Genomic DNA, 72,089 nt, shown 5'->3' with positions numbered 1-72,089 from the left:
TGCTTCGGTGATGTAATTGCGTTCGACACAACGTACAAAGATAATTTGTATGGTCGACCAATTATGCCTATTGTTGGTGTCAATCATCACCATAACACAATTGTGTTTGCCACTGCCATAATCGCTGACTAGACGTCTCAATCTTTCGAGTAGGTGCTACAGAATTTTTAGAAGCCATGATGAATAAATCACCTATTTCAGTTGTCACCGATGGGGATAGGGCAATACAGAGGGCTATCAAATCTGTTATCCCTTATGCTAAGCACAGATTATGTTCTTGGCATCTTTCTCGCAATGCACAAGCTAACATTGGTGACCCAAAGTTTACAGCAGCATTCTCAAAATGCATGGCTTCCTGGTGGACAACCAAGGAATTTGATATTCAATGGCGTTCGGTTGTTTCAGAATTCAACGTCCAAAAGCATCCATGGGTGATTGAGAAGGGAAATACACGACACTTATGGGCACAAGCATATCTAACCGATCATTTCTTTTCCAATATTAGCTCAACACAAAGGTGCGAGTCTATGAATGCTTCACTAGCTATTGCACTGAAACACAAGAAGACATATTTAGATGTTGTTCGTGCAATTGAAGATCTAATTAGTAGAATGCGTATGAACGAGTTGAAAGCGGATTACTTAAGTTCCCATACGAAGCCCTTCCAGATCACAAAACTGGTCGACCTTGAAAGCCATGCCGCTGCGATTTTTACCCGCGAATCTTTTCGTGTGTTCCAAGATGAACTTATACGGGAGACATTGTACCAGATTGAGGCAGAGATTAAGTCCTTATCAGATGAATGTCAACATTATATTTTGTCAAAGTACGCAGAAAAAATAGGAAATTTGAAATTAGTTTTGATTCTTGTACGAAAACTCTAATTTACTCCTGCAAAAAATTCGAGACCGTTGGACTTCCGTGTCGCCATCAACTTCACATTTTGAAGCACTTGGACTACACATATTTGCCCGGGACTTTGATTCAAAGTAGGTGGACTAATGATACGAAGGCTTCTGCACCCAGTTATGTTGATTTGAATGTGTCTCCAGAAGTGATGCAAATGGCAAGGTTCGCTGCTCTACGTTCCACGTCAAGTAGGTTATACTACATTGCATCAAAGACAGACGAGTCTTTTAAAACCGCAAGAGATGAGATGAAAAAACTAATAGAAGAATTAGAAAACTCGTTTGGTTTGAATGATTCAGTCAACCAGAGCATTGTAGTAAACAACGTTCGTGACCCTCAACGAAAACAACGCAAGCGAAAAGAAGTGCCGAAGAACAAGGTCAAGAAGAAAATTAGGCAATGTGGGTACTGCAACGGTGAGGGACATAACAAACTAACATGTCCTCAAGTCAAGCTCAGTTTGAGTACAAGCACACAACCTACATCAACTGATTTTTTCGAAAACGGAATGGAATGACAACGATCTCCATATATCGTAAGTATCAACATGACTCCTATTGTGTATAAGAAACATGTACATATAAATATTTTGAATGAAGGAAGAAAAACCGCGTTACTTAAAATTAGCGACACAATATTAAAAAGTGTCGATATAGGTTGTAGACCTATTCGCTCATAAAACCGGTATATTTATACCGGATATATTACAAAATTATCTATTACAGTATAATTATGGGTTCCGATGTGTAAATGTAGACACTTTTTGACAAGGTATCGACACATTTTTCTTCCATTCTGGACATAAAGTACCGACACAATATTAAAAAGTGTCGACATAGGTTGTATACCTATTCGCTAATAAAATCGGTATACTTATATCGGTTATATTACAAAATTATCTAGTACATTATAATTCTGGACATAAAGTACCGACACAAAATTAAAAAGTGTCGATATAGGTTGTAGACCTATTCGCTCATAAAACCGGTATATTTATACCTGTTATATTACAAAATTATCTATTACATTATAATTATGGGTTCCGATGTATAAATGTCGACACTTTTTGACAAGGTATCGACACATTTTTCTTCCATTCTGGACAAAAAGTACCGACACAATATTAAAAAGTGTCGACATAGGTTGTAGACCTATTCGTTAATAAAACCGGTATACTTATATCGGTTATATTACAAAATTATCTAGTACATTATAATTCTGGACATAAAGTACCGACACAAAATTAAAAAGTGTCGATATAGGTTGTAGACCTATTCGCTCATAAAACCGGTATATTTATACCGGTTATATTACAAAATTATCTATTACATTATAATTCTGGGTTCCGATGTGTAAATGTCGACACTTTTTGACAATGTATCGACACATTTTTCTTCCATTCTGGACATAAAGTACCGACACAATATTAAAAAGTGTCGACATAGGTTGTAGACCTATTCGCTAATAAAACCGGTATACTTATACCTGTTATATTACAAAATTATCTAGTACATTATAATTCTGGACATAAAGTACCGACACAAAATTAAAAAGTGTCGATTTAGGTTGTAGACCTATTCGCTCATAAAACAGGTATATTTATACCGATTATATTACAAAATTATCTATTATATTATAATTCTGGGTTCCGATGTGTAAATGTCGACACTTTTTGATAAGGTATCGACACATTTTTCTTCCATTCTGGACATAAAGTACCGACACAATATTAAAAAGTGTCGACATAGGTTGTAGACCTATTCGCTAATAAAACCGGTATACTTATACCGGTTATATTACAAAATTATCTAGTACATTATAATTTTGGACATAAAGTACCGACACAAAATTAAAAAGTGTCGATATAGGTTGTAGACCTATTCGCTCATAAAACTGGTATATTTATACCGGTTATATTACAAAATTATCTATTACATTATAATTCTGGGTTCCGATGTGTAAATGTCGACACTTGTTGACAAGGTATCGACACATTTTTCTTCCATTATGGACATAAAGTACCGACACAATATTAAAAAGTGTCAATATAGGTTGTAGACCTATTCGCTCATAAAACCGGTATATTTATACCGGTTATATTACAAAATTATCTATTACATTATAATTCTGGGTTCCGATGTGTAAATGTCGACACTTTTTTACAAGGTATCGACATATTTTTCTTCCATTCTGGACATAAAGTACCGACACAATATACAAAAGTGTCGATATAGGTTGTAGACCTATTCGCTCATAAAACCGGTATATTTATACCGATTATATTACAAAATTATCTATTACATTATAATTATGGGTTCCGATGTTTTTTCAATCGACACTTTTTGAAAAGGTATCGACACATTTTTCTTCCATTCTGGACATAAAGTACCGACACAATATTAAAAAGTGTGAAAACTTTGTTGTGGATATCATGGAAAACAATGATATAGTAATGTGTTTCGATACATTTTACATACCGAACCGCTCTGTGTGCCATCTTCCTTCATCCTTTTGCATTCGGCCATACTGTCAACATTTAAAATTTGTAATCAATTTAAAGTTTATCGATACTTTAATCCAATTACCATTTCAACAATAATAACAAAAAGACATTGATACTTACTAGAAGTACATATATCCACCCTTTGGTTGCTTTCGAGTCTCGGCCTCAATTTCAAAGTCATCTGCGCCACCAACAATTTTTCAACCCATTGACTCCATTTTTCCTTCATATATCAGTTTACGCAAATCAAATTATTTTGTTACATACACTTTATTCAATATACAAATATAGATAACTACTCTTGTGGTAAAACGGTTTTCTTCAAAAGAATTTGAATGGCCACTACAAAATGTGTCGGCACATTTATATAACCTATAATATCATTTTCTACCTATAATATTTAATAAAAGTATCGACATTTATATTTTACCTTCAATATCACTTTCTACCTGCAACCGGTCTCAAATGCTTCTTTACTCCAAAACCCCAAACAACACATAAAAACCCTATTCACGATTACTGTAATAATAAAAAACTAGGGTTTCGACAACATACTTTTCGATTCGACTGCATCAACAAACAAACAAACATCGCTTTAGAAACGCCTTCTGAAATGCAGCAACAATTACGCTTCGATTTCAAAAACTCGTCCGTTCTATCGATTTTCAGAGGATATTTAGATATGGCCTTTATATTTTCATCGGATATGTTATTTATATTTAATCGATACAAATACAACAGTGTCGATACTTTTATGTCAGGTGTCGATACTTTCGAAAGGATAATTACCTATTTCTTTGAAAGTGTCGATAATTTATTACACGTACTTACGAAAATATCGACACTTTCAATATATCCGGTATCGTTTTACCGGTTTTATCATTTTGATACCGGTTTTATCATATTTTTACCTGTTATATCGTTGTGGATCGATATATATTTTTAAAGTATCGACACATTATAGGCGCTAAAATTGCTTCTCTTTTAAATTCACAAAGTGTCGATCCTTATATAAAGTATCGACACTTTCAATATATCCGGTAACGTTTTACCGGTTTTATCATTTTGATACCGGTTTTATCATATTTTTACCTGGTATATCGTTTTGGATCGATACATTTTTTAAAAGTATCGACACTTTATAGGATTTAAAACTGCTTCCCTTTTAAATTCATGAAGTGTCGATCCTTATATTAAAGTACCGACACTTTAAATGTATCCGGTAGCGCTTTACCAGTTTTATCATTTCAATATCAGTTTTGTCATAGTTTTACCTGTTATATCGTTTTGGATCGACACATTTTTAATTTGGATCGACACGAACCGACAAGTTAAGTTTGCCGGTTGTACAATTATTTAGAATTTAAATTCAACAATATTAACCAAAGATAATAATAAATATGTAATATATATGTTTATTGTTTTTAATTTAATAATAATATATATCGTAACATAAAAAATAAATCATTAGACGCCTATAATTACTAAATTAATATCTTAAAACTCACTCAAAAGATAACCTTAAATTAATGTTTTCCACAGTGAAAAAAGTATGGACACTTTTATTAAAAGGATAGATACTTTACACTATAAGCACTACCTGTTACATTATATAAACGCTACCTATTACATTATATAAACGCTACCTATTACATTATATAAGCGCTACCTATTACATCATATTTTTATCTATTATATTGAAAGTGTCTATACTTTTTATAAAAATGATCGATACTTTTTTTAAAGTTATGTAATTTATGTTTCAATTTTTTTTAATAGTGTTTCATGTTTTCCACCTACAATATTAATTTAATAATTTCATTTACACAAAAAAATATTTAATTGTTTTGATATTTTATAAAATATTATTTAGAATTTAAATTTAACAATATTAACCAAAGATAATAATAAATATGTAATATATATGTTTATTATTTTTAATTTAATAATAATATATACCGTAACATAAAAAATAAATCATTAGACGCCTATATTTACTAAATTAATATCTTAAAACTCACTCAAAAGATAACCTTAAATTAATGTTTTCCACAGTGAAAAAAGTATGGACACTTTTATTAAAAGGATAGATACTTTACAATATAAGCACTACCTATTACATTATATAAACGCTACCTATTACATTATATAAGCGCTACCTATTACATCATATTTTTACCTATTATATTGAAAGTGTCCATACTTTTTATAGAAAGGATCGATATTTTTTTAAAGTTATGTATTTTATGTTTCAATTTTTTTAATAGTGTTTCATGTTTTCCACCTACAATATTAATTTAATAATTTTATTTACACAAAAAATTATTTGATTGTTTTGATATTTTATAAAATATTATTTAGAATTTAAATTTAACAATATTAACCAAAGATAATAATAAATATGTAATATATATTTTTATTGTTTTTAATTTAATAATAATATATACCGTAATGTAAAAAATAAATCATTATACGCCTATAATTACTAAATTAATATCTTAAAATTAACCTTAAATTAATGTTTTATACAGTGAAAAAAGTATGGACACTTTTATTAAAAGGATAGATACTTTACAATATAAGCACTACCTATTACATTATATAAACGCTGCCTATTACATTATATAAGCGCTACCTATTACATCATATTTTTACCTATTATATTGAAAGTGTCCATACTTTTTATAAAAAGGATCGATACTTTTTTAAAGTTATGTAATTTATGTTTCAATTTTTTTAATAGTGTTTCATGTTTTCCACCTACAATATTAATTTAATAATTTCATTTACACAAAAAAATATTTGATTATTTTGATATTTTATAAAATATTATTTAGAATTTAAATGTAACAATATTAACCAAATATAATAATAAATATGTAATATATATGTTTATTGTTTTTAATTTAATAATAATATATACCGTAACGTAAAAAATAAATCATTAGACGCATATAATTACTAAATTAATATCTTAAAACTAACCTTAAATTAATGTTTTCCACAGTGAAAAAAGTATGGACACTTTTATAAAAAAGATAGATACTTTACAATATAAGCACTACTTATTACATTATATAAATGCTACCTATTACATTATATAAGCCCTACCTATTACATCATATTTTTACCTATTATATTGAAAGTGTTTATACTTTTTATAAAAAGGATCGATACTTTTTTTAAAGTTATGTAATTTATGTTTCAATTTTTTTAATAGTGTTTCATATTTTTCTCCTACAATATTAATTTAATAATTTCATTTACACAAAAAATTATTTGATTGTTTTGATATTTTATAAAATATTATTTAGAATTTAAATTTAACAATATTAACCAAAGATAATAATAAATATGTAATATATATGTTTATTGTTTTTAATTTAATAATAATATATACCGTAACGTAAAAAGTAAATCATTAGACGCCTATAATTACTAAATTAATATCTTAAAACTAATCTTAAATTAATGTTTTCCACAGTGAAAAAAGTATGGACACTTTTATAAAAAGGATAAATACTTTACAATATAAGCACTACCTATTACATTATATAAACGCTACCTATTACATTATATAAGCGCTACCTATTACATCATATTTTTACCTATTATATTGAAAGTGTCCATACTTTTTATAAAATGGATCGATACTTTTTTTAAAGTTATGTAATTTATGTTTCAATTTTTTTAATAGTGTTTCATATTTTCTACCTACAATATTAATTTAATAATTTCATTTACACAAAAAATTATTTGATTGTTTTAATATTTTAAAAATATTATTTAGAATTTAAATTTAACAATATTAACCAAATATAATAATAAATATTTAATATATATGTTTATTGTTTTTAATTTAATAATAATATATATCGTAACGTAAAAAATAAATCATTAGACGCCTATAATTACTAAATTAATATCTTAAAACTAACCTTAAATTAATGTTTTCTACAGTGAAAAAAGTATGGACACTTTTATAAAAAGGATAGATACTTTACAATATAAGCACTACCTATTACATTATATAAACACTACCTATTACATTATATAAGCGCTATCTATTACATCATATTTTTACCTATTATATTGAAAGTGTCCATACTTTTTTATAAAAAGGATCGATACTTTTTTTTAAGTTATGTAATTTATGTTTCAATTTTTTTTAATAGTGTTTCATGTTTTCCACCTACAATATTAATTTAATAATTTTATTTACACAAAAAAGTATTTGATTGTTTTGATATTTTATAAAATATTATTTAGAATTTAAATTTAACAATATTAACCAAAGATAATAATAAATATGTAATATATATGTTTATTGTTTTTAATTTAATAATAATATATACCGTAACGTAAAAAATAAATCATTAGACGCCTATAATTACTAAATTAATATCTTAAAACTCACTCAAAAGATAACCTTAAATTAATGTTTTCCACAGTGAAAAATGTATGGACACTTTTATAAAAATGATAGATACCTTACAATATAGCAGGTAAAAATATGATAAAACTAGTTTCATTATGACAAAACCGATAAAATTTACCTAATATGTTGAAAGTATGGACACTTTTATAAAAATGATAGATACTTACCGATAAACAAAGTTTACCGGTTACCAATTTTTTTAATAGTTTTTCATGTTTTCTACCTAAAACATTATTAGTCTGTCAACATAATAGGTAGCGCTAAACCGAATTTATTAAATATCTTTTAATGTATCCGATAATGCCGTATATTAACCCGCATTTCCTGAGACAATCCCAACGTTCGGATACCTTTTTATATATGGTATTTTGAAATTAAGACATAAAAGGATAATAAAAATTATTTAACCTCTGATATAGTTTAATTTGAGTTGGTTACGGTTCTTTTTAGAAAAATATAGGCTGGTGAAAAATTATTCAAAAATTTATTATAATAGTGTTGAAGCGAGCCTAGATTAATTTGGGTTTTTTTTAAAAAAAATAAAAAATAGTTTAAAGAGTCGTCATTAATTTTTGATTAGAATATGATTTAAAATCCAAAAAGGTTATCATTTTATTAAAAATTAATTTTAATGTTATTAAAACAACATTTTTTTGGTCCGTGCTCCAAAAAAATTAAGTTTGGGAGTTAGTTACACACGAGAAGTGTTAGCACCGGTACAACACCCTAAATCAGTACATAGTCGAATAATTAGTTGTCTTTGCAATGAAACTTACAAATTTAAATTTAATTTAATTTAAGACCCCTTTTTTAAACCTCATAAAATATTAGTCTTTGAATCCCAGAACGGAAAATAATGATATTTAATTATTTCCTATCGAAAAGAAAATGTCTCTCATGCCTTAAAGCAACCAATTCATTTTCCAATTGAAACGAAGAATTATCACCATTTCATTCGAAAATTCTATATTAATCCATATTTCAAATGCATGAACGAAGATAAAAAACAAATTTAAAATAAATTAAATACAAATTACCAATCATTTTAGAAAGAAGAAGGATGTTCGATTATTTAAAGACATCGAGATCAGACCTTTTATAAGTTGAACGATGTTTCCTCGACAAATTTAAATGGACGAACATTTTTTTTCTCTCATTCCCAAATTTTAGATGAAATCATTTTTAGGGTTACACTGAGTAGGATACCTCTTCATTTTAAAATTATTGAAACTGACTTTTTATGCCTTAAGACAGTCACTTCACAACTATCGTAAAATGATAGAGTATTACCCTTAAATGAATATGAGGGGAACAAAAAGAAACAATTTAACCATCCAACCAATTGTACTTACTTGACTTATATATATTAACGTTCTTTTAAGAAGAATCATAATTTGTAATATTATAATTTGAACTCGAAATTGAATATAAATTAATAATTATATAAATTCTTTCTTATTATTAATTGTTAGTTGGACAATTTGTAATTACAACTATACAAATTTTGTGTTAAAATCATTTTTCAGTTAGTGACAGACTCAAAAAAAAAAAAAAAAAGTAAACACTCACACACACACACACACACACATATATATATATATATATATATTTTAAGGTGAGTTAAATCAATAAAATAAATAATTAATAAAAAATTTAAATTTTAAAAAATTATATAAATTTAAGATAAACATTTGTCCATCCTAAACATCATATCAATCTGCCTTAACTTCCAATTCCTCCTCTTGCACCGTCAACTCCAAATTCTACACTCAAGGACAGAGTTAAAATCTAGACTTAATGTAAAAATAAGTGTCTAAACTATACTTAAAGTTAACTTAAGGTGTCTAAAGAATTTTTCTTTAAAAATAGATACCTAATGTTTCCAATTTACACTTTTAATAATTTGGACTATTAACACCGTTAAACAACACGTATCCATGGCTACACCAGATTGCCACCTAAAGCCACACCCCAACTCCACCACCGAATCAAATAATGCATCTTATTTCATTATAGTAATTAAATGACATTCATTATTCCTTCAATGATGCTGATTTTGTCAGCTGTTTCAAATAGACTCACTTATATGACCTTTGAATCATGTTTAAAGCTGCTATTATCAGCTCATGCTGCTATAAGCAAACATTATTTTAATACCTTTACAATCATTGATGCACTTATATTTTATTTTCTTCTGAATTTCTTCCCCCCAAATTTTAAAATAATAACTACAAAATCCTTATCCCGTCCATGAACAAGGGTTTTTCTTTAATTAGGCTATATTCACATTTCCTTCTCATGCTTACTCATTAACAACTTAATTGTATTTTAGTATGTTATTCAATGATTAGTGTTGATAGAAAAAAAATGAAATTTTGACTGTTAATCCCTATTAATTTGGACATAGAATTGTATATGTTAGTTTAGTAGACGGAAGGAAGTAGTGAATAGTAGAGAGGTCCAGCCAGAGAGAGTTCTAATCTTTTTCTTCTAACCTTACATAATGATTTATATACATACCTTGAGTGTTGGTGCCATACCTAGGGTGATATTATTATTTGTAGGTTGGTAGGCTAAATAGATTTAACTGTCAGATAATAAATATTGCCGATCACATGAGCTTGATGATAGTTATGTCAAGGATCTATAGTTCTTCGAAGGATATGGGTCTTGAGAAACTTCAAAAAACTCCAAAAATTTTAATAGGTGAAAGAATGACAGAAAGTAGACTTAGCAAGAAAATATGTGTCCAAACGGTCCCCATCGAGCTTTTAGGGCTTTACCTGGAATTGGTCCGACTTAAATATTGGGAACATGTCGGATTTTAAATACAAACTTGTAGTCATCAATCGACCTTTGGGTTGGTAAGTCAAATACCTAAAAATATATTTTAAAATAATTTTAAGAAAAATAATTTTAAAAGATAAAAAATTGATCTGCGATAAACCAGAGATTCATTTTGAAAAGGGTTCGGGAGTCGGTTTCGTGTGGGGAATGATTATCACCCCGACAAAGCCCAAAAGTACTTATAATTATACGTCATCTAATTATTAAAATTGGAAAATTCGAATAATATTTAAATTATGATAAAAATGAAAATAGGCATATTATTTTATACGAATAATTCTCTAAAATACCTTGCTAGCAAATTAAGGATATATTTTTATAAATTACTCGAATAAAATAACATTTAAAAAACCATTATAATTATAAAAATGGATAAACATGTTAATAAAGAATTAAAAAAACAAATGTAGTAAATTTAATGATTAAATTATAACATTAATAAAAGATCAAGGCAATAATAGTAAATAATTAATATATTAGGCACTATAATTGTAAATAAACCTATAATAGTATTTAAAAATAAAAAATATTAAAGTTCAGGGATTAAATTGCTAAACATCAAAATTAATGGCCATAATTCGAAACATCACAAAAGCTAGGTACTAGCAGTGTAAATTAACCTTAATTATTTATTCGGGATTAAAATAAAAATTACTTAAATCATAGGGATTAAATTTGATATTTTACCTAAAACATGTATACATACTAGTTAGCGACTAAAAAGAAATAAAATAAAATTTGAAGACCAAATTGAAATGCACAAAAACATGATTTTAATGACTAAAATGTAAAGGTTACAAAGTACAGGGACCACAAACATGCTTTTCCCATACACAAAATCATGCAAACAACGTATTTTCGAGTTGGGTATAAATACCCATTAAACCAGCTTAAAAGGCCATTCTTCTTCATTTTCCTTTTTTCCTCTCTCTCTCTAAGGGAGATAAATAAAATTATCTCTCGCTTCTCTCTAGATTTCCCTCACCGGAGGGAAATCGACCACCTGTCGACCACTGTATGTCGGTGCCGACAACCACCGTTCACAGTGGTCAGAATTAGGAAATTTACACCAAATCGAAGCCTTATTTCCCCTAAAGCCGAATTCGGTGTCCTTTCCTTCTAAAACCTCCTAGGTTGATGTAGATCTGAGTTCTTTACCTTGGATTTTTCGGTCCCCCAGCGACGTTTAAAGACCTCCGAGACGGTAAGATTCTCTTAGTCTCTTCTCTCAATTTTTTTAGATTTTGTTGGTTGGTTGCTGTGTTTCTTCGTTCCTTGCTTGCTCCAACTCTTTTCTTACATGTTTAATCGAGTCTTCTTTTTTCTTCTTCTCGTTGTCCCCTTTTTTCTTCTTGTAGGACCGGTCTTTTTATAGGCCCCAGACACCATTCATAATGACGAAGCTTCGGTGAGTCATCGGAGCTATGGTGGTGACTCACCATAGGGGCGATGATGTGTGCGGTTATCTTGCTGGGTGCATTAAATGCACCCAGATCTTCTGGATTCTTTGGTGAGCTGGTGATAGCGTGGAAACGACTGATTGGAGCTCCTGGTGGCGGTAACCGAAATAGCCCTAGGGTTGTAATGAAACCCTAGGGTTTCTGCTGGATGAATTTGGGCCGTTGGATCTCTCCAAATCTAACAATTGAAATCTCTGGCGGCTGGAGAAGATGAGGAAAACCCTAGACAGGTTCTTGGGTCTAAATTTGGGCCTAGACCGATTCTAGGTCTGGACCGGGTTCTGGATCTGCTGGGCTTCTCGGTTTATTATATTATTTGTAATAATAATAATAATAGTAATAATAATAATAATAATAATATATTATAAACACATAAACTCGAACGAAAATGACTGTCGACAGCTGCCACTCTTTGCTAATTTTTTGTGTTAACAAGAATAGACCAAAGATGAAAAGACAATGAATTTTCGTCTATTTAACTTTATGCTTTGATGGGAAATCCGTTCCACTACTCTTCCGTGGAGATCGGACTCGAGATTGATTTTCTTCCACTACTCTTCCATGGAGACTAAATCTGAAATAAGAAGAATCTGTTCCACTACTCTTCCGTGAAAATCAGACTCAAGATTGATTTGCTTCCACTACTCTTTCGTGGAGACCAAATCTTGAAATAAGAAGAATATGTTCCACTACTTTTCCGTGAAGATCAGACTCAAGATTGATTTGCTTCCACTACTCTTCCGTGGAGACCAAATCTAAAATAAGAAGAATCTGTTCCACTACTCTTCTGTGAAGATCAGACTCGAGATTGATTTGATTCCACTACTCTTCCGTGGAGACCAAATCTGAAATAAGAAGAATCTGTTCCACTACTCTTCCGTAAAGATTAGACTCGAGATTGATTTGCTTCCACTACTCTTCTGTGAAGATCAAACTCGAGATTGATTTGCTTCGATGCTTTCCCAGGAAGACCAAATCTGACCTAATTTGCTTCATTGCTATTCATGAATATCAAATTAAAAAGATTGACTTCTCTTTACGAGAAAATCAAGAATTAGCTCCTCTGGGGAGTCAGAAATAATATATGTTGACTTCTCTTCACGAGGAAGTCAAATATTAACTCTACTAGGGAGTCAGAAATAACAAATGTTGAATTCTCTTCACGAAGAAGTCAAAGATTGACTCTACTAGGGAGTCAGAAATAATACAGGTTGACTTCTCTTCATGAGAAAGTCAAAGATTGACTCTACTGAGGAGTCAGGGAATAACAAAGGTTGACTTCTCTTCACGATGAAGTTAAGGATTGACTCTACTGAGGAGTCGGGAAATAATAAAAGTTGACTTCTCTTTACGAAGAAGTCAATAATTGACTCTACTGAGGAGTCATAAATAACAAATGTTGACTTCTCTTCATGAGGAAGTCAAAGGTTGACTCTAGGAAACAAGATTAAGTTTCCAAAAAAACATGTTCCCATAAAGCCACAATTAGAATTCTAGGGAAACTATCTTAAGAGATAAAAAGTTCTCAAAATAAACATTCTCATGAGGTAAATCAAAATGTATCATGTATATATGAAATGATGTATGATGCAATGACATGTATTATGTATAAATGCATGTTTCCTTGATCTGTGAAGGGATAGCTTCAAAAGCGATCTTCATTCTTTTCCTTGTTGGAATTAATGTGCATTCTTTCCAATATTGAGATGTATCAATTCCTTCTTACCCCAACAAATTCTTGTCCCTGATAAGATTTGCTTTCTTTACCAGAACTTGTGTAGAAATCCAATAAAGTTCTTATCTTCGAAAGGAGAATCTACCATCTTGGGAGAGCATCGTCTGTTCTGATTTGAATCTTGAAACATATCAAAAGGAAGATTTATCCTAATTCCTTTAATGTCTCCACATCTAATTGGATATCAAAAAAAAGGCTATTTGTACTATATCATGCCAAAACATTTAAGCAACAACTCATCGTTCAATCTTAGTTGGCTCCACTAGTTTCTTGCTGCAAAAATCTCAACTCCCTTTTCGTGGAAAGAAATCTTCATAATATATCACTTCTCACCTTGGGGGTTTTTTAATACAACCTTCATCTTGGGTCATGGAAACAACACCATGATCAAAACATTGGTTAAGCACCATAATCACTGGTTCATAGAACATTTGACAACACATTCATCCTTTCATGTGGCTTAAGCCTAGATTTTTCAATCAGGGAAGTTCTTTGTATGGTGTTCAGAGCTTTTGTATCATATTACAAGGTCACCGAAGAAAAAAGCTCATTGGGAATACAAGTTGAATGCTTTGGCTTTATCAACATCAATGTAGGTGAAATCACCTGGATAATGCAACTGTATGATGGACAAAATGATCGTATATGGTAAACTCCACTGTCACGGTTTCACCATTTTCATTCTTTATACCTTTCTGTCTCATTGGAAATGTTTTCTCAAATCAATGATCTTATATTTCTGGATAATATGGGCCTCCCAAAATGCCTCAACATTTGCTGATACGAACGTTCAAAATGTGTTCAAAATTATTTCTTGCTGTTATGAGCCTTTAAAATGCCCCAACATTTTTCATGGTGATGTGAGCCTTCAAAATGCCCCAGCATTTTTCATGATGATGTGAGCCTTCAAAATATCCCAACATTTTTCATGTTGATATGAGCCTTCAAAATGTCTCAACATTTTTCATGCTGATGTGAGCCTTTAAAATGTCCCACATGGATAATATGGGCCTTCAAAAATACCCCCAACATTCCATGCTCATATGAGCCTTCAAAATGTCCCAACATTCCAAGTTGTAAGGTTCACTCTCAATGTCTGTTTGATTTGAATCTTATGATCTCCACAAGGTCTGACTTTGGTAATTCCCCATTATGGATACTCGTGGCTCTCTTTGTGCCCAATATCGTAATCTTGAATATTCTCATTCTGGTGTCATGAGTATTGTCAAACATCTTGAGGACTTCTCTTCATGTTGCCATAAACACTTAAAAAAGTGATCAATTCTTCTAACATTCATGCCTTGCATTTTTTATATGATCTGAGATATGTTCCTCTTCCGAATGAGGCTATTATCTTCTTCTTGACTGGTCGTCCTCTTGCATTTTTTATGCACTGGGATATGTGCCTCTTTTGAACATGGTGATTATCTTTTTCTTGACAGGTTGCTGATAACATCACAAGGGAATGTTACAAGTTCTATCCTCCAGCCCTCTTGATTTATTGGACTACTTACTTTCAAGAATGTGAGGTGCTTCATCATTCTAGCAACGCTTATTCTTTTTCTCCAATCGAGGCAGAATAGGCATCACATGCTTCAAGGACCTTTCTCATTTGAGATTGTCCTGTTTGAAAATGTTTTCCCCTTTCTTTTATTTAAAAATCAAAAAAATAAAAGAATTTTGTAAAGCATTGCCCCTTAATTCAGGCTTACAAATGAATCAAATCATAAGCATTCAAAGAATATCAAAAGAATCAATAACTCTTTAATTCAGAGTTATAGCTCTTTGACAAGTATGAAAATTGATGGGTTGGTTTCAGGCTGGCTTTCCTATTTTCTACTGTTTTGGTCATCAAAGATATCATTTCTCTCTCGCTCTTTGTGAGTATTGCCACATGCCTCACTTTCTTGGCTTGGTATTTTAACCGGATGCGGACAAAATTACGCAACTAGCATTATACTTTCTAGAACACTTCTATTTCGGTTCTTTGAAATATTCTATTTGTGCAAGCTTTGTAAACTCTAGCAAAGACAGTGCAAAAATATCGGTCTAAAAATGAAATTTCTGAGTTCTCGTGTAAGGTTGACTATAACAGGTGTTCCTTAACTCCCTTAGTCCATCCTTATAGCAACTTCTTAATAAATTTGCCATTTTGGCTAGCTGAATTCAGCTTTATTGTAAATTGCCTCTATTGGGCTAGCTGACTCTTATCCATGAAGCAGGAGTGATTAACCAATTGCTCTAGAGGGACAGCTCAAGCTTTATTGTATATATATAATAATATAATATGGGTATACGGATTCAACTTCTTAAGATTGTTAAGAAGAACCTGTTATAGTCTAGGTGTTTTGTTGGAAGTCAAAATCTCATCGTTTGAGTTCAATTTCCAAGCAACTGACTTAAAATAGATTTATTTATTTATGAAGATTACTTTCATCTTTGAAAGTCATCACTAGAAGAGTAGTCTAGTCAGTTTTGCAATGTCATAGACATACGATGCCCCATGTTGTACGCTCTTATGTATATCCTAATACCAAGCCTTTTGTTCAATTACTTGCAATAGGAGAAGACTATATTTGTAAGAGAAGGGTATGTTGCTTGAGTGTATTTCTTCTGAGGTAAGGTCAAGAGTCCTTGTTTTACCAGTTTTCAACCATCATACATTGTCAAAGATTTATAACTCTAATCATAAAGAGTTTTTAATTCAGTTGATATTCAAAGAACTGCAAGATTGAAAATTTGATTCAATGCTTACCTTTCATAAAGTAGCACAAATTTATTTATATTACAAAAAGGCTGAGAAAGGAAAAAAAACATATTCAAACAATATGCTGAAAATGAAAGGTACAACTGTAGTATATAACGACCTCCACTTGTTTATCTAGCATGCCCCATTACTACTAGAATGTTGGGTGTGTAATCGGACCAGGGTCTTTGTCCTTATTTCTCCCCATCTATTGATCACTTCTTGTGTCAAGACTCCCTTGTCAATGAGCATCTCTATTTCTTTTAATAGCGACCAACAATTCCTCATTGAATGCCCAGATGCCCCCAAGTGGAAATTACAAAAGCTATTTTGATCATAACAATGTGCATAAGGATTTGGTGATACTTTCACTGGCCTTGGTGTAATGTATTAACCTTTAATCAAATAAGGGTACAAATATGAGATAGAAGTTTGGAACACCTCTAAATATTTTCTCGATCAAGAGATTTTCATTTTCTTTGATCGGTCTGAACTATTAATGGCACCTTTGCGATTGCGAGGACTCTGGATGTGACATTCATTCACATCATCAGCTTTCACTTCTTGACTGGTTGGTCTTTTTGAAATGACTTTTAAGTTTTCTTCGCTGATTGCATTCTCAATTAATTCTCCACTTGTCCTCAGAAAATCTGATATAGGTGTTTGAGGTGTCTTCAGGGTTGTATCTGCCCAATTCGTTCTTAAACCTATGGGCCAGTCTCCGATTACCTCTTATTTCATTTCTTTTTCATCATTCATAATCAGAGAAGTATTGAGAGTTGAATCTTTTATATTTGGCTCACATACCTCGCTTTCCTTGATTTTGCCATTTTTCTTTTTAACATCCTATGTTGTATAAACTTCACTTGCTTTGACCCTATCAACTCTATTTTGGGGGTTGACTCCTAATTGTCTGACCAAAACTAACTGCTTGTTATCATCCACCTCTATAAATCCATGAGCCAAAAGATTTTGGACTTATCGTTTGAAGTTACCACAATTTTCAATGGAGTGTCCTCGGCCTCCGACATGATATTAACAAGTAACTGTCTCATTATACCAACTCGGATAAGGGGGTAGCAGAGGCTTAGCCAGACGTGGAGCAATTAGCTGGGCTTGGAGCAACTTGTAATATATCTTGATGTAAGAAAATGAAAGAAAATTTTGTAAAAGCTCTTTTAACCTTATTGTCTCCTTACAATTGTTATCTTGAAGACCTTGTGACTGATTACCGAGATCTTTGTTTTGAATGTTTAACTTTTGACCAACATTATGAGAGAGACATTGATTTGAAGATCTCCAATCCTTGACAAGTTTTGAGCTTCTGGGAGTTTAGGTTTTCCATTTTCAAAGCATATCAACCCTTCTGTGATGAGGTTTTGAACCTTTAATCTCATAATCGTACAATTTTCCATAGAGTGGTTAAAATCTCCAGAATGACAGCTGTATGAGTTTTTGATACCTTGCCAATCTGGACGCAAATAAATATTTGTCCTTGGAGGAATGAACGTTATGAGGTCATTTTCAAAGAGAAAGGTTAACAAGTCAAAATATGAGATTGGATTTGGGATGAAAGGTGTCCTCTTCTTTTTCTTTCTGCTCTTTTTAACTTTTTTCAATGGCACTTGAACCTCTTCCATGCTTCTCTTCTTTGATTCAAGCTTAACTTTCGTGTTAGAGGTTTCATCCTTAATGATCTCTATCACATTCTCTAGAAGCATACCTGATTTTTGGAGTTGAATTGAATTTCCACATTCCCCAACAAGTTCTTGGTTATTTGTTATCATGGAATTAGTTGTACCACTAACATTCAGATTCTTACCCAAGGTTTTCATATTTTCTTGCTCAATAGGGTCTTTTAATGTTTTCTCCCCATATATTACAGTAACCATCATACTCATCATCTTGGTTATATGTTCCTTAGACTCAACTTGGAACTTTCTTGTTTCATCATACATTTCTTGTTGAGTCTCTACAAGTTGCTCCTGGATTCTTTCAATCCTTCCAACATGGGCTAATATCTCATTCATTACTTTCAATCTTTTCTAGAGACCTACCCCGAATGACTTGAATTTACCTTTAGAACTTCAGTCATAAAATCCTTCACAGATTACTCCCATGTTTTCATGATTGATGCATGTTAAAATGCATGATATGCAATGTATGACATATAAATACGAATGTAAAGATGAAAAATATGTAAATGCAAAAATGCATAAATGTAAATGCAAACTGTGCAATGCAAATGCATGTATGCATAAAACACAAGTTAGTACATAATACATTAATATGAAAATGCAACACAAAATGTAATATAATACATACAAAAATAAGATAAGAAGAATGGTTAATACCAATTAATTGAAAGGAAAGAAAAAGGTCGTATACAACATAGTATTTAGTTCTCATGAAAAATGAATCTAACCGCATGATATCTAGTTCTTATGCTTCTTGCAAAACAAATAAGTAAATTTGAAGAAAAAAATTAGAATGAATTTCCCCCTAAAGACAAAAATTCAGTATAAAACGGACAAAAATTCAGTACTACTAATAGGGTACTCGAATTGCCCTTTACTGGTGCCCCCTTAAGCTTGTCAGACCCTCGATCCTCACCTATTACAGGTTTAATTGGATTGAGTTCAATTCGAGAGGATTTATTTCCCCATGTCCATGTGAGGAAACTCGATGTTTACTCGTAAACATGAGGCATATGTATCCTAGAGGTTACTTGCTAAAGCGCATGCGGAGAAGAATAATTTTTCTCAAGCGTAGAGTTCACCCCCACCTAACGGGACAAAGCACAATTAGAAGGCTCTCAATACCAAACAACTGTAGTATGTGAGTGGAAACAATCATTTACCACGATCGTAGAACAATCAACCTAAAAGAGGTTAGAAATATGAAACACAAAACTAATCAAATTAATATAACTAAACAAGAATCAATTATCGAAATTTAAATGTCATTCATATTTTCCATTTTTAATTAAAAAGATGAGGCATAATCAATTATAGCTTGACTCTCTAAAAAAATGTCCCCAGTGGAGTCGCCAAGTTGTCAAAACGGTCCCCACTAGCTTTTTAGGGCTTTATCGGGAATCAGTCTGACTTAAATATTGGGAACATGTCGGATTTTAACTACAAACTTGGAGTCGCCAATCGACCTTTGGGTTAGGTAAGTCGAATACCTAAAACTATCTTTTAAAATAATTTTAAGAAAAATAATTTTAAAAGATAAAAAATTGATCTGCGATAAACCAGAGATTCATTTTGAAAAGGGTTCGAGAGTCGGTTATGTGTGGGGAAGGATTATCACCCCCACAACGCCCAAAATTGGTACTTATGATTGTACGTCATCTAATTATTAAAATTGGAAAATTCGAATAATATTTAAATTATGATAAAAATGAAAATATACATTATTTTATACGAATAATTCTCTAAAATACATTCCTAGCAAGTTAAGGAGATATTTTTATAAATTACTCGAATAAAATAAAATTTAAAAGAACATTATAATTATAAAAATGGATAAACATGTTAATAAAGAATTAAAGAAACAAATGTAGTAAATTTAATGATTAAATTATAACACTAATAAAAGATCAAGGCAATAATAGTAAATAGTTAATATATTAGGTACTATAATTGTAAATAAACCTATAATCTTATTTAAAAATAAAAAATATTAAAGTTTGGTGATTAAGTTGCTAAACATCAAAATTAATGGCCATAATTCAAAACATCACAAAAGCTAGGTACTAGTAGTGTAAATTAACCTTAATTATTTATTCGGAATTAAAATAAAAATTACTTAAATCATAGGGATTAAATATGATATTTTACCTAAAACATGTATACATACTAGTTAGTGACTAAAAATAAATAAAATAAAATTTGAAGACCAAATTGAAATACACAAAAACATGATTTCAGTGACTAAAATGTAAAGGTTACAAAGTATAGGGACCACATACATGATTTTACTATGCAAAAAATCATGCAAACACCCCCTCTGAAACGACGTAGTTTCGAGTTAGGTATAAATACCCATTAAACCGGCCTAAAAGGCCATTCTTCTTCATTTTCCTTTTTTCCTCTCTCTCTCTAAAGGAGAGAAATAAAATTCTCTCTCGCTTCTCTCTAGACTTCCCTCACCAGAGGGAAATCGACCACATGTCAGTCACCAAATGTCAGCGCTGACAGTCTCCATCGACTACCGTATGTCGACGAACAGCCACCATCAGCCACCATTCACGGTGGCCAGAATTAGGAAATTTACACCAAATAAAAGCCCTATTTCCCCAAAAGCCAAATCCGACGTTATTTCCTTCTAAAACCCCCTAGAACGACGTAAATCTAAGTTCTTTACCTTCAATTTTTCGCTCCTCCGGCGACGTTTGAAGACCTCCAATGACGGTAAGATTATCTCAATATCTTTTCTCAATTTTTCTAGATTTTGTTGGTTGGTTGTTGTGTTTCTTCGTTCCTTGCTTGTTCTAACTCTTTTTTTACAGGTTCAGTCGAGTCCTCTTTTTTTCTTCTTCTCATTGTCCCCCCTTTTTCTTCGTGCAGGATCGATCTTTCATGGGCTCCGGACGCCGTTCGTAATGATGAAGCTTTGGTGAGTCACTGGAGCTATGGTGGTGACTCAACATAGGGGCGATAATGTTTCCGGTTATTTAATACACCCAGATCTTTTGGATTCTTCTGGTGAGGTGGTGATGGCGTGGCAACGGCTGACTGGAGCACCTGGTGGCGACAGCCGGAATAGCTCTAGGGTTGTAATGAAATCCTAGGGTTTCTACTCGATGAATTTGGGCCTTTGGATCTCTCCAAATCCAACTGTTGAAATCTGTGGCGACTGGAGAAGATGAGGAAAACCTTAGACAGGTTCTTGGGTCTGAAATGGGCCTAGACCGATTATGGGTCTTGACCGGGTTCTCGATCTGCTGGACTTCTCGGTTTATTCTATTATTTGTAATAATAATAATAATAATAATAATAATAATAATAATAATATAATATTATTATAAACACATAATCTCGGACGAAAATGACTGTCGAAAATATGAATGATGCACAACAATTAACATGTAAACATGAAAGTGTTGGATATAATATGTGCATGCAAATTTGTTCATTTCAATTTTATTTAAACGTATCATGTTGTGATCATTCTATGGTGTTTTGAGACAGATGATTTTCTTACCATGACTAGTTCTTTTCAAGATAGTTTGGCAATCCGACAGTCCAAATAGCATTGCTTAGTAGTTATTGATAAAAGAGTGTGTAACCCCCTCAGACTGATGCGGGTAACCCGATCCGATATGGAGTGTCACAATAGGGCCACCGGAGCGACCCACTGTAAAAATAGCAGAAAATTTAAATTTTTTATTAAAACATGTAACTTATAAAATGATTTATTAGTATACAGAAATAAAACATATTTTCAGAATCGTATATAAAACAAAATACAATTACATGCCCCCTAATCACATGTACCATACTCTGCAACAACACCGAAAGAACTTCCTTTTTGATGTCATTAGCTGCACTGATACAATTATTTTAACCAACAATTTTGTGTAATAGAGTAAGCTTCGGAAAGCTCAGTAATACAGAACTACCAGATGATGCTGAAGAACGTGCAGATACAGATAAACATATATTTCCTTATCAGTTCAAACATCTACATATCTTTATGCTGAGCGGATATCCTACTGATATTTCAGGGGTAACGGACAATGAGCTTTCAGTTCAGATAAGTATTTTGAATGACTAAGTTCAGAAGATCAGAATAGGTTATCTAGTGTGTTCCAGTAAAACTAGTCAAAAGATACATATCTTTTAAAACAGTAGCAGTTTGAAACATATTTACCCTGTGCACAAAGTAGAGGAGCATGCAAAAATGATAAGGTATTATCCTTGCACATAACAAAAGAGCCTAGGGAAACTGTAAGGCTTACCCTTGCACACAACAAAGGAACCTGGAGAAACTGTATGGCTTACCCTTGCACACAACAAAGGAACATGGGGAAACTGTAAGGCTTTCCCTTGCACACAGCAAAGGGACTTGGGGAAACTGTAAGGCTTACCCTTGCACACAGCAAAGGAACCTAGGGAAACTGTAAGGCTTTCCCTTTCACACAACAAAGGGACCTGGGGAAACAGTAAGGCTTACCCTTGCACACAACAAAGGGACCTGGGGGAAACTGTAAGGCTTACCCTTGCACACAACAAAGGGACCTTGGGGAAACGGTAAGGCTTACCCTTGCACACAACAAAGGAACCTGGGGGAACTGTAAGGCTTGCCCTTGCACACAGCAAAGGGACCTGGGGAAACTATAAAACAATCTGGAAATTGCGCACGGGGAAGGGGGTTTATATTTTCTCCTAAAGAAAAATGGTTAAACTATGAGTTTAGTCACTGAATTTCCTGCACTTTATAAAACGGTCTGCCAACTGTGAAATTTTCAATTTAATCCTCATTTTTCTTCCAAAATACCAAATTAAATCCAATACTCTATAATTCTAAAATTTAGCCCCTAAATTGGGGTGTTACAATTTTCCCCTCCTTAAAAGAATTTCGTCCTCGAAATTCATTCATGTCACATAATTGCATAAATGATAAATTCTATAAATTCTTTCATATGTTCAAGTAGTTTTTATATAAATACTGATCCTCCACTAATCCTTAATCAGTTGAGTATACATTTTTATAAGAACTCTCCCTCATTTCAATAAAAGAATCCGAACGAAAATTTCCTTGAGTAATCAATTCAGTCTTGGTTATGAGAATAGGCTCATAGAGTAGTAGCATAGCCCAATTTCATTTCAAGAGTCTAGTCAGAATTTCTTAGATGAATAAATCTTACATTGCTCGTGAGGTACATTTAGCGCTTAGACAGATGTTACTGGTATTCCTTTTTGTACAAGTATAACATTAATGGATAGAAACTTCGGTTTACTCGTTACAGTTAGGGACTCAGCCCTGGAGTTTCGGCTCAGAGAGGTACGATTTTAGTTTAGGGGCATGTACTGATCAGACATCTTTTGACATTCGACCGGCCGGTCTATCTTGAAAACTTTGACTCAACTATAGCTCTGATACCACTAAATATAACCCCCTCGGACCGATGCGGGTAACCCGATCCGATCTGGAGTGTCATATTAGGGCCACCGGAGCGACCAACTATAAAAATAGCAAAAAATTTAAAACTTTTATTAAAACATATAACTTATAAAATGATTTATCAGTATATAGAAATAAAACAGATTTTCAGGCTCATATATAAAACAAAATACAATTACATTCCCCTAATCACATGTACCAACAATGCCAAAAGAACTTCTTTTTTGATGTCATTAGCTGCACTGATACAATTCTTTTAACCTGCAATAGTGAGTAATAGAGCGAGCTTCAGAAAGCTCAGTAATATAGAACTACCAGATGATACTGAAGAACGTGTAGATACAAATAAACATATATTTCCTTATCGGTTCAAACATCTACATATCTTTATACTGAGCGGAGATCCTACTGATATTTCAAGGGTAACAGACAATGAGCTTTCAGTTCAGATAAGCATTTCGAATGACTAAGTTCAGGAGATCAGAATAGGTTATCTAGTGTGTTCCTGTAAAATCAGTGAAAAGATACATATCTTTTAAAACAGTAGCAGTTTAAAACATATTTACCCTGTGCACAAAGTAGAGGAGCATGCAAAAATGATAAGTTTTTATCCTTGCATATAGAAAAAGAGCCTGGGGAAACTGTAAGGCTTACCCTTGAACACAACAAAGGAACCTGGGGAAACTGTAAGGCTTTCCCTTGCACACAGCAAAGGGACCTGGGGAAACTTTAAGGCTTACCCTTGCACACAGGAAAGGGACCTGGGGGAAACTGTAAGGCTTACCCTTGCACACAACAAAGGGTCCTGGGGGAAACTGTAAGGCTTACCCTTACTCACAACAAAGGAACCTGTAAAGCTTACCCTTGCACACAGCAAAGGGACCTGGGGGAAACTGTAAAATAATATGGAAACTACGCACGGGGAAGAGGGTTTATATTTTCTCCTAAAGAAAAATGGTTAAACTATGAGTTTAGCCACTGAATTTCCTGTACTTTATAAAACGGTCTGCCAACTATGAAATTTTTCAATTTAATCCTCAATTTTCTTCCAAAATACCAAATTAAATCCAATACTTTATAATTCTAAAATTTAGCCCATAAATTGGGGTGTTATAGAGTGGGCCATAACGCCAATGGCCCAAACCAGGGGGCCAATATTTGTTACCCACCACATGTTTGCTTCACTCATATCTTCAACAACTCTTGTTCTTCCTATAAAATAACTTCAAAATCTCCCACAACTTTTCAAGCTCAACAAAAACTTTGGTTTCAGGTTCTTCTTCCGCTCTTATTAATCCGATTTCTGAGTTCACCGCGAAGGCGTTAATGGGAGAAAGCTCGTTCTCAATGAGGAGCAAGAAGGGTCATTCCCGTCAAAGGTGCTTGAAGCACATTAGAGTGCAAAGGGCAAGGCTCTAAATAATATGGAGATATACTGTGTTTCTCCTGTGTTGGAATGATTAACTCCGGGGTCTTAGATCTTCTCGTGTTCGATCTGTAATCTAATTTGAATAGGTTGAGTAATGTATATAGTTGAAGTGTGCACTTTTTTTCTTTCTTTCTTTTTTCTTGGGTATTATAGGAGGATGATAATGAGAAATCTAATGAAAGATGAGATTTTGTTTGATTGAAGACTGATTCTTGTATTTTACATTATTTATAGAAGAAAAAGATGATAACATGTTTCTAACATTCGTTCATTGAAAGTAGGATGTAAAATCAGGTAATCGTTTAGGTTTCGATCGGATCTTGTCAGGTCAGGTCAAATTGGATACAAGTCATGTCAGGTTAATTTTATGGTTCGACTCGGATCAGGTTGGGTCCGAGTCAAATCAGTTTAGGTCATATTCAGGTTGACTTGACATCAGATTTAGTTCGAGTTTGGATAAGGTTAATTTCAATTCGGATTGACGTCAGTTCAGGTCAAAATGATTAATGTCCAAAGCAGTTAATTCAGGTTTGGATGAACTTCAGGCGGATCTCGTTCAAATCGGGTCAAATCATTGACAGACAAAATTCAGATCGTATCTTACCGGGTATGGATTGAGTTCAAGTCGGGTTATTTTTGGGTTAATTATTTTTCTTCTTTCATAAACGACGAATTATAATTTGTAATTGTATATGATTTGGAGTAAATAACAAAAAAAAAATAATTATATGTCAATTTTAATAAAAATATAATTTTAAGAGCTAAATTGAACAAACATGAAATTACAAACTATAATTTAAATGAATTAAACAGCACGCATGGATGAGGGATCAAATCGAAATAACTATAAAATGTTAAGTTGAAATTAATATAAAAATGGACAAAACTAAATCCATTTAAAAAGTTGGTGAAAAAAGTTTAAGGGTTTGGAGATTATGATATAATTTATAGACTTTGAAATGAAGTTTATTATTTGATTTATTGGAATTATAAAATATAAATAAGTATGGGTCAATTTCATTTACAAATACAATTTTAAGGACAAAATTGAACAAATATGAAATTACAAGTTAAGATTTAAATAAATTAAACAACACATAGGAATCAAATCGAAATAATTATAAAATGTGAAGCTAAAATTAATATAAAAATGGACTGAATTACTTTCATTTAAAAAGTTGAGGAACAAAAGTTTATAAAGTTTCAGATTTTATAATATAATTTGAAGGATTTAATTGATTAAACAAGAAATTACAAACTATAATTTAAATAAATTAAACAACATACAAGGATCAAATTGAAACAATTATAATATATATACATACATATATATATATAGAATGAATGTTATGATACATCATACATGTATACATAATGTACATTACATTATAAAAATATAATGTATGATGAATTATATGAATTGAATTGCATTCATTTCAAAAGTTGAAGAAAAAAATTGAAACAATTATAATATATATTAATATATATATTATATAATAATATAATATGTATGATGAATACATTATGATAAAAGATGCATGTATATATATCATAATGTATATTATATTTATGCATACAATATAAATATATACCTAAATAAGTATATAATATAAGTATACATTATACTTATAATAAAAGTATAAATATTAATATATATATATATATATATATAGTATAGAGTATAAGTATATAAATTATATGGTATAAATATATAAACTATAAACTATAAACTATAAACTATAAACTATATATATATATATATATTATAAACTATATAGTGTATGAACTGTAAAATATATATATTACTTATATATATATTTATCTACGTACATCATACATATATACTAATGTATATACTTATACATACATATATATATATATACATACATACATACATATATATATATATATATATATATATATATATATAGAAAGTATATCATTAAACATAAGTGACTAAAATAAAATATTTTAAAATTAACATGGACATTTAATAATTATGAAAGAAGGAAAAATTAAAAGTAATTAGAATGTATACAGGTCTAAATTGCATTAATTAAAAATTTTGCTTATTTACAATTAAACCATGACTAAAATGAAAATAAATCAAAAATTAAATAACAAAATAAAAAATGCTGATTGTTAGAGGATTGAGGACCTAATTAACCCAAACCATTTCATTGGCATTAAAACCTTCCCTAAAAAATTTCAGAATTATAAAATCAAATTGCCAAAATTCCTTCAAAAAATTCAGAATTACAAAATCAAATTGCTAAAATTCTCTCAAAAATGTTACCACCACTAAATCTGTTAATTATAAAATCAAAATTTGCCAATTACCACCTTTAAATTCCTATTACTTATGTGAATATTTTTTTGATTAAACTCATGTGAATATATATAATTATACCGTTTATTTTAAACCGATATTTAAATTTTAAAATTTTAATTTTCAATCTCAAATAAATTCATCTTTTATATATATTTTAAAATTTTAAATTAAATTATATTTAAATTATTAATTAATTATTACATAAAAAGTAAATCAAACTTATAAATATTTAAATTAATTTTATATAATCTAATAAAATCATATTCAATAAATAAATTATTTAATTAAATTAATTTAATGATTATAATTAAGATTATAATATAAGGATTATAACCAATATAGAAAGTAAATTTATTAATTTAATTATCATGACTGACAAATTGTTTTAACTTTTAAAAATATCATATTAATTATCATTTATTATAAATTCAAAATAAAAAAATTCATCAAAATCTTATAAGTACCTCAATTATAACTTTTAAGTAATATAGTTTATTATAAATTCAAAATTTCACAACTTCATTACTTATAACTTATAAATCAGGTAAACATCAAGTCAAGTAAAAATCAAATCAATTCAATAACAAGTCAGATCATTTACATGTTGAGTCAATTACATGTCAGGTTCATAACAATTCAGGTTGATAATAGGTCGGGTAATGCCAGTTATTTACCAGGTTAATCTCGCGTTCAAGTTAATTTCAATCGGATGCAGGTCGGGTTCGATTATCATATTATCGGTTTAATTCGGGTTCATGTCATTCTCAGATCGGGTGCAGGTTGGATTCAGATACATAATTTCCAGGTCTAACTAAGGTTCAAGTAAACACCAGTTCGGACTCGAGTCGGTTTCGGATCTCCACTTCTAAGATCACAAACAGTTTTGACTCGAATCGGTTTCAGTCAGTTTTACAGGTCGGGTCATCTTTTTACATCCCTACTCGAAAGGAATTCATACAATGGGAAAAACACCAAATCACAAAACAAAAAGGAATTTAAAAGGAAATTATCCTACGAAAACACCATTCTTATCATACCAAAACAAAATATGCCCTGATTTTTCTTTCTTTTAATTAGACATGCATGATTTTCGAACTTTGAACTACATGCACAAGCTGCAATATAACCAACCTAATCTGAGAATTTACAATCCACGGAAAGGAGAGTAAGCTGCACGAATTCAGTTATGCTTTGCGTAAGATCATTCGATGCTGACTGGAGATCTCCCTGTTTGTGAATCATCGCCGACAGATTTCTTTGTCATTTTCCCTTGCTTGCTTTGAACAACCTGAAGGATCAGTGGGAAAGAGAGAGTAAATCGATTAATTAACGGAGGCCTTTAATCAAACATCAGTACATAGCTGTAAACAGAGAGTGGGTCATGATACTAGTGAAACATTCTGTAGGTCTTTGTAAGTCCAGAAAGATAATGTTGACGAAAACGGGTAAAGAAAACGAAAGAACACGAGAATTTTACGAGGTTCGGCAATGTGCTTACGTCCTCGGTGCCTAGGCGGCGCTAGAATTTTATTCAATGATATTTTAGGTCTAGGTTACATCTCTATTTATAATAGAAAACCCTGGTACATAATTACAAAATCAACCCTGTACCGTACCACGGGGGCTACGCCCCCGCACCCCCAACCCACATAATTTGTAACCCCACAACGAGACTTTCTTTGTAAGGACAGTTGATGTTCGCCGCGTTCACTCCGCTCCATCTCTTGTCCTCTTTACTGGTATATTTATGAGCCATACCTAACAAATCTCCACCTTGGCGAATATCCTGTCCCTTGGAAACTTTAATGTGGGTTGGGTTACCTTGCTTCTTTAACAACTCGAAACATTCAACAAGTCCAAGCAATGCTTGAACTTGTCTGTCGTAACTGGCTTGGTGAACATATCAGTGGCATTCTCATCAGTATGTACCTTCTGAAACAAAACCTCTCCAGATGCAACCAACTCTCTGATCTTGTAGAACCTTACATCAATATGTTTAGTTCTAGCACGATACACCTGATTCTTAGCCAATTGAATAGCACTTTGATTATCACAAAGCAACTGAACTCCACCTTGTTGAACACCCAACTCCTTCACTAAACCAGTAAGCCATAAAGCTTCTTTTGCAGCTTCAGCCGCTGCCATGTATTCAGCTTCAGTTGTAGATAGTGCCACGACAGATTGAACAGTAGACTTCCAACAAATAGGCCCTCCACCAAGAGTAAACACATACCCTGTCGTAGATCTTCTATTATCCAAGTCACCTGCATAATCTGAATCCACATATCCTACAACCAAAGGATTATCCCGCTGACTCCCAAAAACAATTCCATGTCCCACAGTACCCTTTAAGTACCGAAAGATCCACTTGACTGCATCCCAATGTTGCTTACCAGGTTTAGACATGTACTTACAAACTTGACTAACAGCATGAGCTAAATCAGGACGAGTACATACCATCGCATACATCAAGCAGCCAACAGCATTAGAATACGGAACCTTTGTCATATTTTTAGCTTCCTTATCTGTCTTAGGGCACTGTTCTGATGAGAGCTTAAAGTGATTCGCCAATGGAGTGCTAACTGGTTTCGCGCTGCTCATCGCAAACCTTTCTAGCATTTTCTCAACATAACCCCGTTGAGATAGCCACAGTTTCCTTGAGTCTCTGTCCCTGCAAATTTCCATTCCAAGAATTTTCTTTGCAGCACCTAAATCTTTCATATCAAATTCCTGACTCAATAAAGTTTTCAAACCGATAACATCATCCATGTTCTTCGCAGCAATCAACATATCATCAACATACAGTAATAGAAAAATAAAAGAACCATCATCAAGGCTCTTAACATAGACACAACAATCATACTCACATCGGTTGTAGCCAATCTTGATCATATAGGAGTCAAACCGTTTATACCACTGTCTCGGAGACTGTTTTAACCCGTACAAAGATTTCTTCAATCTGCAAACTAAATGCTCATTTCCAGGTTGAGTAAAACCTTCAGGTTGCCGCATGTAGATCTGCTCCTCTAAATCACCATGCAAAAAAGCAGTTTTAACATCCATCTGCTCTAAATGCAAATCCCAACTAGCCACCAATGCAAGTACTGCTCGGATTGAAGTGTGCCTGACCACAGGAGAAAAGATTTCATCATAATCAACTCCTTTCTGCTGTGAAAAACCCTTTGCTACCAAACGAGCCTTGAACTTCTCCCCCTCTTTTTCTGTTACTGCTGGTTTCTTCTTATACACCGATTTGCAACCAATCGGCTTCTTACCCTCAGGAAGGGGAACTAACTCCCATGTGCGATTGTGATTCAAAGACTCCATCTCCTCAACCATGGCTGCCATCCACTTGTCGTTTTCCTGACTAGTAACGGCATCATGAAAGGTAACTGGATCATCACTGCTAACAGTAAGTGCAAAAGATACCAAGTCTTCAAAACCCAATCTGTTCGGAGGCTTTATATTCGTCCGTCTCACCCTGTCTCTGGCGAGACTATAATCCTGCAAATCATCCGTAGTGGAACCACCAGAAGTCGGTTGAGAAGTTTCTGGTTTCTCAACTGGAAACTGCTCGAAATCTACCACTGTTGTGTCTTGCTTCTGCTGCAACATAGACTGTTCATCAAAAACGACATCTCTACTAATCACAACTTTCTTCGCAACTGGATCCCAGAACTTGAATCCTTTGACACCTTTCTTGTAACCCAGAAAAATGCACTCCTTCGATTTTGCATCAAGTTTGGATCTCTCATCAGCAGGTACATGCACATAAGCAGGACAACCAAAAATCCGTAAGTTATCAAAACTAACATCATGACCAGTCCATACCTCTTCTGCAACTTTCCCAGCCAGCGATGCTCTTGGCGATTTGTTGATAAGGTAACACGCCATGTTAACAGCCTCAGCCCAGAAGTGTTTGGGAAGCCCCGCATTCAACCGCAAACATCTGGCTCTTTCATTCAACGACCTGTTCATTCGTTCCGCAACACCATTCTGTTGTGGTGTCTTGCGCACTGTAAAATGCCTCTGAATCCCATGCTCCTTACAGAATTGTAGGAACTGTGAATCTGTGTACTCCGTACCATTGTCAGACCGCAAACACTTGATTTTTCGTCCTGTTTGGTTTTCTACCTCAGCTTTCCACAGCTTGAACTTCTCAAAAACTTCAGATTTCTGTTTCAAAAATACACCCAAACTTTCCGTGAAAAATCATCAATAAAAGTAACATAGTACCTAGATCCACCCAAATACGATGTCGTGGAAGGCCCCCATACATCAGAATACACATAATCAAGAATCCCTTGAGTTGTGTGCTTCGCAGTCTTGAAACGGACTTTAGTCTGTTTACCAAGAACACAATACTTGCAAAAATCGAGCTTACAACTTTTGACACCATGCAACAAGTTTCTCTTGTGTAATTCTGCCATACCACGTTCACTAAGATGAGCAAGGCGCATATGCCACAAGTTTGTCGTATCATCACAGGACTCAACAGAGTGAACTCCACCTGCAACGGTACTCCCTAACAATCTGTAGATATTCCCTGCAGTCATCTTGCCTTTCATCACAGTCAATGCTCCTTTAACAATCCGAATGGTTTCCCTATCCTCGTCAGCCTTAGGGATAAAACCATTCTTGTGCAAAGTGCCCAAGGAAATCAAATTCTTCTTCAAGTCTGGGATATGTCGAACACCACTCAACGTCCGAACGGAGCCATCGTGCATCTTAATTCTGACATCACCAATACCAACAATATTGCAACATCGATCATCACCCAAATAAACCGAACCAGAATTAACCGGCTTGTATGTCAAAAACCATTCCCTATTTGGCGTGATGTGATAAGAACATCCAGAATCAAGAATCCAAGCATCTGTCAATTGTGTCGTTGAAATAGAAAGCATATCACCCTCACTGCAATCAGAAGTATCATCCTCGACCACGTTCACAGACTTGGATGAGCCATCACGCTTCTCATCAGTCTGCTTTTTCAACTTCGGACAGTCTCGCTTCATATGTCCCGCCTCCTTGCACTTGTAACAGTGAATCGTCTTCTTATCCCTGGATTTGGATCTGGAATTCCGCTTCCCGGACCCTACCTTCTCTGGCTTCCGTCCACGATCTCGATTACCCTTGACATATAAGCTATCGGCTTGAGAGCTTTCCCCTGCATTCTGCTTCCGCTGGTTGTGAGCCAACAAGGCTGCAGTAATCTCCTCAACGTTGATAGTCTCTTTCCCATATGTAAGAGTAGTCACCATGTGTTCGTAAGAGGAAGGCAACGAACACAACAGAATCATCGCTCTGTCTTCATCCTCAATTTTCACATCAAGCCGAGCCAGATCAGAAACGATTTGATTGAAGACATTCACGTGTTGCGCCAAATCGTGATCGTCCTGCATCTTCAGCCCATACAGCCGCTGCTTCAGATACAGTTTTGTCGTTAAGGATTTGGACATAAACTGACTTTCCAACTTCCTCCAAATTTCATCTGGAGACGATAGATGCATGACGTGATACATGACCTCGTCCGCCAAGTATAATCGTATGGTTCCTGCCGCTCGCTGCTGCAATTCTTCCCAATCTTCCTCATCCATCGACGCCGGTTTTATAGGTCGCAAAGCCTTCAAGATCCCTTGCTGCGCCAATAGATCATTCACCCTCGTTTGCCATAATCCGAAGTTACCCTGACCATCGAATTTCGCGACTTCGAATTTTGCTCCTGACATCTGATACCAATTGTTGACGAAAACGGGTAAAGAAAACGAAAGAACACGAGAATTTTACGAGGTTCGGCAATGTTCTTACGCCCTCGGTGCCTAGGCGGCGCTAGAATTTTATTCAATGATATTTTAGGTCTAGGTTACATCTCTATTTATAATAGAAAACCCTGGTACATAATTACAAAATCAACCCTGTACCGTACCGCGGGGGCTACGCCCCCGCACCCCCAACCCACATAATTTGTAACCCCACAACGAGACTTTCTTTGTAAGGACAGTTGATGTTCGCTGCGTTCACTCCGCTCCATCTCTTGTCCTCTTTACTGGTATATTTATGAGCCATACCTAACAGATAACTACAATGTCTTCGATGGGACAAAGTATCATGTTAATCAATTTCCTGTCTGTGAGGCCTATGTCTACACATGCACTTCCCAATAGGAAGGTTTAGTGAAATCTGATACAAAAGGTGTGTGAGATTGCATATATAGAGGATGCCCAAAAGTTTTCTTTCTATGCCGTATATAATCATGGAAACTGTTTAATTTATCACCTAGGCCAACTAGGAGAAGCACCAAATTGTTCCGGTTTTAGTTCCTTGCTTCGCTCATGGACTAAAGATGAAAGCAAGAGAAACATGATATTAAGAAGCAAACATTGTTTACTTACTGAAGGCTTGTGACCAATCAATCTACGACTGGATGGAGCACGTGCAACTGATGAAGCAGCTGCAGCAGCAGCCACTCGTATCCTTTAAAAGGGGGAAAGGATTATCTCATGTTCGATGAAGTAATTAGACAAACTGAAAGAGAAGAAAAGGAAAAGATATGAAATCAAAACATCATTGCACCTTTTATGGACATCAATATATACATCAGTATCATCAACAATTTCCTCCTACAATGTAGTAGAAAGGGTTCAGTAAGTACCACCTATCCAGTTTGCATAATGCATTTAAAGAGAAACAAAATGAAAATTCCATGATAAAACACGTTTTCAGAAAATTAGAAGAAACCACCGACCATCGTAAAATGAAGTTAGAATATTAAGACTGTAACACCCCTACCCGTACTCGACCCGAATACGGGTCTGAGGTGTCACATTGACTTTTTAAACTTTAACTCGTAAAGAAAATCAATGAAAATTTAAACTTTCATTACAATAAAAGTTGTTGACTTACAAAAAATTTGACCAGGACAATAAAAAATTTATCAGAGCATTCATAACTAACACATTTCTTACATGCCAACACACTGTATACGAAAAAATACATACTTTATCAGTTACTTCTGATATGATCTTCTAGTAGTAATGTTGTCCTTTCCACTACTATTTCTGCTCTTCTTGATTCTTGGTACCTATGTGTAACTCACTTACACGCTAAGTCACAGACTTAGCGAGTCATAAAATAAACATATAGCAATAATATCATGACATACACTACTATCAATCCATTAGGACATTGCAATGCACATGTAGATACCACACTATGACATATAAGTATGAAATGCATGAATGAATAATTTTGTCTCATAAGAATTTCCTTTAGTTTATCTTTGAATGCCTATGTACATTATTGAGAACAGAAGGTACGGAAGTACATTGAGGTTGTGCACGAATGCTATCACCACAACTCGAATAAATTCCCACTAGGGGCACTGATTATTTGTCCCAAAGGAACACTATGTCCCGAAGGACCATTATGTCCCGAAGGACCACTATGTCCCGAATGACCACTGATAATCCCTCGACTCTTGGCATGCCAATTATACCTACATCTCTCACATTAAGTAACATGGGCTTAATTATAATAAAATTCTCATTTTCATATCTCTTGTATCACTTTTCACATAATACATAATTCACTTCATATGAGTACACATAATCATTTTCATTATTTCCCATACCTGAATGGATTTTCATATCAACGCATTCATTCATACAAGTTCATATTAAAGCATGAATGAATTATACATAAAATCACTATAACATTAATACACATATAAATATGCATGTGCATGAATATGAAATTATAAGTTTAACTATAAGAGATAGACTCATCGCAAGTCTTATCTCAATACAATTTCATCTAGGATATGCACTCACCTTAGTCTTGTTTTGACTCGATTCTAATCCATCGATTGTTCCGGAACATGATTACGCTCTAAATCTACATAGTAATACATTGATACATATCAATATACTAATTGATATATTCTAAACTATCACTTCTTAGACTAAAATAAAGGCTATTTTCATCTCTTAATGAAGGTATGTATCGATGCACTCTACAGTGTATCGGTGCATCCCTTAACGTGTGCATCGATGCACTATCCATGCATCGATGCACTATCCATGCATCGGTACACAAATCACATTCGATGTTTTCATCTTAAGGGGGTGCATCGATGCACTAATTACATTCGATGTTTATTTATTTGAGAGTGCATCAGTACACATTGAAGATGTACCGATGTACACAACCCAAAAATTCCACTCTCTTTTCAATCCAACTCTTTATATTTCACCTTCTTTAATATCCCTAACTTGCATACATATACTTACACTCATTACCACTCAATAATCACTTCTTTAAACCCAAATTCCTATCCTTTATATGGCATTCAGAAATCATACTCAATTTCCAACATGTTCTAATTCCCATTCTAACACTTCCTATTCCTTAATTCCACTAATGACAAGTTAAATTTAGTCTTGAAATCTAATTAATACCTTTCTATCAAGATTTCACTTATTCACCTCCTTACTTTAATCATTCCTAATTCCATCATCTTGTTGTTTTAAAACAAATTAAGCTTTTCTTAAGCTTAATTAACATCTAATGATCAAAATTAAACTTAAATTTCAGCTAATAATTTCTCATGAGAAAACTCATCTTTGTTTTGAGCCTTCACGTGAGGAGAAAGAAGAGAAGAAGAGAACTCTGGAACCTTGCGTTTTACTTCCTTCACCTCCACGTGTAGCTAATATATATATTCATTCTTTAATTATTTTCCTTGCAAATGACCATTCTATCCTTCTATTCCTCATTCTTTTCAATTTGATCATACACCACATTTCATATAAGTCCTTAAACTATTCAATTATTTAAGTACTAAATTCCATAACTTTATAATTTAGTCACTAACCTGATATTGAGGATGTTACAAATCTCCCCCTTAAGAAAATTCTTCCTCGAATTTTCATTACGCAAAGAGATGGGGGTATTGAATCCTCATGTCTTCTTCAGGCTCCCATGTTGCTTCTTCTACCTTATGATTCCTCCTCAAGACTTTAACCAATGGTATAGTCTTGTTCCTCAATTGCTTAATCTTATGAGCTAAGATTTGAAGCAGTTTCTCTTCATAAGTTAAATTCGGTTGAACCTCTACTTCTTCTGGAGTTAGAATATGGGAGGGATCAGATCGATATTTCCTAAGTATTGAGACATGAAAGACATCATGAATTTTCTCCATTTCAGGTGGCAACGCCAGATGATATGTTCCTGGTCTAATTCTCTTTACGATCTTATAGGGTCCAATGAACCGAGGACTCACATTTCCTTTCCGGCCAAACCTCAAAATTTTCTTCCATGAAAATACTTTTAAAAAAACTTTATCTCTAACTTAAAACTCAATTTCTTTTCTTTTTAGGTCTGCATAGGATTTTTGTCTGTCTGCTACAGCTTTGAGATTATTTTGGATCATATGCACTTTTATTTCCACTTCCTGAATCAATTGAGGACCAAGAACTTCTCGATCCTTAAGCTCATATCAATTCAAAGGTGTACAACATTTCCTCCCATACAAAGCCTCATAGGGAGCCATTTTAATACTTGATTGATAACTATTATTGTACGCGAATTTAGCAAGTGGCAAATACTTTTCCTAAGATCCCTTGAATTCTATAACACAGGCTCTTAGTATATCCTCCAGAATTTGGATGGTTCGCTCAGACTGTCCATCTGTCTGAGTATGGAATGCTGTACTGAAGTTCAGTCGAGTGCTTAATGCTCCATGCAAGGTCTTTCAGAATCTCGAAGTAAATCGAGGGTCCTGATCAGAAACTATGGAAACAGGCACTCCATGCAGTCTAATGATCTCTCTCATATATAACTCAGCGTATTTATCCATGGAGAAATCAGTCCGCACTGGAATAAAATGAGCTGACTTGGTCAATATATCTACGATCACCTAGATTGAATCTTTTTTGTTCGGAGTTAAAGGCAATCCCGTTACAAAATCCATTGTTACATTCTCCCATTTCCATTGAGGAATCGACATTGGTTGCAATAATCATGACAGAATCTGATGCTCTGTTTTGACTTGCTGACACGTCAAACATTTAGATACGAATTCCGTAATGTCCCTCTTTATTCCAGGCCACCAATATCGACTCTTGAGACCCATATACATTTTTTCCTCCAGGATGCATGGTCAATGGACTACAGTGAGCTTCCGTTAATAAATCATTCTTTAACTCATTATCATCTGGAATCACTAGCCTTCCTTGATAATATAGATTCCCATCAGCTTTCACCTCGTAATCCATTAACTCTCCATTCCTTATCTGCTGTAGCTTCTTTAAACACTTTTCATCTCCAGCTTGCAATTCTTTAATTCGATCTAGCCATGATGGCTTGAGAGTCAATTTAGCACAGATAACACCATCTCCATTTAATGATAGTCTGGCATCCAAAGCTCGTAAGGCTGTAAACGTCTTTCGGCTTAAGGTATCCGCTACCACATTTACTTTCCCCGGATGGAAATCGATCACTACATCATAATCTTTCAAGAATTCCACCCATCTCCTCTGTCTTAAATTTAGCTCATTCTGAGTCATCAAATATTTCAAACTCTTATGGTCTGTATACATGTAGCATCGTTCACCATACAAGTAGTGACGCCAGATCTTAAGAGCGAACACTACTGCAGCCATCTCTAGATCGTGCGTTGAATAGTTCTTTTCGTGTAGTTTTAATTGTCTTGATGCATAAGCCATCACTTTACCCTCTTGCATCAATACACATCCCAAACCGTTATGAGACGCATCACTATACACTATGAAGTTCTTGTCAGACTCGGGTTAAACCAACACTGAAGCTTCTGTTAAAATCTTCTTTAACCTTTCAAAACTCTATTGACACTCCAAAGCCCACACGAATTTTATCTCCTTCCTCAATAATTTAATTAGGGGTAATGCTATTATCGAAAAATTATGGACGAACCTTCGGTAATAACCAGGTAACCCCAGAAAACTCCGAACTTCTGATACATTCTTTGGAACTTCCCACTATAAAATGGATTTAATCTTTTGGGGATCCACTCGAATTCCTTCTGCAGAAATCACATGTCCATGGAATGTCACTTTCTTCAACCAGAATTCACATTTGGAGAGTTTGGCATAAAGCTTGTTTTCTCTCAAAATCTGTAGAACAATCTTCAAATGTGAATTATGCTCTTCTTCCGACTTTGAATACACTAAAATATCATCGATGAACACCACTACGAATCGATCCAAATAGGGTTGAAATATTTTGTTCATAAGATCCATAAAAGTAGTCGGTGCATTCGTAACTCCAAATGGCATCACGATAAACTCATATTGCCCATATCTCGTTCTGAATGCCGTCTTTGGAATATCTTTATCTTGAATATTCAATTGATGGTAACCAGAACGTAAATCAATCTTCAAAAACACTGAAGCTCCTTTTAACTGATCAAATAAATCATTAATTCGGGGGAGGGGATACTTGTTATTGATGGTCACTTTATTGAGTTGCCTATAATCAATGCAAAGACGCATGAATCCATCATTCTTTTTAACGAACAAAACTGGAGCTCCCCATGGCGAGACACTTGGTCTGATAAACCCTTTGTCCAATAATTCTTGCAAGTGGATCTTTAATTATTGTAACTCTTTTGGGGCCATTCTGTATGGTGCCATGGCAATAAGTGTAGTTCCCGGCATTACTTCAATATGAAATTCTACCTCTCTGTCTGGAGGCAAACCATGTAACTCTGCAGGAAATACGTTAGGAAACTCTCTGACTATAGGAATTTCTTCAATTCCCTTCTCTTTAGTTCTAACATCCAGCACACTAGCAATAAACCTATGACATCCCTATAGCAATAACTTCTTTTCCGACATCACTGATATTACATTAGCCAATGAGTTCTATCCTTCACTAAATACAATGACTTTTATACCTTTTGGACTTCTCAATGTTACTCTTTTCAATCTACAATCAGCATTAGCATAGTAACGATATAACCAGTCCATTCCTAGTGTCACCTTAAATTCATCAAAAGGTAATTCTATCAGATTAGCAGGGAATTCAATTCCCTGAATCCGTATGGGACACCCTCGACACATCATATTGACTTGAGCACTGTGCCCTAATGGATTAGTCACTATAACTTTACTGCTAGTAGCTTCTAACGGAATATTTAATTCTCTCACTAACTTACTACAAATGTAAGAATACATAGACCCTGAATCAATCAATACAAAAATATTCTTGTCATACAACTGAAAAATACATGCTATAATCTCTGGGTCATCACGATCCTCATTGGTTTTAAGATTATACACTCGAGCTGTAGAACGTATTTCTTGTGGAGCCGTAGACTCTGACTGACTTCTTCCTCTACCTCTACCTCTTCCCCTATGAGTAACAGAAGAAGACCTCTCTGGCTGAGCAAATTCACCAACTATCATAGGACAATCCTGAACAAAATGCCCGGTGTCCCCACATTTAAAACAGGCTCCCGAAACTAGTCTACATATCCCTGAGTGATTCTTTCCACAATGTGGATATTGTTTGACTTGACTCGAGTTAGATCTCCCAGCTCTAGACCCAACTGACTGTGTTTGTCATCCCCTTATCATATTTGATCCCCTCGTGGAGGATACCACTAACTCTGATCTCGCTTGGGGTCGAGAACCACCATCTCTGCCCCTTTTTGATGGTGCAACACTCGATGATGCACCGATCTTTTTGATGTCTGATCTCTGAAATCTCTAAACCTCTCATTCTGAGCTCTCTCTAAAGCTTTGGAACAGTTAATCACTTCTTGAAATGAGGATAAGTTCAACACAATAAGCATCTTTTTCAACCGAGGACGCAATCCCTCTACAAACCAGTTACAAGCATCCTTCTCTGTAGGAATTAACTCAGCAGCAAAGCGACTTAACTTGTTGAATTCACATTCGTACTCATACACTGTACGGTTCCATTGCTTCAGATTCATGAACCATTGCTTCATCTGTCAGATAAATTGATCTTCGATGTATTTATGCTTAAATTCTTCTAAGAACAAGGACCAAGTTACTTGATCACCAGACATTCTCAACGTAACATTGGTCCACCAAATCCTCGCTTGCCCACTAAGCAAGGAAACCACTCCATCTAACTTTTCTGAGTCGGAGCAATAAAGTCCCTCAAGCATGATTTTCACGTCATTAAGCCAAAGGCCCGCAGTAACAGAACCTTCTTCGGCTTCACTTCTGAACTCTGGTGCTCTTAAACCCTTTAACTCTTTTACAATATTCGTTGTTGGAGTTGAAGTAGCAGGAGGTTGGATACGCGCCAATACAACGTCCAACGTCCTGAAGAACGTTTCTTGATCACTCGCAGGCACTCCAGAAGGTGCTTGTTCTTCACCTTTCCTGGCCAGGGCAGGTGAATTACTACTTTCAGTGGGCCTGTCATCTCTCGCTTCACTTTTAGAACTACCGTGTCTAGACATCTATAAAAATATAACCATATCGTTCTATTAGCAAAACAACATACTTACTATTATATCAGATCAAAAATTTTCACTATTTCGTTGGTATGTATACTTTATGAGACACTCTATACTCAGTTTATGCCGAGAATCAACTAAACCGTAGCTCTGATACCATTAAATTTAACACCCCTACCCGTACCCGACCTGAATACGGGTCTGAGTTGTCACATTGACTTTTCAAACTTTGACTCTTAAAGAAAATCAATGAAAATTTAAACTTTCATTACAATAAAAGTTGTTGACTTACAAAAAATTTAACCAGGACAATATAAAATTTATCAGAGCTTTCGTAACTAACACATTTCTTACATGCCAACACATTGTATACGACAAAATACATACTTTACCAGTTACTTCTGATATGATCTTCTAGTAGTAATGCTATCATTACCACTCCTATTTCTGCTCTTCTTATTTCTTGGTACCTATGTGTAAATAACCTACACGCTAAGTCACAGACTTAGTGAGTTATAAAATAAACATATAACAATAATATCATGACATACACTACTATCAATCCATTAGGACATTGCAATGAACATGTAGATACCACACTATGACATATAAGTATGAAATGCATGAATGAATAATTTTGTCTCATAAGAATTTCCTTGAGTTTATCTTTGAATACCCATGTACATTATTGAGAACAGAAGGTACGCGAGTACATTGAGGTTGTGCACGAATGCTATCACCACAACTCGAATAAATTCCAACTAGGGGCACTGATTATTTGTCCCGAATGACCACTATGTCCCAAAGGACCACTATGTCTCGAAGGTCCACTACGTCCCAAATGACCACTGATAATCCCTCGACTCTTGGCATGCCAATTATACGTACAGCTCTCACATTAAATAACATGGGCTTAATTATAATAAAATTCTCATTTTCATATCTCTTTTATCACTTTTCACATAATACATAATTCACTTCATATGAATACACATAATCATTTTCATTATTTCCAATACCTGAATGGATTCTCATATCATGGCATTCATTCATATAAGTTCATACTAAAGCATGAATGAATTATGCATAAAATCACTATAACATTAATACATATATAAATATGCATGTGAATGAATATGAAATTATAAGTTTAAGTATAAGAGATAGACTCATCGCAAGTCTTATCTCAATACAATTTCATCTAGGATATGCACTCACCTTAGCCTTGTTTTGACTCGATTCTAATCCTTCGATTGTTCCGGAACATGATTACATTATAAATCTACATAGTAATACATTGATACATATCAATATACTAATTGATATATTCGAAACTATCACTTCTTACACTAAAATAAAGGATATTTTCATCTCTTAATGAAGGTATGTATCGATGCACTCTACAGTGTATCGATGCATCCCTTAACGTGTGCATCGATGCACTATCCATGTATCGGTACACAAATCACATTCGATGTTTTCATCTTAAGGGGGTGCATCGATGCACTAATTGCATTCGATGTTTATTTATTTGAGAGTGCATCGGTACACATTGAAGATGTACCGATGCACACAACCCATAAATTCCAGTTTAAGCACGAAATTCACTCTCTTTTCAACCCAACTCTTTATATTTCACCTTATTTAATATCCCTAACTTGCATACATATACTTACACTCATTACCACTCAATAATCACTTCTTTAAACCCAATTTCCTATCCTTTATATGGCATTCAGAAATCATACTCAATTTCCAACATGTTCTAATTCCCATTCTAACACTTCCTATTCCTTAATTCCACTAATGACAAGTTAAATTTAGTCTTGAAATCTAATTAATACCTTTCTATCAAGATTTCACTTATTCACCTCCTTACTTTAATCCTTCCTAATGCCATCATCTTGTTGTTTTAAAACAAATTAAGCTTTCCTTAAGATTAATTAGCATCTAATGATCAAAATTAAACTTAAATTTCAGCTAATAATCATCTCATGAGAAAACTCACCTTTGCTTTGAGCCTTCACGTGAGGAGAAAGAAGAGAAGAAGAGAACTCTGGAACCTTGTGTTTTACTTCCTTCACCTCCACATGTAGCTAATATATATATCCATTCTTTAGTTATTTTCCTTGCAAATGACCATTCTATCCTTCTATTCATCATTCTTTTCAATTTGATCCTACACCACATTTCTTATAAGTCCTTGAACTATTCAATTATTATACTTTAAGTACCAAATTCCATAACTTTACAATTTAGTCACTAACCCGCTATTGAGGATGTTACAAAGATGGGTGAACAAATGAATTTAGTTATAAGAATTAGTGATAGACAAATGAAACTGACAAAAACATCACATACTTGGAGAAGTTCTTCGAAAACATCTTCTAGGGTAATAATACCAATGACTTCCCCATCCTCGGTATCCTCTGAAAACTGTTGCAATGTACCGGATGTGACACCATTAGGAAAATGAGTTCTCTTGACTGTGATAGGCCTGGATTTCTCAATATCAATAACACTATGTGGTTTACTGTCATATTTGGTCAGTAAAGGGGTTGTTTGTTGAGAATCCCCATTAGTAAATCTACGCTCGTCAAATTTCTCCCTATTATCAAGGAATTGAGGGTCTGTGGTCTTTCTTTTAACCTTCAATACAGTTGCCAAATGACTGCTTCTCTTTTGAAATTTATTGAGGATATCATACAAAGGCATATGTGATAGAACCCTGACGTATTAATGCATGACAAGTCATGCTTTCTTCATATATAGAGAAACGTAAAAAGTAATGGGAGTACATGTATACACCTAGGAATTTTACGGATAGAAACAATACTAACTGGTGTCTCGGTCTCCAGCCGTACCGTGAGAAGAATTTTCACCTAAATCTCATTGAAAAGGAAATTTTGTAAGAATTTTTTTGAAGGAAAATTTAATTCAATGTTGAACTGCCGACCATTAACAATAGGCTTTCAACATAAAGAAACCCATTGGAGAGCCAATAGGTAACTGAACACACCAGTAACAACCTGATGATATTTTTCGAATTCCCAGCATAGACAGGGATACGACTATGACCACATGCAAGAATTTTTCCAATCGATTCCCTAAGCCAAAGGCAAATAAATCGATTTATGACCCAGCTTCAATACTAATGTAGAATGAAGCACTTTAATATTTAGGATTTTACCATTAAAAGGGGATGATCATTAAAGTCAATCATGTTCCAATAGTGTCATGCTAAAAGAAGGAGAAGGGAAGGCATTATTAAAGCAAAAAGGAAGTATGATCCACATCAGGATAGGGTACTTAACCTATGAATATAACTATAATGTTTCAAATTCCGGAATGAACTAGGAAATCTGTCCACCTATCAGTCAGATGAAAATTCATTTTCCATATAAACTCTTGTAAAACTTCTGACATGCATAGTTTGCATCTGACCACGATAAGATACAAATTAAATTTCAACCTTTTTCTTATATATACAGATACTAAAGTTCTCAGTTTTTTACTCTCATATTTCCCCCAGAATATCAAAGCAAAAATGATGTGTTAACAACAGAAAGAAGAACACCATCCAACTGAAACTAACCAATCCAATTTTGAACTGACATCCAAGGAAAATGTTGATTCAATGGGTGTCATAGCCTCCTCTGCAGTCTGCATGTACAAGAAGCATTATGATTGCAACTGTTTTATAAGAGATTGGCATTGAACTCTTATCAGCTTCTGAAGTCTGAACTATATCAAAGTATGAAATTAAAAATGAAACTAATAGATTTCAAAAAGTCCAAGCATTGTACAATGGAAGAGAAATAGAGGAAACATCTTTATGTCCCTTAGATGGCCATCAAAACCTTGTAGAGTACAACCTAACCATTTTGGCTCTATAGTAGAGGGATGTGTTCACTATCCAATTAAAAGATCTAATTCCATTTGACAACTAGAACTGGTTAGATTTAGTGTTTGTATGTTTATCAAGCTGTGTTTGCATAGATAAGATCAAGATTTAAGTATGCTTGTTCATTGTGTATTTTCAAATAAAAATAACCATCTTACACAATATGAAACATCAGAAATAGACAGATGTAAAGAGACAAAGTCATTTTTACTCATAAAATGCTATTCCAATAACAACATTTACCTTTTCAGTTAAATCCAGTGCACCACTAATGATGGTTGCCTCATCATGTGTTAGTTCACCACCTTTTCCAGCCTATTAAGGACACAAATGACAAGTCGGTGTGGTAAAATGGTAGGGAGTATAATATATGTACGAGTTATGATTGAGGTGAAGTTTGAAAAAGTTAATTTGAATTCAAAATCTTGTAGGAATTTTCTGATTATTCAAAAGATTTCTAGAGAAACTCCCCTTCCCACTAAGTAAGTTATTAGTAAATGAGGTCATAGATATTTGGATTAGTAAGAATCAAGGAAATAAAAGGTAAATAATAATAAGATCAATTGGAAATTATTAAATTTGGAAAAGTAATGTTGAGAAGTAATTGCAAGGTCGTAGAGAATAGTTAAAAATGATTCCAAAGTAGTACAGAAATAAAGCAAGTGTGTTTTGTTCAAGGTAAGAGAAACTTATTTTCGAGAAATAAATAAGGAGCTAGGAATGGTTAATTGATAAAAAGTTTAGTTTAAATATAATTTTTTGAACTGGATTAGAAGATCCGTCAGAAATTGTGCAAATTGAAGTAGAAGAAGTATTTTAAATGGTTAGGTAAGTATCTGAATCTAGTCCTTGATGAATCAAGTGGAGAAAATGTAAGTATGAGAAAAGATAAAGAATAAGGTTCTGTGCAAATAGTGTTGACTATCAAAGTTATGAAGGTGCAATAAAAATCGATAATCAGTTATGAGTATAAGTGATATGATGAGGCTTCTCATACTGATATGAGAAGAGTAACTGAGCATGAAGAAAAAGGAGTTGACCTATGTTGCAAGGAGGTTTCGATTTATGAAGGAATAAAGAGTTAAAGATTTAAGTGACTGAGTTTAAATGATCATGTATGACAAGGGCTATAATGAGGTGTAGATTATAAGTTTGGCATGGAAGTAAGCAATTTTCAATTCTTAGTGGAAATGAGAAAGAGTTGTTATGAACTTTGTACCAGGTTTGCTTTGGAGAAAAAAGTTGGACGTTTATGAAGAGATTGATTAAGTTAGCACCTTTCATTTTAGCAAGGTGAATATTCTATGGATAAGTACGTGTGGTTATATAAAAAGATTGTTCGATTTCATGAAGTATATTTCTCAATTATATTTGATGGAGATTTAAAGTTTCTTTAAAGTTTTGGAAGTCTTTGAAAAAGGTCTTGGGAATTCGATTTAACTGTAGCATTTCTATCCATGCATAGACAGATAGTTAGTTTAAGCATATTATTTAGGTCTAGAAAGTTATGTTAAAGGTGAGTGTGATGAAGTTTAAAAGATTGAAAGAAAAATTTCATGATAAGTTAATAAAGTGTTATGTGGATTTCTCTAAGGTTGTGTTTCTTGACCATGTAGTCGTAGTCAAATAAATAAGGATTTATATATATATTATGGAAGCTTGAGATATAGTTGAATGATTATATTTCCTCTGATCAAGTTGTTAAGGATAGCCATGTTACTTTTGGACTATTCAGTACCTAGAAAATTATGAGATGATAAAAAGAATATTGACATTAGCTTCAAGGTTAGTATAAGTATAATTTGGAAAAGATTATGTTTATCATAATTAGGATGAGAATTTATGCAAGAGTAAAGGTTTTGGTTTATGTTACAAAGAAATTAGAGAATGATGGAAGAAATCAACTGACTAACGATCTTGAGTTGGCAATGCTTGGGGTTATTGTATTAATAGAACACCATTATCTACATGGTGAATGACATTATATCTATACAGATTTCCAAAAGTCAAAAGTAGGTGTAGAATCGAATGAGTGAAAAGACAGGAGATGAATTGAATTCCTTGGAGATTGAGGATATGCTTTTATACTACAAGTATGAAAGATTATTGTGGTGACTGTTATAACAATTCTGGTAGATTTTTATAATTTGAAAGTTCTGAATATGCATTTGTTTTTAAAGATAGATAGTGTTTTGATTGTATAATTAAATGAAAGCCTTTGTTGCTGGATCGATTTAAGGATCTTAAGAGAAAGATGAAAATTTCATACTGGTTAAATATAGAATAAGTAGGTAAAAGGGAGAACTGAAGACTTAAAGTCAGATGAATGTTTATATGTCACGAAAAGAGTTATTATTGAGTTTGTTTTAAAATGAGTGGTATGTCAGCAAGTTTAAGAAAGATATGAAGATAGTTTTAAGTGAATTTTGTGTATAAGAAAATGTTGGACATTATTAAGCTGGTTTGAATTGAAAGATCGAGACTTAGTGCGGCCAGATTGGATCAAAGAAGTTGAAGAAAAAGTGAAGATTAATTAAGATAATCTTAAGATAGTTGATGTTCGACAAAAGTCCTACATGGATTTAAAGAGAAAGAAAAATGAATTACAAATAGATGATAAAGTGTTTCTCAAAGTCTCGTTTCAGAATAAGATTCTCTGTTTTTGGATGCAAAGTATGGTTCAATCCTAGATTCATTTTACCTTATGAGATCTTAAAAAGAGTTGAACAATTAGTTTATCAGGGAGCGTTGCTACCAGAATGGAAAAGATTCAAAATGTTTTTCATGTTTCGATACTTCGATACTCAAGAGATATTGATTAGATCATTCTCACATCATAGCATCAGAAGAAATATAAGTTCAATCTGACCTGACTTATAAAGAAGAAATAGTAAAAAGTTTAGTATATGAAGTTAAATTACTAAGAAATTAGATGATTTCGTTAATAAGAGTGCTTTGGATGATCACAAGTGGAAGAGGTAACATGAAAGTGTGAAGAGGATATAAAGAGAATAGTTCCTTATCTTTCTCTACAGTGAAAATTTGAGGACAAATTTTCTTAAGGGGAGGAGAATTGTAATACCCCAAACATTGGGTCAGTGACTAAAGTATAAGGATTTAAAAGTTAGTGGTAATATTTGGATAAATTGAAAAGTTTAAGGACTAATTTTGGAAAATATTGTCTAGGAATTTTTTTCAAAGGTTGAAGGATTGAAGGGAAAAGTGATCTTTTGATAAGAAATGAATTTAAAATTCATTTTAAGGTTTATTTAACATGCGTGGATTAGAAAAAGGGAAAGAAATATCTGGAACTCTTCTCTTCTTCTTTTCTCGACCGAGACACACCATGGCTAAGGTAAGTGATTTTAAAGTGGATTGTTTCTTTCGTTTTTGAGTTGGTTCTTAGTTGTTTGGTGATATGAAAGCTTAAGAAAGCTTAAAGATAACTAAAAACCATGAAATTTATGAGTTATTGGTGAATTAGTAAAATGGGTTTTTAAGGGAATTTATGAGATTGGGTAGTATTTGGATTTCTAATGATATATTTGACTTGTCAAAGGTGTAATAAAGGTGTTTGAAGGGTTAAAAAGGATTTAAAATGAGTTTGGAAAACTGATATGATTTTTAGTTCAAGAGTTCTATGGAAGAAATTTAGATGAAAAATGGGTTTTAATGGATATAAGTTAGTGGGAATAAGTGTAAATGAGTTTGAAAGCATGAATAGAGTTTAAAGTATGATATTTAAGTGAAGTTAGGTAAATTTCGAAGTGAAATAGATGAATTCTGGTTAAGGGTATCGGTACTGGAAGAACAATATCGATACTATAAGGTTAAAATTGAAGGAAATATTTGAATGCGATGAACAATATCGATACTAATTGAAGTAATATCGATACTGATATGGTGGTATCGATACCATGAGGAAGGCATCGATATTGTAATTAAAAAGGATTTCCAGAATGCTAAAATTGTATCGGTACTATAGAAGAGAAGTATCGGTATTATGGGTAGAGTATCGATACTATGGGTAGAGTATCGATACTATTCAGTCGAAAATGTTAATTAAGTGTTTCATTTCGCTTAAATAAAAGTTAGTGGGTTACATGTTAATTGAGTTTCGGTATTCATATGGGTTGTGTTATGTGTATATTTGATTGAAAGTAAATGCGGAACGAAGGGACGTACCAAGATAGAGTGAAAGAAAAAAGGAGTTGTTTAAGGGTTAAGTGAGTCAAAGGTGAGTGCATTCTTACTTACTTTGTATAAAATTGGAGGACGACTTGTGATGAGCCAACCTCATATATTTATGAACTAAATGAATTGTATTATCTGATGGTTTTTATCTAAATAATATTTTAAAAGTACTATTCGATTTCATTATTAGGAATATATATATTTTTTATGTGAATATATTATATGAGAACAGCTGATAAGTTTAATAATGTTATAGGAAATAATATAAGTTCTATGTGAGGAAATGATAAGTTGAGTAAATTGAAATGATATGCTATAAATAATTGTTCTATGTGAATAAATAATAAATTTAGGTAATGCAATGTGAAATAAATTAGTATATTTATAGGTGAAAATGTTATACGTGAAAAGTGTTATAAGTGAAAAAGGATCTACGTGAATATGATATATGTAAATGTGTTCTATGTGCTAAGCGAAAACAATCTAAGTGAAAGTGCCCTATGTGAATGTACTCTATTAGAATAAGACACGCTTTGAATAATAAAATGAGATATAATTATATGGTTAAAGCCCAAAGTATATTTTATGAGAATTAGGGATATAGTTGGCATGCCAAGAGTCGAGGGTTCTACGTGGTCCTTTGGGACAAATCTATGTGGTCATTCGGGAAAAATCTATGTGGTTCTTAGGAACAAATCTATGTTGTCCTTCAGGAAAAATTCTACGCGGTCCTTCGGGACAATTCTACGTGGCACTTCGATGCAATTTATATGAGCAGTGGTGACTGCATTACTGCACAACCTCAATGTACTCATATACCTTGAGTTCTCAGCGATATACGATGGGCTAATAAAACACGATATAATTTGAACAATGAGTAACAATATAGAATGTTAATGAAGTTTTTATTTGTAGTACCCCAAATAGCAGGTCAGAGACTTATTGAAAAGATTTGAAAATTTAAAGATTTATTAAATAAGTGGTAAAAGATGAGGAAATGATTTGAAATAGTGTTTAAACTAATTTGTAGCAATATGTAATTTAAGAGGGCACTTTGGTCTTTTAAGAGGTAAATGAATTTTTAATATATTCCATATTAGGTATTTTAAAAGGGGGAAAAAGAGTAAAATATCCATTTCTACTCTTCTTCTTCTTCTTCACTCACGTGGGTATTTCTCTCCTCTCTAGCCTAAGGTAAAATTCCATTAGTTAGTTCTTCCTTTAAATTATGGGTTTCTTTGGTAACATTAAGTGATATGTAAGCTTAAAGAAGGGTTAAAGAAGATTAAAACTAAGTGGTGGATGTTTTATAGGAGATTTAAAGATATGGGTTTTTGAATGATATGTTGATATATGTGTTTTTATTGAGGTTTATTAGTAGAATTGACTTGTCAAAGGATTGAATAAGAGATTAGAAGCATGTGACATGATTAAAAACATGTTTAGAAAAAATGATATGATTCTTGAGTTTAGATGTTCCATGAAGATGTTAGAGGTTAAAGGTGGCAAAATGAAGTAAAGTTAGTTGGGTTAAGTAAAAAGGAGTTAAATAGTATTGTTGGAGGTAAAAGTATAAGATTAGAGGGGAAATTTAAGTGAAAATTGTGTTGAAAAATGGTAAATCTGGGCAATGGTATTAATACTGATAGAACAGTACTGATACTATAGGTGTAAATAGGTAGAAATGGGACAAACAGTATCGGTACCGATGTAAGTGGTATCAATATTGACGGGGTATCGATACTAAAAAAGGGAAGTATTGATACCATGGATATAGAATGTCAAAATGGTATTAATACTGAAAAGGAGTATCAATACCATAGTATAATAGTATCGATACTGAGATAAGGGTATCGATACCATGCAACACAAAATATAGAAATGGTATCGATATTGAAAGGGGGTATCGGTACCATAGTATAGAAGTATCGATACCAGGGTAGTAGTACTGATACTAATGAGATGTGAACAACAAGATAGGTTGAAATTGTTATAGAATTTGAAATAATGATATTTTTTAAATCTTATTAGAGTATAATGTTAAGGAGTATACTAACATTGGTATGTTATGTGTACCTAATGGATACTTGTGTAGATCGTAACCAAACTCCTAAATCTAGCAAGAAAAGGGAGAAAGATAAAGTGGCTGATTAGCCAAATATCTCTACATCTTTTTAGTGGGGATTACCAGGTGAGTACAATTACTGTAATTATTTGATATGAAGAAGATTCATACTGATTCAAATTAGAACGTTTAAATTAATGTATTTTTATAGTATTGACTATGTTATCATTAAGGCATGAAAGGATGCCATAACTAAAATGCATGAACGGATGCATTAAGGCATGAAAGGATGCCATAAGTAAAATGCATGAACGGATGCATTAAGGCATGAAAGGATGCCATAAGTAAAATGCATGAACGGATGCATTAAGGCATGAAAGGATGCCATAACTAAAATGCATGAACGGATGCATTAAGGCATTAAATGATGCCATAACTAAAATGCATGAACGAATACAATAAGGCAGGAAAGGATGCCATAACTAAAATGTATGAACGGATGTATTAAGGCATGAAAAGAGGTCATAACTGAAATTAATGAATAATTACTAAAGAAAAATGAAAGAAAGAAAAGTTTGTTGGACCTACTAAAGATGTTTATGATGATAGTATGAAAGAAGTTTGGTTTTGATAAGAGTGACTTATCTAATCCTTATGGATGAGATGAATTAGTTTGAAATCAAATAACCATGAGATACTTATGTATACCTTAATGTTCTTTATAATATTATGTCTTACTAAGTAAATGCCTAACATGTGTTATTTCCACGCGTAGGTAAAAGAAGAGATTAACTAAGTAAGGAAAGCAGTTGTAGCAGCGGTGATCATCAATTAAGGTTGACTCATCAGTGACACTAGGACAATCTAGTTTATTTTGGGAAAACTTATTTGGCATGTAATCAAAGTATTAAAAATGCTCTGAATTTTAATTAAGTAGAACTTTGTAACATATTACAATCAATGTTTTTCTTTATATTAAAATGTTATGTTTTCATTAATCGAAAAATAAAATTTTATAGGTTTTCAAATGATGAACTATTTTAAAAGTGATGTGACATATGTATCTCGTGTACGGAATGGTATACAAGAGATGTGTGTTATATTTATTGATATCAAAGCTATAGGTTTAGCCGATTCTCGGCCAAAACTGGTTTTATTTTAAAATAGAAAAGGGATTACATGATGTAAAGATTGTCAATGTTTCTAGTATTTAGAGAGAAATTGATGACACTCCTTACTAATTGAAATGTTATTATTATGTATGTTATAATAGATGTCAAAATCTTCGAATTCACGAAGAGCTGGGGAACAAGAGATGCAAGAAGGAACTGATAGTGAAAGTTATGAGGCTAATAGTGAACATCCTCTCCCTTCTGAAAATGCTAGTGCACCAGTACCTTAGGGGATTTTGGTGCCTGAGTTTGGAACTTTCATGCAAGCCCTTGATGTCATACTAACTCAGTTTCAATATTCCCCTTCCTCTCTAACATCGAGAATGTTAATTCCAAAAGAGCTGAAGAGCTTGGGAGCGACAGAGTTTCAGGGAGAAGAGACGGAGGGTCCCATGGAGGCCGACTTATGGTTAAATGATGTTATAATAATTCTCGAAAGTCTTCAATGCTCGGATCCGTAAAACTTGGGTGGAGCTATATCTTTACTTAGAGGATCAGCTCAGGTATGGTGGTCAAATACTATAATGTGTACACCACCGAATCAAGTGACATGGTAATTCTTCCTGGAAGAATTCAAGAACAAGTATGTGGGTGAAAAGTTCAGACGGGCAATGCTGTTAATGTCCCTTAATCTGAAGCAAGGTGATTGAGATGTACATGAGTTTGAGACTGAGTATAACATGTTTAGTCGTTTTGCTACTAAAGTTGTTCCAAATGATAAGGCAAGACGGGATTAGTTCATAGAGGGGTTGAGGCCAAAGTTGAAAGAGATGATGTTGGCTTTGAACTTGCCGAGTTTACAAGAAGTCATAAATAGAGCCAAAGCTATTGAAAGAGCTTAAAATGAGACTTTAGTTATGGAGTAGAGTTTATAGATGATGAAAAGAGTGGGAATGCCATCCACTCCCCATCATGTTAAAAGAGGCAAGGCCTTTAGTTCCAGATATACTGATAGAGATGATTCTGCAGCAGCTTCACAGAAAAATAGACAATCTCAGTCTTTTGCTGCTAGCTCGGGTAGAGTATATGGGGAGAGAATTCCATGTTAAACATGTGGCAAATTGCACAGTGGAGTATGCTGACTTTTCAGTGGATCTTGTTTCCAATTTGGCGAGACTGATCACTTTGCTCGAAACTATCCTAAGAAATCTGGGGACAATTCAGTGCAATCTGAAAGATCGGTGGCAACCTCAAATAGAAGAAGAGGAAGGGGCATATATAGGGAACAATCAGATTCAATGCAGAGACAAGAGACTCGGGGAGTCACTAGAATTTACAACATTAAGACTAATGAGGATCGGGATGACCCTGAAATTATAACAAGTATTTTCCATCTTTTTGATGAGCTTGTATTTATTTTAGTCGATCCTGGTTCTACACACTCGTACATCAGTACAAAGTTGATTAGAGTTAGAGGAATCCCTTTAGAACCAATTATGAGTGAGATGATAGCGGTAAACCCTATGGGTCACAGTGGAGAGTAACTAGAGTATGTAGAAAATGCCATATAAAGATCCAAGAGATTGTGTTTCCGAAAAACTTGATGGAGTTGCCCTTCGATGAATTTGACATCATTTTAGGCATAGATTGGTTGTCTTCACATTATAGATGGGTCAATTGTCGTAAGAAACACTTATTTCTAAAGGGAGTTGAAGGTTCAAAAATCGTAGTGATCGGTGAAATAACGAAATCAACATCTAATGTAATATCAGCCATGACTGTAAGGAAAATGATGTTGAAAGGATGCATAGCATTTCTAGAAATTATGATAGATACTAGAATTCTAGAGGTTAGAGTAAATTATGTTCCCACGGTTAGAGAATTTCTAGACGTTTTTCCTGAGGAGTTATCGGAATTGCCTCCAGATCGTGAGGTAGAATTCAAGATTAAGGTTCACCTAGGTACCGAACCTGTTTCTATGGCTCCATATAGAATGGATCTGACTGAATTGAGAGAATTAAAAGACCAATTGTAAGAGTTACTCAATAAGGGGTTTGTAAGACCCATTGTTTCTCCTTGGGGAGCACTTGTGTTGTTTGTGAAAAAGAATGACAGATCTATGCGATTATGCATCGATTACCACCAGTTAAATAAAGTAACAATAAAGAACAAGTATCCTCTTCCGAGGATTGATGATCTATTTGATTAATTGAAAAGAGCAGCGATGTTTTCTAAGATAGATCTAAGGTCGGGGTACCATCAACTAAAGATCAAAGAGGATGATATTTCAAAGACAACTTTTCAGACTCGGTATGGACACTATGAATTTGTAGTGATGCTATTTGGTTTGACTAATGCCCCTGCAACATTTATGGATTTGATGAATCGAGTATTCCAACCGTACTTGGATCAATTCATGGTGATATTTATAGATGATATTTTGGTATATTCTAAGTTAAGAGAAGAACATGATGTTCATCTTCGAGTAGTTCTTCAGACACTTCGCGAGAAGAAGTTGTATGCCAAATTGTCAAAGTCCAAATTTTGGTTAGTCGAAGTTGCTTTCCTTGGTCACATAGTCTCCACAGAAGGCATGAGAGTATATCCTTGAAAGATCCAAGCAATAGTGGATTGGAAACCCCTAAGGAATATTTCTGAAGTTCGGAGTTTCTTGGAAATTGCTAGTTATTATGTACGATTTGTAAAGAGCTTCTCAATGTTAGTTTTGCCGCTAACTAAATTGTTACAAAAGGATATGCCATTTGTTTGGACGGAGAAATGTCAAGAAAGCTTTGAAGGGCTCAAGAAAATAGTAACAGAGGTCCCCGTTTTGGTACAACTTGAGTCAGGAAAAGACTATGTTGTTTTCAGTGATGCATCACATAATGGACTGGGGTGTGTGCTCATGCAAGAGAGAAATATTGTGGCTTATGCCTCAAGACAATTGAAGAATCATGAGAAAAATTATCTCTTGCATTGAAAATATGGCGTCATTATCTGTATGGGGAACAGTGCCATATTTATATGGATCACAATAGTCTAAAGTACTTGTTGACTCAGAAAGAATTAAACTTGAGGCAAAGAAGATGTGTCGAACTTTTAAAGGATTATGATCTAATTATCGATTATCTTCCCGGAAAGGCGAATGTGGTAGCGGACGCACTAAGCCGAAAGAGTTTTTCCTCTCTACGGGCTTTGGATGCTCATATGTCATTAAAGGAAGATGGTGCATTGATTGTTGAGCTTAAGTTAAAGCCGATGTTTTTGGATCGGATAAAAGAGCTACAAGGTCAAGATGAGAAGTGTTTTTCGAGAATGGCACAAGTTGAAAAGAAAGAGACCAAAGACTTCAAAATAAGAGACGATGGATGTTTATATTATCGAGGAAGACTTTGTATTCCCAATAATGATGAATTGAAGAAAGATGTTCTTTATGAAACACATTAAAGCCCTTTGACGATGCATCTAGGTAGGAATAAGTTGTATCAGGATTTAAAAAGTCGTTATTAGTGGCATGGTATGAAAAGAGTTGTATCGGATTTAGTGGCAAAATGTTTGACATATCAGCAAGTGAAAGATGAACATCAAGTACCCTCCGAATTGCTTCAATCGATATCCATTCCTGAGAGGAAGTGGGAGCGAGTAACCATGGATTTTGTTTTAGGGTTACCTTTATCACCAGGTAAAAAGGACTCCATTTGGGTAATTATAGATTGATTGACCAAGACAACTCATTTTATTCCAGTTCGAGTAGATTATTCGATGGATAAATATGCGGAGTTGTATATAAAAGAAATTATCCTACTGATGGAGTGTCTATATCAATATTGTCCGATCGAGACCCAAGGTTTACTTCAAGATTCTGGAAGTTGTTACATGAGGCATTGGGTACTCAATTGAACTTCAGCACAACTTTTCATCCGCATATAGATGGGCAGTCAAAGATAGCTATCCAGATACTGGAGGATTTGCTAAGGGCATGTGTGATTGAGTTTAAAGGATCATGGGAATGATATTTTCATTTAGTGGAATTTACGTATAATAACAATTACCAATCGAGTATTAAGATGGCCCCGTATGAAGCTTTCTATGGGAGAAAGTGTCGAACACCATTAAATTGGTTTGAACTAAAAGACCGAGACCTAGTTAGGCCAGATTTGATTAAAAAAATGGAGAAAATAAAAATTATTCAGGGCAATCTAAAGATAGCCTCTGATCGGAAGAAATCTTATGCTGATTTGAAACGTAAATGAATCGAATTTCAAGTGGGAGATAAAGTATTTCTGAAGATGTCGCCTTGGAAGAAAGTTTTGAGATTTGGGCGCAAAGGAAAGTTGAGTCCGAGATTCATTGCACCTTTTGAGTTCTTGAAAAGGGTCAGACCAATAGCATATCAATTAGCTTTGCCTCCAAATATGGATATGATCCACAATGTTTTTCATGAATCGATGCTCAAAAGATACCGATCAGATTTGTCCCATATTATCACACCAGAGAATATAGAGATCCTATCATATTTAACTTATGAAGAAGAACCAGTGCATATCCTGGCTAGAGAAATAAATGAATTGCGTAACAAAAAGATTCCTTTAGTTAAAGTACTCTGGCAAAATCATAAGGTTGAAGAAGCTACTTGGAAAAAAGAGAATAACATGAGAATGCATTTTCCTTACCTCTTTGCTCCAGGTATTTATTTAAATTTGAGGATGAATTTTCTTAAGGGGGAGAATTGTAATACCCCAAATAGCAGGTCATGGACTTTATTGAAAAGATTTGAAAATTTAAAGATTTATTAAATAAGTGGTAAAAGATGAGGAAATGATTTTAAATAGTTTTTAGACTAATTTGTAACAATAGATAATTTAAGAGGGCACTTTGGTCTTTTAAGAGGGTAAATGAATTTTTAATATATTCCATATTAGGGATTTTAATAGGGGAAAAAGAGGAAAATAACCATTTCTACTCTTCTTCTTCACTCACGTGGGTATTGTTATCCTCTCTAGCATAAGGTAAACTTCCATTAGCTAGTTCTTTCTTTAAATTATGGGTTACTTTGGTAACATTAAGTGATATGTAAGCTTAAGGAATGATAAAAGAAGATTAAAACTAAGTGGTGGATGCTTTATAGGAGATTTAAAGAAATAGGTGTTTAAATGATATGTTGATATATGTGTTTTTATTGAGGTTTATTAGTAGAATTGACTTGTCAAATGATTGAATAAGAGATTACAAGCATGATATATGATTAAAAACATGTTTAGAAAATGATATGATTCTTGAGTTTAGATGTTCCATGAAGATGTTTGAGGTAAAAGGTGGCAAAATTAAGTAAAGTTAGTTGGGTTAAGTAAAGATAAGTTAAATAGTATTTTTGGAGGTAAAAGTATAAGATTATAGGGGAAATTAAGTGAAAATCGAGCTGAAAAATGGTGAATATGGGCAATGGTATCGATACTGATAGAACAATACCTATATTATAGGTGTAAATAGGTAGAAATGGGTCAAACAATATCGGTACCGATCCAAGTGGTATCGATATTGATGGGGTATTGATATTAACAAGGAAAAGTATCGATACCATGGATCCAAAATGTCAAAATGGTATCGATACTGAAAGGGAGTATCGGTACCATAGTATAGTAGTATCGATACTGAGAGAAGGGTATCGATATGATAACTCTATAAAAAGACTCCATTTCTAGTCTTTTTACTTAAGTTATTGCTCGTCTAAACAAAGTATTCATAGCATATTAGTTGCATTTAGTTGTATTTAGGTTATATTTGTTTGTGGTGGATTTCTTTGGTTTGACTGATGCTGCCGATGAGAAAGGGCTTGTGTGGATTGTGTATGTGCAGGAAATTAACTAGGGAATAACATTTCAGTCACGACAAAGTATTTTACAAGGGCCAGTGTAATAGATAAGATAAACATAATGAGGAGCAAATTTATCTCGCCAAGGCAAGGTTTATCATGTAAGTCTGAAGCGGATATGACGAATTGCCTATGCCACATGCCCGTTGTACAACTACCCTCACATGCAAGCAAGCCCTCAAGATTCTGGAAACAACAAGTCGTATTTCCTTTTTTAGTCTGGACAAGAAAATAACGGGTATTTAGGGAATTTTCACTTAAACGAAACCCTAGGAGATTTCCCTTTATAAATACCCAACCACAGTCGCCAAAAAGAGAAGGCGAAGAAGTAAGAAGAGCTTTAACTGAAGCGTGAGTGGGCAACTGCAGTGCTTCCCAACCGTTTTCCAACCGACCGTCCTTGGTGTCCTCCATAGCCAGGCTATAGCAGAGCGGCGGTCAGGCCTCAAGAGAGGCTAGCCGCCAGGGCAGGCGCGGTGTTGATCAGAGATGTCACGTCTAAGCCCCATGTTTTGGGAGTCATTCTTCCTTTGTTCTTAATTTCTTTACTTTGCTTAGGGTTGTATTAAAACGATGATACTTTGGTTGACTTTTTGACAACACCATGAACTTCTTTACTTGGTGTTAATATTTTTTTTGTTGAAACAATTATTTTCTGTTTTATGAATGATGAATTATGATTTTTCTCATGAATGTTTTGTTCATTGTTTAGATATTTTGCCTTGACACTGTAAGAGCTTCGAGAGATTGCCTAGGGTCTAGGTGAAATACGTCTTGACAATGTAAGAGCTTCGAGAGATTACCATTTGTCTAGATATTGATTCTTAGATTCGAGAGAATTAAGATAGATCTACGTGAAGAATAGAATGTATCTAGGATTGTGGTGTTCTAACTTATCTACCTTAGAGATAAGGAGAGGGTTTCAATTGACTAAAAGGGATAGACGCTAGAGTAGGATGGACAACGATTATAGTTCACGTTGAGGGGTATTGCTACAATAAAAGTTTGACAAGCCAATGGTTGTAGTTAACGCTGAGTAGTATTGCCATAACAACTGTCTAAGAATACTCAGTAATCTTGTCGGGAAGCTTAAGAATATCATAACAATTCATTCTAGACTTAGAATAATTTCTTGTCATAACAAAAAATTAGCATGAGTGCTCTGTGAAAAGTCTGAATATGTCAGGTTGTTTTGAATATATTTAAATCAATGATTGTCTTTGCTTTATTTATTTTAATTCGATAGTTTTGCATATTTATTTTGCCTTGACCAAACTTGTTTGCAACCATACTTTATATTATTTTCTTGCTTTATTTTGTTACTAATATTTTTTTACTTCGACAAGACTTCAGGAATTAGCTTGTGACAACTAGTTCTGGTTGTGGTGAAACTTAAAAGAATCGACCAATCCTTGAGGAGACGATAACTCACTTACCCTATATTAGTTGATTTGATTGTATATACTTTCACATAATTGCTTGCCTTAGCATATACATTTTCAAGAGATCAAGTTTTTGGCACTGTTGTTGGGGATTGACAACTGACAGGAATTTTATTTTTCACCATAACAAGTTTTTCTTGTCACCTTTTATTTACTTAGTTTAAAGTTTTTTTTTATTTTCTTTTGTAGGTTTTATCATTGCATGACCCTGAGATCTACAGGTAAACCATTATATCCATTCGACCCTGAAATTGAATAGTCTTTCAGACAAAGGCAACGCAACCAACGAACTAGAGAGCATATGAACCAACTACAATTTCAAGGCAACATTATGAGAGATCAGGCAGATCCTGATGTAGCGGTAAACAATTTTCATAGAGAAGTTAGAAGACCACGAGCAATATGAGATCACTTGAACCCAATTCTTGACGATCTCAATCCATGCATCTTGGCACCTGAAATATAAGAAACCCATTTTGAGCTTAAATTGGTGATTTTTAACATGCTAAATTCTATCGGTCAATTTGGTGGCTCACCTAATAAGGATGCTAGACATCATATCAATGCCTTTCTTGAAGTGTGTGATTCATTCCGACAACAAGGAGTGCATGAAGATGTGCTTAAACTTAAATTTTCCCTATGTGATATAGCGAGAGCTTGGCTAAGTGGACTTCCTTCCGGTTCAATGGAATATTGGGCAGATTTATACAAGAGTTTCCTATTTCGATACAATCCACCCAATATGAATACACAGCTACGCAATGATATTGCAAGTTTTCGCCAAGGCAATGATGAGTCAATGTATGAAGTTTGTGATAGGTATAAAAGTCTACTTTGTAAGTGTGTGAACCACGTATTTCATGACTAGACTCAAGTCGTGATGTTCTACAATAGAGTTAATGCATCTACTCGAATGATGTTGGATGCCTCAGCAAATGGTACTTTACTTGACAAATCACCCGAGGAAGCCTTTGATATCCTCGATAGGATAGTAAATAATGACTATCAATTCCTTAATACAAGGATGGGAACTGGTAGAAAAGTATCTAGAGCATATGAAATTGAGGGTAAGGATTTAGTAGTTGCTCAACTTTTAGCCATAACTAATATGTTAAAAAATTTGTAGCGTCCTAATGAGGTGAGACAAGTCAAAGCAACTAGTAATGCATGCATATTTTGTCACGACAACCATCATGAGAGTGAATGTCCAGAAAACCATGAGTCTACCAATTTTGTGGACAACTACAATCGAAGCAACAATAACCTCTACTCAAATACATACAATTATGGATGACGACAACATCCTAATTTTTAATGGGTTATCAAGGGACGAACAACAATCAGGTAGGAAATTATAATAGGCCACAACAAAGTAACTTGGAACATCAACATTTTCAGAATCAACGTCATCAGATGCCCTGGCAAAATGCTAAAAGTACAGCTTCTTCCTCTAATACCAACTCTAATTCTAACTTATTGGAAGCTTCATTGCAAGAATTCATGGCCTCGACAAAAGATTTCATGGCTTCAACAAAGACTCTGATGCACGAACACTCATCAACAATATAAAACCAAGAAATTTTTTGCAAAGTCAAGCTGCACTTTTACAAAGCCATAGTTCATCCCTGAGAGCATTGGAGAATCAAGTGGGTCAAATTACGTTCTCACCACAAGGAAATCTCCGTAGTGATATTGAAATCACTAAACATCATGGAAAGGAACAGATCAATGTACTTATATTAAGGAGTGGGACACAGATTAACCAGAATGACAAGTTTGGGGGAAAACAACTGGAAAATTCTAGCCAAGGCATTACTTAACCAAAGGATCGAGTTGAAGATGTTGAATATGATGAACTGTCAGAAGAGAAGGAAAAGTATGAAGGCTCTGAAAATCGTCAACCAGATAATGGGAAATTTATGGCCAAGACCAGCATTTCCTCAGCACCGATAGTAGATGACGTGAAACCTCCACCACCATTTCCTCAAAGATTGAAGAAACACAATAATGAAATCCAATTCAAGAAATTTGTCGATGGTTTGGATCAGTTGTATATCAATGTACCTTTACTTGAAGCCATCGAGCAGATGCCTTCCTATGTTAAGTTCCTAAAAGACATTGTCACAAAGAAGAGAAATGTAGAAAATGTTGCCGCGAAAACAGAAATCTACTCTGCAGTAAGTAAACTCCCACCAAAACAAAAAGAACCTGGTAGTTTTGTGATACCATGCTCAATTGGTAACAACTTTGTAGGATGATCTCTCATTGACTTAGGGTCGAGTGTAAATTTCATACCAAAATCCATATTTTTAAAACTAGAAAGGTATAACGCTTTCCCAACCACAGTTATCATACAGTTAGCTGATCGGTCTTATGTGTGTTCTGAGGGAAGAATAGAATAAGTCATTGTAAAGGTGGACAAATTCATGTTTCAAAATGATTTCCTCATATTGGGATGCAAAGCCAATAAAAACACACCTATCATCCTTGCACGACCCTTTTTGACCACTGGATGAATCTTAATAGATTGCTAGAAGGGAGAGTTCACAATGCGGGTAGGAGAGCAAAGCGTCACAATCAATGTCTTCAACTCTATGAGATATGTGGACGATTCAGAGGAATGCCAATGCATTAGAGACATGGACTCAATGGAGGAAGAGGAAAAATCAATTCTTGGCCAAGATGAATTTGTAAAGATAGATGAATACAACATTTTGTGCCACAACTTGATGTCTATGATTCATAAACACGAAAATCATGGCCCATGTTAAAAAATTCAGAAGACAATTCTGATAACTATGGCCTTGGTAACAGTTGTTTGAATAAAGCACTAAACGGGTTCTCTGCTAATGACACCAAAACAGATAATGAAGGAGAATAAGAGGAACAATCTAGTTTCCTTCATGCTAGATCAGGTATGAAATTCAAACCCTTAGATTTTAATGAAATTAGTCCCCCAACATCATCATTACAACATGCACCCACATTGGAACTTTAAACTTTACCATCACATTTGAAATAAGCCTACCTAGGTAATAATGAGACTTTACCAGTGATAATTTATGCCAGTCTAATATCTGAGCAGGAGAGCAGTTTGTTAAATATTTTGTCACAACATAAAAAAGCACTTGGGTGGACCATGGAAGAATTGAAGGGAATCAACCCTACCATATGCATGCACAATATCAACTTAGAAGACATATCAATTTGGTAGAACCACAAAGAAGACTAAACTCAATCATGAAGAAGGTAGTCATTAAGGAAATCATAAAATGACTGGATGCGAGAGTAATTTATCCAATATCTGATAGCTCATGGGCCAGTCCGATGCAGTGCGTGCCAAAGAAATGTGGTGTGACCGTGGTCAAAATCGAAAATAACGAGCTATTAACTACCAGAATAGTCACAGGGTGTCGAATATGTATAGACTATAGGAAGCTAAATAAAGCCACAAAGAAAGACCACTTTCCCTTTCTTTTATTGACCAAATGCTTGATAGGGTAGCAGGAAAAGCATTTTACTGCTTCCTTGATGGATATTCAGGATACAATCAAATAGACATAGCACTAGAGGATCAAGAGAAGATTGCTTTCACATATTCATATGGTACCTATGCATTTAGATGAATGTCGTTTAGGCTATGTAACACTCCAACAACCTTTCAGAGATGTATGATGGCTATTTTTTGGACATGGTGTAAGAATGCATGGAAATATTTATGGATTACTTCTCCATCTCAGGCGACGATTTTAAGAATTGCCTCAACAACTTATCTAAAGTACTGAAACGATGTGAAGAAGCCAACCTAGTACTAAATTGGGAGAAATGCCATTTTATGGTAACCGAGGGAATAATGTTGGGTCACAAGGCATTAAAGTTGATAGAGCCAAGGTGGAAGTAATTGAAAATCTACCTCCACCCACTAATGTGAAAGACATACGTAGTTTCCTTGGAAATGCAGGCTTCTACAGGCGGTTCATAAAAGATTTTTCTCAAATCTCAAAACCTTTGTTTATTTTGCTTCAACAAAATCAACCATGTGTATTTAATGATGATTGTTTAACTACTTTTACAGATTCAAAGAAAAAACTTTCAATAACACCAATCATTGTTCCACTAGACTGGAATGAACCTTTCGAGCTCATGTGCAATGCTAGTGATTATGCAGTTGGAACAGTGCTAGGGAAACGAAAAAAGTAAACTCTTTCATGTTATATACTATGCTAGCCATACTCTTAATGATGCACAAGTAAACTATACCACAACTGAAAAAGAACTTCTTGTTGTAGTATTTGCATTCGATAAGTTTAGGCCATATCTCATAGGCACTAAAGGCATTGTGTATACGGATCATTATGCCATTAAATATTTGATCAATAAGAAAGATGCAAAGCCTAGACTAATCATATGGATATTATTACTACAAGAGTTTGATTTAGAGGTAAAGGATAGAAAGGGTACGTAATACCAAGTGGCAGATCACTTATATAGACTAGAAAACAAAATTAGTTATCATGACATGAAAGACATTCAGGAGGATTTCCCTAATGAGAAAATTTTATTTGTCACGGTTGTGCCGTGGTATTTTGACATAGTCAACTTTCTTATTAGTGGTATTGTACCTTTAGATTTATCTAGCCAAGGTCGGAAAAAGTTCAGACATGATGTGCGACATTATTACTGGGATGAATTATTCCTATTCAAGTAATGTGGAGACCAAATAATCAGAAGATGTGTCCCAGAAGAAGAACATAAAGAAATCCGAGTTCAATTCCATTCATCACCGTATAGAGGATATTTTGGTGGGATGAGAACAACGACAAAGGTTCTTCAATCCGGTTTCTATTAGCCAACCTTGTTCAAAGATGCGCACAAATTCTATAAATCTTGTGATAGGTACCAACGAATAGGGAACATATCAAAGAGACATGAGCTGCCATGGCAAAACATTTTGGAGGTTGAACTCTTCGACGTATGTGGGATATATTTCATGAGACCCTTTCCCATATCTTTTGGTGATCTATACATAATCTTAGCAGTAGACTAGGTGTCCAAATGGGTGGAAGCCATAGCAGCACCTAAAAATGATTCCAAAACCGTGCTGAAATTCTTGCATAAGAACATATTCACACGTTTTGGAACACCACAAGCTATCATCAGTGATGAAGGCACAAACTTTGACAACAACTTGATTGCCAAGGCGCTGAAAAGATATAGAGTGCGACATCGGATAGCCATGGCATATCACCCCCAGACTAATAGACAAGTTGAAGTCTCTAATTGGGAAATCAAATAGATCCTTGAGAAAATTGTTAACCCAAGCCGAAAGGACTGGTCGCCAAAGCTAGATGAAGCACTATGGGCCTAGCGCACATCATTTAAGACACTGCTAGAAATATCCCCATTCAAACTCATTTCCGGTAAAGAGTACCATTTGCCTATGGAACTTGAACATAAAGCTTATTGGGCCATCAAAAAATTGAACATGGATGCTCAGCTTGCTGGAGAAAGAAGGCTCTTGGAACTGAACGAAATTGATGAATTCAGAGCTCACGCTTACGAAAATGCCCGCCTATATAAAGAAAAAACAAAGCGATGGCTTGACATAAATTTTTCCTAGGAAATTTTATTCTAGAAAACCAGTGCTGCTCTATAATTCATGACTAAATTATTTCCAGGCAAGCTAAAATAAAGATGGTCAGGACCGTTCATCGTGCACCAAGTCCATAACAATAGAGTAATAGAAATCAAGAACCCAGATAATGGATCCATTTTCAAGGTGAATGGTCAGAGACTAAAGGAATAAAAAGGAGCACCAATCATGCGCGATAAATCGGCATCAACAGTACATGATGCCCAAGAGTTTTCCTTACTTACCTGAACACTATTCGTTGCCTCGACAACGAAAATCTGAATTTTGTACCTAAATAAATTAAGTTATTTTATGCTTTCACTTTATTTTTGTTCTTTTTTTTATTGTTGGCATGCAAGGTACACATGGCAGCATGGGGTGAGAACTTACGCATGAAATGAAGAGAAACCCTAGAGCGAAGAAGGTTTTGGCAGAAATTGTAAAGAGGGAAATTTATATTTTCCTCACTTTATGTCAAATCAAATATTGAGCCATTAATGTGATATATTTTCCCCTCTCATTTTGACCAAATTGCCCTAAATAAACCACCCATTAATTTTCTATAAAAACCAACTTATACTCCATCTTCCTCATCGTGCACACCGTTTTCTCTCATTCAAAAATTTTTCCATTCAAAATTTCCCCCTCATCGCCTCCGTGAAAAACACTGTAACAACGAGTATCATGGTTAGATCAAAGAAAAATCTAGCTCCAGCAGCAGGATTTGAGCGGTTCTAGATGGCTGAAGTTGAGGCACGATTCAAGAACCTCAAAAAATGACAAGTATACTTAGAGGATGGTTTCGTTTTCCCATTATAAAATGAATAACCATTCGGACTAGAAGTGATGGATGTGGTTAGAAAACATAAATGGGAGAAATTTTCTTGCCATCCTAAAGTCTTAGCATCGTCAATGGTTCGGGAATTTTATGCCCATATTGAAGACCCATTCTAACACACCGTTTATGTGAAAGGAAAACTCATTTGGTTTTTCCCTTCAGAACTCAACTGATATTTCTAGTTGGGAAAAGTGGAGGATCAACACAAGAAGTTTGTGGCTGAGGCGAACCAAGAAACTTACAGTGGAGTACTTGAAGACCTCTATTTCGGATGGGCCAAATTTGAGGGAAACGCGTCAACAAGAAAATGGTAGATCGTCGAGCCCTTAAACTGGTGGTAAAGTTATGGAATCACTTTCTCAAGGGCAAGCTAATTCCAACCTCCCACAATATGATCGTTCTAGTGAAAAGATTGATGTTGTTACATTCAATAATCTATGGGTGAGCGATTAATGTTGGAGAACTTATCTTCGAACAAATCCATGAATGCGCAAAAAGAAACTGAGTTAATCTTTTATTTCCTAACCTGTTAACTGCTCTGTACAGGAAAAAGAAAGTCCCAGAGGAACCATTTGATGCTTGACTGATAACTATTGTTGTATGCAAATTCAGCAAGTGGTAAATACCTTTCCCACGATCCTTTGAATTCAATAACACAAGCTCTTAGCATATCCTCCAGAATTTGAATAGTTCGCTCAGATTGACCATCGATTTGAGGATGAAACGCTGTACTGAAGTTTAACCGAGTTCCCAATGCTCTATGTAATGACTTCCAAAATCGTGATGTGAATCTAGAATCCCGATCAGAAACTATGGAAATAGGTACACCATGCAACCGTATAATCTCTCTAATATACAACTCAGCATACCTATCCATGGAGAAATCAGTTCGTACTGGAATAAAATGGGATGACTTAGTCAATCTATCCACGATTACCCAGATTGAATCCTTTTTGTTCGGAGTTAAAGGCAAACTCGTCACAAAATCCATCGTTATGTTTTTCCATTTCCATTGAGGAATTGAAATCGGTTGTAACAATCCTGACGGAACTTGATGTTCAGCTTTGACTTGTTGACAAGTCAAACACTTTGATACAAATTCTGAAATGTCTTTCTTCATTCCCGGCCACCAATATCGACTCTTGAGATCCATATACATTTTGTTCCCTCTCGGATGCATTGTCAATGGACTACAATGAGCTTCCGTTAACAAATCATTCTTTAATTCATCTTCATCCGGAATTACTAATCTTTCTTGATAATACAAGTTCTCATCAGACTTAATCTCATAATTCGTACCCTCTCCATTCTTTATATGTTGTATCCTCTTTAAACACTTTTCATCTTTAACTTGCAATTCTTTAATTTGATTTAGCCATACGGGCTTGACTGTCAGTTCTGCAAAAATTGCACCATCTTCTCTTAACGATAATCTAGCATCAAGAGTTCACAAAGCTGCAAACGTCTTTCGAATCAAGTCATCAGCCACCACATTTGCCTTTCCAGAATGGAAATCAATCACCACCTCATAATCCTTGAGAAATTCCACCCATCTTCTTTGTCTTAAATTGAACTCTTTCTGAGTCATCAAGTATTTTAAGCTCTTATGATCAGTATACAAGTAGCACTTTTCACCATACAAGTAGTGACGCCAGATCTTTAAAGCAAACTACTACTGCCATCTCTAGGTCGTGTGTTAGATTATTTTTCTCGTGCGGTTTTAGTTATCTCGAAGCATAGGCTACCACTTTGCCTTCTTGCATTAATACGCATCCCAAACCACTATGAGACGCATCACTATACACTATAAAGTTCTTTCCAGACTCAGGTTGAACTAACACTGGAGCTTCTGTAAGAATCTTCTTTAACTTTTCAAAACTCTCTTGACATTCTTGAGTCCAAACAAATTTCACTTCCTTTTTCAACAGTTTAGTCATGGGTAATGCTATAATCGAAAAGTTTTTAACAAACCTTCGATAATAACCAGCTAACCCCATAAAACTTCTAACTTCTGATACATTCTTTGGAACTTCCCACTCCAGAATAGCTTTAATCTTTTGGGGATCCACTCGAACTCCTTCTGCAGAAATTACATGTCCAAGGAATGCCACTTCATTCAACCAAAATTCATATTTAGAGAATTTAGCATAAAGCTTCTTGTCTCGTAAAATCTGTAAAACAATCTGTAAGTGTGAACTATGCTCTTATTCTGACTTTGAATATATTAAAATATCATCAATAAACACCAGAGCAAACTGATACAAATACGGTTGGAACATTCTGTTCATTAAATCCATAAAAGCAGCCGGTGCATTCGTAACTCCAAACGGCATCACGATAAATTCATAATGACCATATCTTGTTCTAAACTCCGTTTTCGAAATGTCTTTTTCTTGAATCTTTAATTGATGATAACCCGAACGTAGATCAATTTTTGAGAACACTGAAGCTTGCTTTATTTGATCAAATAAATCGTCGATTCGGGGAAGTGGATACTTGTTCTTGATGGTCACTTTATTGAGTTGTCTGTAATCGATACAAAGACGAATTGATCCATCTTTCTTCTTAACAAATAGAACTGGAGCTCCCCAAGGTGATACACTTGGTCTAATAAACCCTTTGTCCAATAACTCCTTTAATTGAATCTTTAATTCTTGTAATTCCTTTAGAGCCATTCTGTATGATGCCATTGCAATGGGCGTTGTTCCTGGTATTATATCAATCTGGAATTCTACCTCTCTATCAGGAGGTAAACCTGGCAACTCTGCAGGAAATACATCGAGAAACTCTCTGACTATAGGAATCTCTTCAATCCCTTTCTCATTGGTTCTAACATCTAGTACATTAGCAATAAACCCGTGACATCCCTGTAGCAGTAACTTCTTTGCAGTCATCATTGAAATCACACTTGCTAATGGATTCCATCTTTCACTAAATACAATAACTTCTATTCCTTCGGAACTTCTCAATGTCACTCTTTTCAATCTATAGTAGACATCAGCGTAATAACGATATAACCAATCCATCCCCAGTATCACTTCGAATTCGTCAAAAGGTAATTCCATCAGATTAGCAGGAAATTCAATTCCCTGAATCCTTATGGGACACCCTCGGCTCACCATATTTACCTGAGCACTATGCCCAAGTGGATTCGTCACTATTACTTCATTACTAGTAGTTTCTAAAGGAATGTTCAATTCTCTTACTAACGTACTAGTAATATATGAATATGTAGACCCCAGACCAATCAATACAATAACAACTTTGTCAAACAATAGAAAGGTACCTGTTATAATATTTGGGTCATCACAATCCTCATTGGTCTTGAGATTGTACACTCGAGCAGTATAGTGTATCTCCTGTTGAGCAGAGGACTCTGACTGACTTCTTCCTCTGCCTCTACCTCTTCCCCTCTGGGCTACAGAAACATACCTCTCTGGCTGTACAGATTCACTGGTTGACATTGGACAATCTCGAACGAAATGTTTGACGTCTCCACTTCTAAAGCAGACTCCAGAAATCATTCGACATACCCCTAAATGATTCTTTCCACAATGCGGCCATTGTCTGGCTTGACTCTGATTAGTTCTCCCAGCTCCAGATTCTACTGACTGAGTTTCTCTACCTCTCATTTGATTTGATCCTCTAGCGGAGGATGCCACTGATTCTGATCTAACCTGGGGTCGAAAACCAGCATCTATGCCCCTTTTTGATGGTGCAGAACTTGAAGAAACACCCGTTCTTTTGACTGTCTGAGCTCTAGAATTTTTAAACCTCTCTTCTCGAGCTCTTTCCAGAGCCTTGGCACGGTTAATTACTTCTTGAAATTATGATAAATTTAAGACAATAAACATTTCCTTTAATTGAGAACGTAAACCCTCTACGAACCACTCACAAGCATAATTTTCAGTAGGAATTAGCTCGGCAACAAAGCGGCTCAACTTATTGAATTCACACTCGTATTCATATACAGTGTGATTCCATTGCTTCAAATTCATGAACTCTTGCTTCATTTGACGAACAAATTGATCTCCAATGTACTTATGTTTGAATTCTTCTAAAAATAATGACCAAGTTACTTGGGCATTAGATATCCTCAACATAACATTGGTCCACCAGATCCTTGCTTGTCCTCTTAACAAGTAAATTACTCCATCCAGCTTCTCAGCATCGGAACAATGAAGTCCCGTAAGCATGATTTTCATGTCATTAAGCCAAAGGTCCGCAATAACAGGACCTTCATTGGCTTTCACTTTAAACTCTAGAGCTCCTAATCCCTTCAACTCTTTCGCAACATTCATTTTTGGAGTTGAAGTAACAGGAGGTTGGAAACGCGTCAATACTGCGTGTAACGTTCTAAAGAATATATCTTGATCATTGACAGGCATTCCAAAGGATGTCTGTTCTTCACTCTGCCTGGCCAGGGCAGGTGAATTATTGCTTTCAGCTGGTCTATCATCTCCCGCTTCATTTCTAGATCTACTTTGTCCGGACATCTATAAAAATACAACCATATAGTTCTATTAGCAAAACAACATACTTACTATTCCATCAGATCAGAAGTTTCCACTATTTTGTTGGCATGTATACCTTATAAGACACTCTAGACTTCGGTTTATGCAGTGAATCGACTAAACCGTAGCTCTTATACCATTAAATGTAACACCCTTAACTCATATCCGACCCGAATACAAGTCTGAGGTGTCACATTGACTTTTCAAACTTTGACTCTTAAAGAAAATCCTGGGAATTTTTAAAACTTTCATTAAAACGAAATACTTTAATTTACATAAGACCATAAAATACAAAATCGATCAGAGTATTCGTAATTAACACTTATTACATGCCAACATTCTATACATAACCAAATACATACTTTGTCAATTACTTCTGATCTGATCTCTTAGTAGTATTGATGTCCGTGCTACTTCTATTTCCACTTTTCCTAATTCTTGGTACCTACGTGTAAATCACTTACACGCTAAGTCATAGACTTAGTGAGGCAATAAATGAATATGCAACAATAACTTATGAATGTTCATACTTACAATTGGATCATGACATTTCAATATGCATGTATCTATCGCAATATAACATATAATGCACATACGAAACTTACCTTCTTGTATCACTTTCACTGTAAATCGGTATTTCAATTGCATAGCCCATGTATATTATTGAGATTAGAGGTATGTGAGTGCATTGAGGTTGTGCACTAATGCTGTCACCACAGCTCGTATCTATTCCCTCATGGGCCACCGAACCTTAGTTCAGTATTCGTCCCGTAGGACTCCTACATCCCGAAGGACTACATCCCGAAGGACTATTATACCCTCGACTCTTGGCATGCCAATTACACCTATAATTCTCATATCGTATACTATGGGCATTATTCTTATATTTCATATGTTCATGTACACATATCATTTCTCTTGTGATCATGTATCTCATATCACTTCATATCATGTTCTCATATCACATATCATATCACATGAACATATATATATCTTATGCATGTATCATAATAATTATCATGTATGCATGTTCACAACTACTGTATTATAAAAATCAACATAGGGATTAGACTTATCACAAGTCTTATTCCATTATAATATACATATAGTATGCACTCACCTTAGCTTTGCTTTGATTTGATTCTAATCCTTTGATCGTTCCGGAATAAGCTTACTTTTAGTATCTACATAATCGCACATGGATCTATATCAGTATTATAACTAATATACTCTAATGATTCACTCTTTAGACTAAGAGAAAATTCAATTTCATCTTTTAATGAAGGTATGCATCGATGCACTACTGATTCATCGGTGCATAAAAGGTATTCGATGTATTATTATTGTTGGGATGCATCGATGCACTCCTTATGCATCGATGCACCAATTGCATTCGATGTTTCATTATTAATGGGATGCATCGATGCACTACTTATGCATCGATGTATGAATTGCATTCGATGTTTTTATTTTAAAAGAGTGCATCGATGCATTACCAATGCATCGATA

General features: G+C 34.2%; 1 protein-coding gene across 1 annotated transcript; it reads right to left on the bottom strand.

The window, feature by feature from the left end:
• Nucleotides 1–28,672: 28,672 nt before the first annotated feature.
• LOC120165424 (DUF21 domain-containing protein At4g14240-like) lies at nt 28,673–58,568 on the bottom strand. Its single transcript, XM_039174943.1, has 9 exons — nt 58,449–58,568; nt 45,155–45,226; nt 44,603–44,670; nt 44,027–44,114; nt 43,816–43,889; nt 43,369–43,735; nt 34,110–34,156; nt 33,929–34,010; nt 28,673–28,821 (listed from the first exon to the last, which is right to left on the bottom strand). Exons 1-9 carry the CDS (start codon nt 58,566–58,568, stop codon nt 28,735–28,737), a joined length of 1,005 nt encoding a protein of 334 aa, XP_039030874.1. The 3' UTR covers nt 28,673–28,734.
• Nucleotides 58,569–72,089: the final 13,521 nt, after the last annotated feature.

The sequence above is a fragment of the Hibiscus syriacus genome, unplaced genomic scaffold (genome assembly GCF_006381635.1).
Source record: "Hibiscus syriacus cultivar Baekdansim isolate YM2019G1 unplaced genomic scaffold, ASM638163v2 tig00111582_pilon, whole genome shotgun sequence".
Classification (NCBI taxonomy): Eukaryota; Viridiplantae; Streptophyta; class Magnoliopsida; order Malvales; family Malvaceae; genus Hibiscus; species Hibiscus syriacus.
The sequence above is the reverse complement of the archived record's forward strand: the minus strand, read 5'-3'. Positions and strand labels throughout refer to the sequence as shown.

Bases quoted from the DNA above. Each gene is read 5' to 3' on its own strand.
- LOC120165424 (XM_039174943.1), bottom strand. From the start codon at position 58,568: ATGGAGGACACCAAGGACGGTCGGTTGGAAAACGGTTGGGAAGCACTG. The intron at 45,227-58,448 runs GTATTTATAAAG...TGTCCTTAATAG, and splicing joins TTTTTGGCGACTGTGGTTGG to GCTGGAAAAGGTGGTGAACT. The intron at 44,115-44,602 runs GTTAGTTTCAGT...CCTTTGGCTTAG, and splicing joins GTCAGTTCAAAATTGGATTG to GGAATCGATTGGAAAAATTC.